We start from the raw sequence: 72,089 nt of genomic DNA, 5'->3' as shown, positions 1-72,089 counted from the left end.
GCTTCAGATAAATGCCAGGATGGTTCCTTTGAAAGAGCACGGCCAACTTCCTTCCCTAATCCGATAAGACCGATGGCCTCGCAGTTTGGTGATCTCCCACAAATCAACCCAACCCAATCCTTAATATATGGTGATACCTCCTAACGAGTGAATTACGACAGCATTTTATATTCCCCCAATACCTACGCGAAATACTGAAAATCAATTTTTTTTTTTTTTTTTTTTTTTTTTTTTGCCCCCGGAAGGCGTTAGACAGGCAACCTGCAACTAGTACTGGGTTCCGCAATATCGCTTAGTGATATGTGTACTATAATCGTTAAAGGAAAATTTATTTTTTATGCTGAATGATGCAACAGATACAAGAATCACTATCTAAATATTAAATTTAGACCTCTGCGTTAAACAGCTTGTTTTGAGGTAATAGTTTCATTTACTAATTTACAAACATGTGTCAAGTTTACCGCCATGCAACTAAGGCAAATAATCTCTCCAACTAGTGGAATTGTGGAGCGGGGTGATACGGTAGTTGGCAGCAGGACTGATAAGGTAATTGTTGACTGGAGGCCGAACGTTCGCCAGTGTGTGACAAGAGTTGTAAAACTTTGGTGAAAAGCTTTCAGATTTTCGGCCGGTTGCCAGTGTTAAAATACCGCGACGTTTTGACGTCTTCCGACTAGAAGATGATTAGTATGACATTCGTAGAAACTATGCGATATTTTAATACTCCCACCCGGCTCGAAACACGAGAGCTATTCACCAACAGTCCGCACCGGGAGAGCCTACATTCACAGATATGGTAAAACTTGTTGTCATGCCGTTCATGACCAAGGCACCAGATGGCATACTGCAGAAGAAAAATGTGAGGCTCCCCAATGTCATGCTCAATGTACGGACCCACGACTAGCCTGGTTTGTCACTTAAAAAGCGTGTACCACCGTCCAACGAAGAACTTTCGTCAACTGACACAGCGTGTTTTGGACATGGCAGCAAAATTCATAAAGATGACATTCGTAGGCTGTTTGCCTCTATGTCACACGAATACAAGAGTGTGTTCGTGACTGACTATCACTCACTAGAAACAGTAACAACGGTTAAATATCTAGAAATATGCGCCTGGAGCAATCCAAAGAGGAGCGACCACATAAATTGGTCTGACATTTGCATTTTCTAAAACTGTATACTGTTAGCATTTTCCGCTACAAACATGTTTCTCAAACTCCTGTAGCATGTGGTATAAGACAGGCATCATGGAGAATTCTGTGGTTAGAATCTGTAGCGTATATGTTCCAAGAAGGATCGAATATTTACACTATCGTGCCAATGAATCTAGGCTTGTTACCTACCTTACCTAGGGCTGAGACTATGTGATCGTTTCATCCCATATTCAAATACAGGGGCTAAAAAACCTACGTGTTCAAAATTTTTATGTGACACGAATGTCATACGTGCATAGTCTTCCCGCTATATGTCCTTGAAGGGTTTGACGCTAGACTTCCCTTAGGCCAACGTTCACATTTGTTTTGTCTGGTCCGTACACAATACGATACTGGAATCTGATTTTTAGCGGAACTAAATCTCACTGCTATCAGTGTCCATGTCCGTAGATACTACTGTTTATGTTATATTGTGTTTACGTGTAAGTTCTCCCGAACTCACTCCTGTAGATTTCTTTTTGTAGGTGGAAATGAAGCGTTTGGTGTACGAGACACCGATGAATACAGCACAAGAACTGTTTACCCGTTCGGCTGAAACTGGAGCCATTTTTCGTTAAACATGTGATAGCTTTGAGCGTGTTGAGCAATTATTAGGACGCAGATTCCATTTGTGCATAAATGTAAGCGGACGACATTTTGAGCAACATTTCTAAACAGTATTTACCACACGGCAGTTTGAACATCGACGCGCCAAATTCTTCATGGAACCCTACTCGGGAAACGATACTCAATGTCATACAAAAAAAAAGTATTTCTCTTCATCTCCTCCAAAATCTGTATAATTTTGTTGACGTATGAGCCATTGCAGCTCTCAGGTTATCGATTTTTCACCTAAGTGCATGGTTTGTCCACGAGGGCGTGGTAAGCAGGATGTTGGTGTGCTGTGGAGGCGATTGGAGGGAAGCTAAAAGTTAGGTCCCGTCGCGGTGGAGAGGAGAGTTGGCAATCGGCACAGAGGAGAGAGAGAGAAAGGCAAGTGCTAATTTGCCTGAGTCCAGCTCGGTAGCTTGTGCGGTTGGTACCTTACGTCAATGAAGGATTGCTCTTCATTTCAATATGATTGCCACATGTGGAGCCGAAGTCACACGTTTAGGTGATTGTGTTTGCTTACCCACGTATGCCTTTTCGTCTCCGTACTTTCAACCGCCGTGGACTTGTCTCTAACACAATAGTAACATTTTGAATTGACCGTAGTATGTTGCGACGGGTAAAGGAAGTGATTTGTCTGTTATCCTGTTCCCGAGCAGTGACGTCAAGTGATCTGTCACGCCGTTAAGTTTCTGTTTGTCAGATGCTGTCATTTATACGTTACATTTTACGAAATTGCTTGTTAAACCGTTTTTTTTTTTTTTTTTTTTTTGCTAAAGTCGTGATTTAGTTTGTCGCAGGCTATATTGCGTACCGGGAAACTTAAGATATTTAACTGTGGTCTCTATCTTGTGGAAATTTAACATATTAATATAACAGATTAAGTGCTGTATCCATTCAGGTACTCCAAGTACCTGGCATTCGTGTAGGTCTGTAGCAGGCCAGGATAATAATCAAATCTCATCATTTAAGTGTTTTTACAGCTTGGCTTTAAAATTATATTTGTATTTTTAAATGATTGCTAATTTGTACTATATTAGGTCAAGTAGTCTCAGCTCTGGGTATATTTAATGTTTCATTCCGTTGACCTTAGCGTGGAAGTAGGACTTGTTATTAATTATAATATGATTCTTGTGTGTTCATGTGTACGTACATACAGGTTCTAGCTTTCGTTTTGTATTTGTGATCGGTTATAAGTTAGTGGGTCAGGGGGGCCGAAAGTGCTGAATTCTATGAAAAATTCTCTAGTGGCTTCTTGTTTGTTACATCTAATCTTTGTGCGCTATTTGATCCTGTTATGTCAATGTACTGTTGAGTTGTTTGTATGCCAGGTAGCCGACTAACCATTGCATTAGTCATAGCCCTCACTGGAGGTTGCGCATCGCGTGACCAACTTTCTCTATGCATTTACTTTCCTGTTTGGTCCTCCGTGGCCGGCCGAACGGAATCCGATTACGATGCGGACGAGTTGTACCCGCGATAGAGTTTCCGTGGTCCTGTGTTCGGTCGCGGAACTCGGAACTAAGCCACGCCATATCGTCCGGTAGTTCTGGGATGGAAGATAAGTAACTTACCGGATCTTTCTCGGATATTTTGGCATTAGCCGCTAGAATCCAAGCAACCCAGGAGTCCACTAGTCCTAGTTTATCAAGAGATCAATTAGTAATTTGGCCGTTTGTTTGTATATCTATACTGGGGCTACTATTTACCTTGTTCGTCCTGTGTGTTAAAATTCGCTTTTTTGGAGCTGTATTGGCGATCTCATTATCTTGTTCATTAATGGCAATATAATATTCATGTACTGCTGGCTGTTTGTATACGAAAATTGTTCCCCCTTGCTGCTTATGCTATCGTAAGTTTAGACTTTGCTTTGTTTTGTAATGGAACTGAAGCCTTAAGATCATTTTTATGATAAAATTCTGTTCCAGGTTCTTACCGAATATTATATTAATATTATAAATGTTTTCATTGAGATTTAAGTGACTTCCAGTTAAAGTGATTGTTTCTTGACTTACGATACGTAGAATCTCTGTTCATATTTATTAATATTGTAAAATTGTTTAGTGACCATTTTGCCAATCACTGAGTGAACTGTTAAATTTAATAGTCAGTAAAAACGGTGTAATGAAAGATGAATGAGGGTTTTTAAACCCCTGGTCCTGATTCAGTCCTTCCCGAAATTCTCGGTAGTCACTGTTCGACGTAGTTATTTTTTTTTTTTTTTTCGTCCTCTGTACAGGATGCTTGTTTTAACTTGAGGCAACTAAATATCTCCAAAAAGACACAGCTTACGAAGGAAATGTTTTAGGTGGAAAGTTAATATTAGTAAAGGGGACATGCGACTGTATTACAACTGGCCATCTCAAACCACCTATATTGCGTGGACGAGGTCAGTTTTGTATTTTCAAATGGGAGCCCCTAATTGTTATTGCATATTCGGATTCAACGCCAAAAAATGCTTCAGGTTTACTCAAAAGTTTCCCATTTGTGGTAGATGCCGCTGTAATCGACAAATATCATGTGTGCCTCTTTTTACAATTAATAGCCGACGCATTTGATTCTACATTTCATTTACGAAGTAATATAAACCTTTCTGTTGTAATGGTTGATATATATATGTTCGAATTTTACTTTAATTTTGGGAGTAAGATTGTCCACTACAATATGGTTAGCCATTTCAATGTCTGAACTACGCTTAGCGTGATTCAGGGACATGGATGTGGATGTCACAGTTTTCTGCTCTCATCGGAATTCCGACCGTCTTTGGTCGGTAATTAATTAGCACAAGAAAATACCTTTATAAATTATCACCATTGGGATGCTTGATGTCGGTGAGTCCTCTTGCCTCTCAGGATTAGGGTGCTTGATTTCGGTGAGTATCCGTTGCAGGTGTGCCTGTCACTATCACTTCATGGACATTTTACCATATTACAATGTCTGGGGTTGGTTTTCCCCCGGTAGCAGCCTTGCGGCCAACACAAGAGTTACAGCGACTGGGTGGCAACACGCATCCTGATGTCAGGGTTCTAGGGCGGCCACTGATAGCAAGCGTTCCGATGGTTTCGGGACACCACAATAAACCCCGTAGGAAGCAGAAACTAAGTTATTATACAAGTACTTTATTGGAAAAGTAGTTGATTGGAAAACCGTTTTGAACGGTTTGTAACAGTACCAGACCGCATGGCCGCACTGCATTCCACCAAGTGATGAGATGATGTTCATTGTAGTTGCAGACCTATGGTTTCTCAGGAAAAGGGTTGAATCGCCCGCGAGGTGTGAACAGTGTCAAACGTTGTCAATAACTTCGCCCTGTTGCTCATCGCACTGCGAACTGCCCTTTACGGCCGCGATATGTTTGGGATTCGAAGATGCAAGAGAAGGGCTGGTTTCATTGGCGCCCTTTGGCCACCTTCTAGCGTAGACTCTGAGCGCTGGTGTGTCTGAAATGTTTTCATCGGCCCCTCATTAGAAAATGGTGAGATTTCAACGCCGGGCGTCATGGTTCTGACCTTCATAGCAGAGCCGTCGAAAGAAGGGCTGAACCATTGGTAAGAGGGGCTGTGACGATGTTTCCATCGTGCAACACGTCCACGGCGGCGGTGAGCAGAATTATAGTGAAATATGGTGCCGGTGTGGCATCATTAACCCATCTGGAACGTCATGTGGACTTCTGAGCTCCGACCTTTTTTTTCGCATGAATTGACTCATTTCTGTCTGAAGTGCCGTCGAGTCTGGGTAATGTCGCAGGTTGCCGAACTTTTACACCATCACAGAGGAACTTTGTAGGCACCTTTGAGCTCAATTTCAAACTTCTGCGTCGCAACGGAATAAAATTAAGGTGTTTCGAAAACGTGATGACTTCATTCGCGTAGTGTGTTCGTAGAAGTTGTAAATAAATTCTCAACCCTCGTACGTATCGTACCGTGATTCGTATCGTCCGATATTCTAAGACTGACGGTACAAGTATTTTTCGTAATTTATTTTCGAGACTGCCTGCATTTTCCCAATATCATGCAAGTTAATTGAGGCCTACCACCTACATACCGTAGTATTTGAGTCAGTCTCATTGTTCAGTTTCATATCCAGTTAAATTGTTACACGGAGGTCTTGCTATGAGTTCACTGATTTTAGTGCGTCCTTGATATTGTAGTCGCAGGATACTACATTTGTGCGTCTTGTGAAGCTGACATCTTACATTTCTGTAAGTTTAAACCAAGTTCCCAATCTTAGAACCAAACTGAAATCTTATCAAATGTTTACTTTCTATCTTGCGTAGGCCTTTTCATGCCATATTTCCGATAACTTTATAATCTGCAAAAAGTCTTCTGAAATGAAACATTTTGAAGTCAGTATTGTGTAATAGGTGCAAAGATTTTTGTAGTGAGCCCCATCTACAACTGCCTGTTCTGTCCTGCGGATTTAACCAGACGTTTCACTGGTAGCAGAGCGTGGATTACGTTTGTGCTTGCCATTCTATTTGCTGTCAGTTTCACTCTTGTTTCTGTTTGTGTCTGGTGGTACCGGATTGCTTTGGCTGTGACTTGTTTGAGGTGCTTGTCAAAATCGCTAATTTTTGTAGTGGGCCAAAAATGAGCGGCTGTCAGTTAACACTCGAACGCATATAACTTTATTTAGTTGCCCAACCATTACAGTGCAAATTTCCGAGCTTAACTATCGACTGAATATGTCACACAATGTTATGGCTTAAGGGCACGACCTCTTTAATTTTTAAAACGGCTGAAGGCCCGTGATTTAAAACACAACTAAAAGCATACAAATTCAAACCATCGGCTATAAGCCAAAATACACAATCAAACACCAATAAGAAACGACAGTACAGCCAGCGGCGCTCATAAGTTTCCGGGGGTCGGTCTGCACTTGAAATACTAACGTTCGCTTAGGGGAGACAGGCAGTCGGGCCAACCATTCACGATCCGACAACCCAACCGACCGAGGGTCAACGGGCCCACCAACAAGATAACATGTCCCAACAGCCGACAACGAAATCCAACCGACACAAAGCGAGCAGTCGTGACTTGCTGGTAGTCTTAAGTCAAACCTAACTTTCGTGTTCAGGATCGGTGAGCTACGGACCTCATAGCAATGGGAACAGCAGCACACACTCCGACGGCGCGTGGACACGGCCAGCGGGCTCGGCCAAAACACGTGCCGAGGTTTCCTCGCTGCTCCACGCCAACCGACCAACTGCCTGCTGGTCCGTCCGCGACTGCTGCTCCGTCGCGACTTCACTGCTGGTGTGTCTCCCACTCACTTCTAGACACACGACGGCCGAAATACTGGCTCGGACCCAACCATGCAGAGGAAACACGCCCACTGGCTAAGTGACATCCCTGCACCAGGAAAGGACCGACCTAAGTTCCAGAAGATTGTAATTGAAGGGGCCCAGAGACGCTCAGAGAACAAGTTACACGTCGCCCGATGAGACGGCCGACCTCTCAGATCCAGTACGCCGACAACATTTAAAATAACTAGTCAATCAAATTCACACAAACTACACACAGTTTCTAGCACACTTCCACGAAGAACTAAACAATGCTAACGGCAGTGACTGCACAATAACAGGGACGAATCACGAGTCGGCACACACAGCCAATCCATAAGCGATCGCCGGCCAAATACACGTCGTCCGGCAAGACGACCGACTGACGATCAACCAAAGTCGTCCCCACTCCAATCACGTGTGTCGGCAACCGTCGTGCGAGTCATGGCGATCCGGACCTCACTGCTGCCGCTCCCCGACTGAACTTGTGCTGCGAGCCAACTCAAACACTGCCAGGTCCGAACTAACTGCTGGCACGTTCCAACTCACCGGTCGGCACTCGACGACCGGGAAGTGATAGCAGTTCAGCAAAGATAATAGAGCAGGACTTATATCGATAAGCGCTGCTGCTGCCACTCACGGGCAGGCAAGGCAGCAACTCAGTGGCAACAGTATTTGAAATTTAACATTACGAGGTGGCAGTGCGGTAAAAACAAGACGTAAAATAAGAAATGGCACGAACATGAACCACGCACGGCTCAAGCATCTCCTTTCTAACCTAAAGGATACTACTTTCCGGCCTGTATGAATATTTATGCACCAGCAATTTTGAGATTAACACTATGTATATTGAAGATTATTTTTTTTCTCCTTAGCAACTACATTAACAGCACCTGTTGTACGACTTTGGCTAACTGTGTGACCAGTTATTCGCAACGCACGACGCAATACTGTTAGACAACAGTGTCTTATGTAAGCGATCCGGCGTTCGGCACTTGCCTGTCGCAGAAGCGCTCGTTACCACGTAAGCCCCGGTGAAGCGCATGCACGCATCCGCGTCGCAAAGTAGCGCGGGAATGAAGCCGTTATGTCACGCAGCGCTCGACGGGGCCGCGTGACCGGCCGCGGAATCTGCAATGCGGAACATTCCGTGCGCTTTTTCCTTTTATTTATTCCGGATCTCGCTGCCTCTCCCCTCTTCCCTCCGCGCCGGGCTTTTCATGCGCTGCGCCTGACACGGGCTGCGAGCGGCAACCCGCGCAGCGCCCATTGTGCTCACAAGCCGGGGAGCGGAGGGGCCTGCGCGCCGCTAGCCGTGCTCTGTCTGCACGCCAGCGGAAGAGCTCGCTCTCCGCTCGGTAAACCGCAGCCCAAGTGGCTGCAAATTTAGAATTTCTCATCGCATCCGGTACAGCTCTCGAAACGTAGAAAGACAATCCGTGCTCCACAACCGCTCCGCGGTCGACTTCCGTGTTTCAACGTGGGCGAGACGGTGCAGGCAGTTCCGAGCGTGCTGTAAATCATCAAATGGCACATACTTGCTCATTACTCTATTGCTCTATCATGCTCTATTGTGGCAAACGTTGCTGGTTGTGGTACGTTAGGCTTAGTGTTTCTCATAGACACTCATACAGTTGTTATACTGGGTGTCTGTTATTAAAGTTAAAAAAAAAAAAAAAAAAAGCGACATAGATGAAGTTGAGACAGGTAATTCAATATAAGACTCAAGGGGCTGCAAATGTCGGGAAGTACTCAAAGTGGATGACAAATGTTGAACATATGATGTCACCAGATGACGTACAAAGCCACACGTGCAGGTGGTAAGCTTGTCGATCTTACCATCGCCGATACATCTACATCTACATTTATACTCCGCAAGCCACCCAACCGTGTGTGGCGGAGGGCACTTAACGTGCCACTGTCATTACCTCCCTTTCCTGTTCCAGTCGCTTATGGTTCGCGGGAAGAACGACTGCCGGAAAGCCTCCGTGCGCGCTCGAATCTCTCTAATTTTACATTCGTGATCTCCTCGGGAGGTATTAGAAGGGGGAAGCAATATGTTGGATACCTCATTCAGAAACACACCCTCTCGAAACCTGGACAGCAAGCTACACCGCGATGCAGAACTACAGCTCTCTCAACTCAGTTACTCTTTCTTCGAACACCTTTTGTAAATGTGATCGGTTGTAAACGTAGACGTTGTAAAATTACTATCGTCGCCGTAACACAGCAAAACCTGCTCTTATTTTATGTTTATTTTTGTCCCTTCTTTCCTTGCTTACAGGGTAGATGATAGTCACTTACTTGAGACGCAAAACGCTATTTTGTTGTGCTGTACCAGGGACGGTGAGAACGGCAAATACATATTACATATTACCTCAATGTAAACACATACTTGTCTAACCCAATTTCAAAAATACTTTCCGCCACATGCAATATTCGAAGCCTCAGCCTCAAGCGCTGTAGTCATGCACGTAGGCACAACGACATGAACAGTGTGGTAGTCAGCATGAATAACAGGTGCAAAATGTGGAAAACCGAAGACTCGGATATCGACTTTTGTCAGGAGTCTGACATATGTGGAACAGAACGTTATTTATCTCTGTTATCCTGCGTTCCCTTATGCTCAATACGTACCTTGTTCTGCTATAAATGTACTATCCACATCTATGAGATACATAGTGTTTTTCATACTACCTGCAATTATTCCTGTCCCAATATGTCTCTGTTTCTTATCAATTGTCAAGTAGTGTACGTAAGCTACACAAAATATTACTCTACCAGTTAAAAGAGTACATTAGTCGCTTTGGAGCGATGTGCATATTGGAGAACTGGTATTGGGCGGTCATGTGATCCTCCACCTATGACGTAAGTCATAGCACTTACAAGGGAACCTCCCCATCGCACCCCCCTCAGATTTAGTTGTAAGTTGGCACAGTGGATAGGCCTTGATAAACTGAACACAGATCAATTGAGAAAACAGGAAGAAGTTGTGTGGAACTGTGAAAAAATAAGCAAAATATACAAACTGAGTAGTCAATGGGCCACATAAGCAACATAATGGACTCTGTGAGATTAGGAGCGCCGTGGTCACGTGGTAGCGTGAGCAGCTGCAGAACGAGAGGTCCTTGGTTCAAGTCTTCCCTCGACTGAAAATTTTACTTTCTTTATTTTTGCATAGTTATTATCTGTCCGTTCGTTCATTGACATCTCTGTTCACTGTAATAAGTTTAGTGTCTGTGTTTTGCGACCGCATCGCAAAACCGTGCCATCAGTAGACGAAAGGACGTGCCTCTCCAATGGGAACAGAAAACATTTGTCGCAAGGTCATAGGTCAACCGGTTCCTCCACAGGAAAACACATCTGATATATTCTATACGACACTGATGACGGCATGTGCGTCACATGACAGGAATATGTTGTCGACCCACCTAACTTGTACACGGCGAATGGGTAAAAAGATTCTTCTACCTTGCCCGATTTAGGTTTTCTTGTGGATGTGATAATCACTCCCAAAAAAGTGATGAAAACATAAGAGTTTGTCACATAAACTGTAAATAAAAAATTAAACTTTTTCACTCGATGGAAGATTTGAACCTAGAACCTTTCGTTCCGCAGCTGCTCACGTTACCACGAGACCACGGCGCTCCTGCATTCTTATCGTCCTTAATGTTGCCTATCTTCCGTTGAACTACTCAGTTTGTATATTTTGCTTATTTTTTCACAGTTCCACACAACTTCTTCCTGTTTTCTCAATTGATCTGTGTTCAGTTTTTCAAGGCCTATCCACTGTGCCAACTTATAACTAAATCTGAGGGGGGTGCGATGGGGAGGTTCCCTTGTTAGTGTTATGTTACATAAAATCACCGCAGTAATGTGGGCAGTGAGCAAACGTGACAGGATGGCAGAAAGGATTTTTTGTGTTTGGCTGTGCACATGACCGCACGGTGGTGAAACTTCCCGATTTGTTGATGTCTCAAGGTGGACTGTCCAATAAGTAAACTGTCTTACTTGCAGCCATGTAACACGGCGGACCAGAGACCAGTGTCACTCCTCAACAGTGACAATAGCTCAATATTAATGCTCACGCAACTATCATGCGAACGTGGAATCGATGGGTTCAGGAAAACCATAACGCCGTGCAGGTTCTCTATGGTCACACGCTATTAGCACTTGAGAGGGTAGACATATTGTTCGCTCGACCATGTAGGACAGTATAGCTATGTCACGTACCTCGAGTTAGAACATGGGCATCTCTTCACGTGAAGTGCTTCTATATCTCGAGAACCACGAACTGTCAACACGACGACCACTGCCATGGTTTCCCCTGACGTGACAGGAGGGCGAGGCGAGATAGCATCGGCGGAGTGACAACACTGGACAACGAGAGTGACACCACGGCGTTTTTGACGAGTCCTATTTCTGCGTATGTCCTCAAGATGGTCATACCTTGTGTGGAGTTTTCCAGAGTGCTGACCATTGGCAGAATTCATCCTTCACTATCTCGTGGTCCCAGAACCGGGTGTGATGATGCGAGATGATATTCAGTACCTAACACGATCATCTCTGACCTGTACAGTTCGTAATTTGGACAGCAATCGCTATAATTGGCTGTGCCATATCTTCATGAGCATCTGGCGTTTTCAACGTAACTTCATACTGCTTGTGCTGTTCTCAGCTAACTCAATAAAGATGGTGTTCGCCCATTGAAAACATCTGGTCATAGTTTGCCGGAAGACTGATATGCCATCATTCGCCAGCCCCTACGACTGATGAACTCTGTCAAAGGTTTCGAAGCAGAATGGAATAACATAGGCCTACACATATCTCTCATCCGCCTACATGATCTTCCATTTCTAAGGCCGTTTTTTCGTCTAGTACTAAAATGTCTGTGATGGCGCCTTTTTATAAATATAGGCGTATTTTTGGCATGCAACCAGAATCTTGGAATCTTATTCCTGTCAACATCTGTTAATTAGATCTATAAATCTCTGATTTAGTACCAGGTCCCTATATCTCAGCAATTATGCATTTATTCCGTCTTCTCCTGTATACTTCCTATTATTCATTTATTTTAATGCTATTTCTAGTTCCTATAAGGTAGTGGGATCTAGATTTTCCTAAACAGGCTCATTGTTTTCTTCTTCTTTCCTTAGCTAGTTATTAGGCCAGAAATATCTATAATGTTGTGTTCATTCGGCTTTGTGGATTACATTTATATTTGCTTCACTTCCTTATTTACTGTCTAGGTGCCTATGCACTTTACAGGCTCTCGTTTATTTCTCACGCCTATCATTTTTAACTGTGCTCATAAATTTGTGAAAAGAGCCTTGGTGATCTTACCTTTCAATATTTTTCGCTTCATTTCGATTTTCTCTATATCTCCCTCTCCAGACTATACCAGTACAAGAAGAGCAAATAAGAGTGAAAACTGTCGTTTAATCAGCTTAAAGTTTCATGCACTAAAATCGCTGACAAAAATAATATACAGAAGAACGAAAAACTAAATTGTGGAGCTGTTAGATCAGTTTGCCAGTTTGCCAGAGACAGAGTTTCAATATTGCACTTCATAATGGAAGCAAGACTTAATGAAAATTAAGACACCTTAAGAGGACTGTCGATGCATAAAAATCATTCGACATGTAAAACGGCAGAAGCTGTTTCAAGTTCTAAGAAGAGGAGTACGATGTAGGGAGAGAATGGTAGCATACAATACGTACTAGAAAGAGGAGGAGAAAAATAACACTGAAAGACAAAGAATGAAGTGTTCGGACTAAAAAGGGTGAAGGATAGAGATTTAGCTTTTCGCCCGTGCAATTCAGTCCATATATCTAAGAACCAATGACGGAGATAAAAGAAAGATTCTAGAGTTAGATCAGAATTCAGTGTGAAAGGATATCAGTGGCAGGGTTCTCTGACGCCATTACTGTGTTCAGTAAGTGCCAAGAAGGATTACAGGACATAATGAACAGAGTGAATGGTCTAGTGAGTGCAGAATATGGGGTGAAAGTAAACCGAAAAGAGACCAAAATTATGAGGATCAGCATGAATGAGACTAGCGATAACCGGCCGATGTGGCCGAGCGGTTCTAGGCGCTTCAGTCTGGAACCGCGCGACCGCTACGGTTGCAGGTTCGAATCCTGCCTCGGGCATGGATGTGTGTGATGTCCTTTGGTTAGTTTGGTTTAAGTAGTTCTAAGTTCCAGGGGACTGATGACATCTGATGTTAAGTCTCACAGTGCTCAGAGCCATTTGAACCATTTTTTTTTTTTTTTTTTTGACTAGCGATAAACCTAACATCAACTTTGGTGGGCATGAAGTAGAAGGAATAAATGATTTCTGCTACCTTGGATGCAAAATAACACATGACGGCCGAAGCAAGGAAGAAATAAAATTCAGACAAGCTGATGTAAGAATCGCGTTCCTGGCCAAGAGAAGTCAACAGAGGCCTTCATTTTAGCAGAATGTTGAAACAGTGTGAAGTACCCGTATCTTTCATGTTTAGAGGACACCACTGTATGGCAGCTTATCAATGAATGTGGAGAAAACGGATAATAGGAGCATCGAATCGTTTGGGATACTGAGCTGTAAATGGGCGCTGAAAATTAGGTTGCATGATAAGACAAAGAATGAAGAAGTACTCAGCAGAAGAAAAAAGTATATGGAAAATAGGATGGGACAGGACGGTAGGACATGTGTTAAGAAGTCATGGAATAACGTCCATGATGCTAGAGAGAGCTACAGAAGGAAAAAACTGTAGGAGGATTAAAACACATCGAGTAGATAAGGGCGTTAGGTATAAGTGATGAGGAGGTTGGTGCATGATAGGCAGTCGTGGCAAGTCTCATCAGACCAGTCGGAAGATTGATTATAAAAATAAATAAAAATTATTACGAAACTTTATGCACACAGTAAGTAAAATTTCGTTAAGCGCTGCCCATCGTTATGGTGCAGTTTTAGTGTATGTTACTGTCAGCCCTTTTGAAGCTTCACACAATTATTAATTCTGGACTGAGGCGAATTCGCTGCGGTGGCGGCTTCTGGGATCGAGCACGATGACGGCGGAGTGGCGGCGGTGAGGGACGGCCGCTCGGGGCCCACCTGTTTGCGATCGCCTATTATGATTCAATTACGGGAGATCAGGTGCCAGATTGCGTAAGCGCCCTTCTCAACGATGCGGGTCTCGCCTCCTGATAATGAAGGGCCGCTTTGGGAGCGGCTATTCGGCCACCGCGCCGCTGCGCGTGCCGCACGTGTCACCCTCTACGTCCTCCCTCGCATACTGAAGCGCGTCTGCCGGCGGCTGTCAGTAAGAGGAACCATCCGCTCCTTTTCGACAAAAATTCGGTGTAAGTTGCTTGCCCACTAAATGGTGGAAATTTAAAATAGAAACACTATAGAAGGATGCGTGGAGGGCAACAAGCAGATTTCATATTTCTAGGTTTCCGGAAAGCTTTTGAGACATGCCCCACTGTAGTGGTTGATGAAGGTCCGATTATACTGTTTGGAAATGTGGAAATGGAAATGAAGTCCCATGCTTCTTGACAAAGCGTAGGGGGACGATGCGGGAGACCCGCACCGCCTTACTAGGCAAGGTCCTAGTGGAGGTGGTTTGCCATTGCCTTCGTCCGACCGTAATGGCGATGAATGATGATGATGATGAAGACGACGCAACAACACCCAGTCATCACGAGGCAGGAAAAATCCCTGACCCGGCCGGGAATCGAACCCAGGACCCCGTGCTCGGGAAGCGAGAACGCTATCCCAAGACCACGAGCAGCGGACAGTATACTGTTTAGGTTCCCAGATATGTGAGTAGCTAGAAGACTTCATAAGTAATGGAACCCAGTACAATGCCAGTGTTAAACAGAGACAAGGGTATCGTCAGGGATGCCACAGGGAAGTGTGACAGGACACACAGCACGTTTACCAGTAAGTTCCAAAATGCCGCGCATAGAAACGGGATTTTTCTTGCGCGCATATCTCGTGTTCTATGATAGAACAGTAGTGTCAAGTGATTTTGATGACCCTCTGGTTAGAGAACATTTGTAAACCCACCAGAACGATCTCATTAGTGTCACTATCCTACGGTACAAGGTCGAAGTATGAATATTAAATACTTCATCCAGTTTAGGCAAATTAAGCAAATTGGCTAGTCCTTTCTGCATTTGATGTGGTTGCGGTGAGCCTTAAGGGGCCTATGGAGGTACTACTAGTTCATGGCCGGTTCTTTACAAAACCTATTCTTTCTTAAAAAAATGAGCCGCGAATTCCAATACGGGTGTGACCATCAAATAGTGAAATGTTTACAATGTATTCCTAAGATCACGATCTCGAACCACATTGAAAATTTTATCGATATCTTTATCCGTTTCTGAGCTTTAGAGATGCAAAATTATTCCGCATGTACACGTAACATACACAAGTCAAAGCCGATATGAGGGGAGAACGTAGTTTATAAAGAGGCATATTACGGTGATATATGCTGTAAAGTGTCTCCGTTATCATCACATGTGTTCTGGGTACCCCATGTTGTACTACTGAAGCACAGGCAAAATTTCTTTGCACGTAAATCTCGGTCCGAGGTGTAAAATTAGTTTTGCGTTATTTTAATTTCAATAAGCAAACTACCGAAATTGTACTGACCAATACGTTTCTTTTCATATGAGTGACGTGCCCTGCTTAATGAGATAGTAGTAGACAGAGAGAGCGAGGAAATGACAGTGAGAGGGGAGAATAGTAGTAGTAGGACAGAAAGAAAGAGACTCTATGACACAGGAGACGGTGACAGAAAGACGCAAGGAGATAATGAGTTGGCCTGAATCACTGAGGGAGAATGGGCAAGTTGGAGTGACGTACTGCGATGGACTACTGCGAGTGAACGAGTTACAGGTACAGAAGCTTGTGGGAGTTGCATGTTAAAAGAAGTACCAACGTGTTCACATTCCAAAATTTTTGGGAAAAAATTTAAAGGTGCTGAGGAAGATAGAACAAGGCAGCTGGCACCCCAGCCACAGTCTTTTAAATAAATTGGAACATGTTCGCATATTTTGAGCTCCTCTCTACCAAGAATTCCTCAGTTTAGTGACAAATTTCTTTCGGTATCCACATTATTTCACTTTCGTTTACAAGCATAGGTGTGGTACTCATTCAAATGCTTTCCAAAAGTCAAGAATACTAAGTCCAAGTTACAGCCCTGATCGATGGATTTTAGATGCCTTGAGGGAAAAGCAAAAGTAGGATTTCACATAATCGATGTGTCAGTAATCCGTGCTGGTTGACATGGAATTCATTTTGCCAAGACATCTTAGGAGCGACTTAAAGCGATTGAATAGTGGATGTGAGAGAGTTACAGTTAGGGATGCTTGTGGAAGTCAGAGATCAGGTGTATGTTAAAAAGAGTGCCAACATGTTCGCATTAAAAAAATTTTGGGGAAAATTTTAAAGGTGCTCAAGAATTAGAATAAGGTAACTGGTACCCCAGTCAGTCTTTTAAATAAACAGGAACACGTTCGCATTTTTTGTGCTCTGACTGGAGTACTTTCCGCTGGTGCATAAATCATCTGACGGACAGGGCGATCAACAATTTACGGCTGTTTGCTGATCACGCTATGGTGTACGGCAATGTGTCGTCGTTGAGTGACTGCAGAAGTATACAGCATGACTTAGAGAGCATTCCTAGTTGGTGTGATGAAAGTTTGCAATAAATGTTATAAAATGAAAGTTAATGCCTATGAGTAGAAGCAACAATTCTGTAACCTTCGAATACAGTGTTAGCAGTGTGGTGCGTGACACAGTCACGTCGATTAAAGCTAGTGCGACCCATTCTTGAGCTGTGTTAAAGTGTTTTGGAGCCCCACCAGATCGGGCTAAAGGAAGACATCGAAGCAATTGAGAAGCGTGCTGTTAGGTTTGTTACCGGTGGGTTCGTTCAGAACGCAAGTATTACGGAGATGCTTCGTGGACTCTAAAGGGGTTCGCTGGAGGGAAGATGACGCTTTTTCAACGAGGCAATATTGCGGAAATTTAGAGCACCGGCATTTGAGACTGACTGCAGAACGATTCTACTGCTGCGAACGTACTTTTCGCGTAAGGACCACGGAGATCAGGTGCAAGAAATTAGGGTTCGTGCGGAGCCTTTTAGACAGTATTTTCCCCTTACACTATTTGCGAGTGGAGTAGGACATAAAATGACAAGTAGTGGTACGTGGTACTCTCCGCCAAGCACCGTGGCTTGTGAAGTATGTATGTAGACTATTTTTGGAGCAACACTTGATTTCCGTGACCTCTTCTACTCTAGCAATGAGAATGTTAAAAGGAAAGATCCAAAATATTCACAGCGAAATTTTGTCTTGGGGAGGTGGGGGGGGGGGGGGGGGAGGTACACTTGTTGCGTCCATGGCATTCTATAAGCCGGAACATGCCTTCTGCGCTGTGCCAAAGGGTGAGCACATCAGTAGCCCAGTCGTCATGACTGAGTGCGAATTTGATGATTCCGGTGTTCCGAAGTTTGGGACTGGTAAGCGCTGCAAGTCCTCTGTAACCGTAAACATGCTTGACCCACCACCGTCGGGCATGGCGGTCGAACGTCAGTGTATCACAGAGAACGAAATAATTGGCTTAATCATCCAGATCTCGAGTATGGTACAAGCCTCTATACAAAAAGAAACGTCCACCTCAAGATGAGCTACGTGCCGATGGAATAGATCTGTGTTGAGGTGTAACCTTCGCTAGCGGGCAATGTCTGGGGACCCTTCGGCACTTCAGTTATATACGGCTTACTTAGGCAAGCGGGGTCTGTAGTAAAACACACTCAGATCACAAATGCTGTTTATTTTTATGGGATAGTAGCTGCTCTCTTATACAATATATACAAGAACCAAGAGAGAACATTAAGATGTGAAGACTATGAAAGAAGTGCTCAGATTAAAAACGGTTTAAGACAGGGATGTAGTCTTTCGCCCCTACTGTTCAATCTATACATCGAAGAAGCAATGACGGAAGTAAAAGAGAGGTTCAAGAATGGAATCAGACCTCAACGTGAAGGAATAATAATGATAATAGACGCTGATGATATGGCTATTCTGAGTGAAAGTGAAGAAGAATAACAGGATCTGTTGACTGGAGTGAACAGTCTAATGAGTACAGGATATGGACTGAGAATAAACCAAAGAAAGACGAAAATAATAAGAAGTAGCAGAAATGGGAATAGCGAGAAATTTAAGATCTGGATTGTGAATCACGAAGTACAGGAAGTGAAGGAATTTTTCTACCTAGACAACAAAGTAGCCTGTGGTGGAGGGAGCACAGAGGACATAAAAAGAAGATCATCACTAGCAAAAGGCCATTCCTGGCCAATTGAGAAGTCTACTAATATCAGACATAGGCCATAATTTGGGAGAATGTACATTTGGAGCACAGCATTATATGGTAGTGAAAAATGGTCTGTGAGAAAACCGAGAGAATGGTGTTTGAGATGTGGTGATAGAGACGAATGTTGCAAATTATGTTGACTAATAAGGTAAGGAATGTAGAGGTTCTCCGCAGACTTGGAGAGCAAAACACTGACAAGAAGGAACGGAATCCATGAAGACATCGGGGAATAACTTCCATTAAGTTGTAGACGGGAAGACCGGGATATGAGAGAGAGATAGTCTTCATTGTATTCTGAGCCCTAACGTAACGAGATGGCTTGGCAAAATGGACTCCATGTCAACCAGCACGGATCACAGACACATCGATCTTGCGAAATACCAACTCTCACTTGTCCCACAAGGCATTGCAAAATCCATAGATCAAGAGAATCCATTGGATATAGTATTCATAGGGAAAAGTCGGATAATATGGGTACCAAACGAAATTTGTGACTGGATTCTTGATAGAGAGAATGCAGGCTGTAACCTTGGTTGGAGGTGTAACTTCATTCGTGCAGCAATGAAGCGTGTTGGAACCCTTGCTGTTTATGTTGTATATTAATGACCCAGCAATCAATATTGGTAGTAACCTCAGATACAGTTATCTAAAATTATTTATGATGAAGTACTACCAGGAAAAAAACTACACAAACTACAGAGGCTGAAATGTTAAGATTACAAAATTGTAGAGATTGCTTTAAATATTTAAATAGGTCAAAATTTTAAACATGGCTGAAACGGCAACTGTTGAAAATGTTCACGGTAATTGATAACAGCCAAACCGTTGCATGATAAATTTTTATTGAAATCCTATACCTTGGATTCGGTATATCTAAATACACCTTCCTCAGAAGCAAAAATACACTAAAATCACATCCTGCAGTCGAGATGCATAAAACAATCGTGCCAAACTGACGACGCCTTTGGCACGATTTGTTTATGCACCACCACTGCAGGATGTGATTTTAGTGTATTTTTGCTTCTGATGAAGGGATATTCAGACATACCGAAACCGTGGTCAATTATTTCAATAAATCTTTGTCCTGCAACTGTTTGTCTGTTATCAATTACCATGAAGATTTAAATATGTAGAATAGCTCATTCCTCAAAACGCAAAATCGTAATAGCCTAGAATTACAATAATAGTCACAACAGGAATTACGCAAATCATAGAAATACACTACTGGCCATTAAAATTGCTACACCAAGAAGAAATGCAGGTGATAAACGGGTATTCACTGGACAAATATATTATACTAGAACTGACATTTTCACGCAATTTGGGTGCATATATCCTGAGAAATCAGTACCCAGAACAACCACCTCTGGCCGTAATAACTGCCTGGATACGCCTGGGAATTGAGTCAAACAGAGCTTGGATGGCGTGTACATGTACAGCTGCCCATGCAGCTTCAACATGATACCACAGTTAATCAAGAGTAGTGACTGGCGTATTGTGACGAGCCAGTTGCTCGGCCACCATCGATCAGGCGTTTTCAATTGGTGAGAGATCCAGAAAATGTGCTGACCAGGGCAGCAGTCGAACATTTTCTGTATCCAGAAAGGCCCGTACAGGACCTGCAACATGCGGTCGTGCATTATCGTACTGAAATGTAGGGTTTCGCAGGGATCGAATTAAGGGTAAATCCACGGGTCGTAACACATCTGAAATGTAACGTCCACTGTTCAGAGTGCCATCAATGCGAACAAGAGGTGACCGAGACGTGTAACCAATGGCACCCCATACCATCACGCCGGGTGATACGCCAGTACGGCGATGACGAATACACGCTTCCAATGTGCGTTCACCGCGATGTCGCCAAACACGGATGTGACCATCATGAGTCCATGCTCCTGCAAACTTCGTCGAACTGTTCGTGGAGATGGTTGTTGTCTTGCAAACGTCTCCATCTATTGACTCAGGGATCGAGTCGTGTCTGTACGATCCGTTACAGCCATGCGGATAAGATGCCTGTCATCTCGACTGCTAGTGATACGAGGCCGTTGGGATCCAGCACGGCGTTCCGTATTACCCTCCTGAACACACCGATTCCATATCCTGCTAACAGTCATTGGATCTCGACCAACGCGTGCAGCAATGTCGCGATACGATAAACCGCAATCGCGATAGGCTACAATCCGACCTTTATCAAAGTCGCAAACGCGATGGTACGCATTTTTCCTCCTTACACGAGGCATCACAACAACATTTCACCAGGAAACGCAGGTCAACTACAGTTTGTATATGAGAAATCTGTTGGAAACTTTCCCCATGTCAGCACGTTGTAGGTGTCGCCACCGGCGCCAACCTTGTGTGAATGCTCTGAAAAGCTAATCATTTGCATATCACAGCATCTCCCACCTGTCGGTTAAATTTCGCGTCTGTAGCACGTCATCTTCAAATGGTTCAAATGGCTCTGAGCACTATGGGACTCAACATCTTAGGTCATAAGTCCCCTAGAACTTAGAACTACTTAAACCTAACTAACCTAAGGACATCACACACACCCATGCCCGAGGCAGGATTCGAACCTGCGACCGTAGCAGTCGCGCGGTTCCGGACTGCGCGCCTAGAACCGCGAGACCACCGCGGCCGGCACGTCATCTTCGTGGTGTAGCAATTTTAGTGGCCAGTAGTGTATCTGTAGGTATCTACTGGTGGGGACGTGTAATTGAATCATCAGTTAGGCTCGATTGTAGTTAAAACATGTTTATTTCTCTACATAGTCACCCTGGCGACGAACACAGTTCTCTCAACGACAGACTAGTTCGTTGATGCCGCCACTGTGCAACATTTGACTTTGTTGACGGAGCCACAACCTAACCTCTCTTTGCATTACTTCATCACTACCAAAGTGAAGTTCTCGAAACTACTCTTTAAGTTTAGGAAACATGAAAATCGGGTGGGACCAAGTGGGGACTGTAGGGAGAATGAGCGACGACAGCGAACCCAAGGCGTGGATTGTTGCGGATGTCGCAGCGTTCCTGTGTAGTCTGGCGTTGTCATGCTGAAGGAGAAAATTCTCCATGTGTGGATGAACTCTTCCAATTCATGCTTTCAGTTTTCTGAGGGGCTGGCAGTAGTTTGTAGGGTTTATTGTGGTGCCTTCATCCATAAATTCCAGATGCACCGCACGTTGATCGTCCCGGGACACTGTGATGAGTAACAACCCGATTCGATGAGCCTCGTGGGTTGCTGCACGCAGTCGTTCACTCCGAGCACTGCCAGACATTTCGTGGCTAGCACCTCCGTTTCCTCCATTACGAGCACTAACGAACCAATGTCACAAATTACTGATATCGATACAATCATCAACGTACACAGCTTTCATTCTTCTCTGGATTTCAGATGGAAACTAGTTTTCTACCTTTAGAAACTAGATTACAACACGCTGCTTCCCACACACTGCCATGTTTCACGTTGCGATTTGAATCCCTCTGTGGACAGAGGGCTACGTTTTGCGTCTCCAAAGCGGGAAAGTCGACCGTGTAATATGCATGACATGAAATACCTCAACAGATATTTACAACAGAATCAGAAATTCGGAGACATTAAGTTTCAGCATGGACCCATAAATAGGTAATTTCCATAAGATGTGCGGGTTTGAAACACCCGTTCAAAATAACAAAGAAATTATATAATTAAGTGCCTGTTTGCACGTAATAATTTCTTTAGATAATGGCTCTACATGTAAATCATCATCAACACTATTATTATCATCCTCAAGTTGTCCGCCCCTGAGCTGAGCGGTCAACTCGTCTGACTGTAATACAGTGGGCCCAGGTTCGATTTCCAGCCGGGTCGAAGATTTCCTTTGCTCGGGGACTGTGTGTTGTGTTGTCTTCATCATTATTTCATCATCATCAACACGCAAGTGCCCCAATGTGGTGTCAACTGAAAAGACTTGGTGGGGATTTCCGGCCTTCTAAGCTATACGATCATTTTTCATCTTCACTTTCCTCTGTCGTCATTGAGGCTCCTTCACGCCATCTCTTCTTGCCTTGTAAAACGTCTTCATCCAGGTAGTACATATTCTTTAGCTTGTAAAGGTAACTATCGCTCTGACATTCTTTGTATTTCTTTCATTATTCAACTGTTACATAGTTCGCTGGTTCAACTTTTTTCTGCTATCTAAATTTCTATTTTATCTAGTTTTTTACATCCTTTCTCAGGTCTTAGGGATCTCATTTCCAATGTTTGAATCTTATTTCTTTGGTAAGAGTGTCAGTAAGACGTCGTATCCTGTGGTCTAGGCAAAACGTCTTTGTCTGGAAATCAAATCGTTCAGGTTTCCGGGATCGAAACTAGCCACTGTTTAAATTTTGATGAAAATCATCAGCAATTGTGGCTGAAGACTTCCGGTATAAGAAGTCGCCATCATTCTGCCAACGATCTTGTCAAAGAGGAAGGAGCTGCGGAAAGAGGTTCAAGGCACTCTCTTGCTCTTGGGGCGGGAAACTGCTCCTAAAGGCGGAAGAATCAGCAATGATCAACTGCATGAGGACGTAGAAGGTAATGGAAACCACTGCATTAAAGACACATAATATGTACCAAAGGACATTTGGCCTGTGATAGAAAAGTGTCGTGATGATGTCTCCAGAGCCAAAAGATTCCAGATTAGTTCACCGCTCGGTTCTCCGGAATTGAACTGTCAAGACGATGGTTACCACGAGCAAAAATTGAATAACCAACGGGGCGGGGCGTGTAATGTTAGAAGTTTGAGCGTGGTAGGGAATGTGGAAGATCTGAAAAGAGAAATGCAAAGGATCAATGTAGATATACTGAAGATCAGTGAAATAAAAGGAAAAGAAGATAAGGATTTCTAGTCAGACGGATATAGAGTAATGTGAGCAGCAGCATAAAACTGTATAACGGTAGTAGGATTAGTTATGTATAGGAAAGTGGGCAGAGAGTGACCTACTGTTGTTCTCATCAGATTCTACAGGAAACCAACGCCGACCACAATAGTTCAGGTATACATACATGCGTCGCAAGCAGTAGGGGAAGAGACAGGGAAAGTCTATGACGATATTCAACGAGTAATTCATTATGTAAAGGAAGATGAAAATCTGGTAATCAAGGGGGACTGGAACGAGTTTGTACGAGCAGGAACAGAAGCAAGGGTTACGGCAGAATATGATCTAGGCAGTAGGAATGAGAGACACTAGGAATGAGAGAGGTGAAAATCCCACCGTGCTTTAGACTAAATTTCTGATAGCAATAGCGCAATACCGTTGTTCAAGAATCACAAGAGAAAGAGGTGTACCTGGAAGAGACGCTTAGACACAGGAAGATTCCAGCTGGAAGTGGGATACTGAAGTACTGAGGAATGACGAGAAGCGTTTGAAGTTGGTCAAAGATGCAGATTTTCTGAAAAGGAATATCACAGTACGTTGTTCACTTGAAGAGATCACAGAAGCTGGACCGTCTGACATAAGTACACGGAAGGTAACTACGAAGAAACCGAGAAATAATTCAACTGAACGACGAAAGGAGGAATTACAAAAATGTCACGGAAGACCGGAAAATATAAATAGAAATCTCTTATCAACGACATTAGTAGGACGTGAAGGGTAGCTGGGCGAAACAGGAATAATGTGAATAAATCAATAAGGAAATGGTCGTTGCAAGGAATGATTCAGCATATTGAAAAGCCAAAACAGCTGATAGTGAAATGAAAAGCAAGAGTGGTAACATTAAGAATGCAATGGAAAATCCACTGTTAAACGCGGAGGGAAGAGCGGATGGGTAGAAAGAGTACATTGCAGATCTCTGTGAGAGGGAGGACGTGTCTGACGACATGATAGAAGAAGAATGTGGAATAGACAAGGAAGACACAGAGGATTCAGTACGAAGTCAGAATTTAGAACGGCTCTGGAAGACTTGAAATCAAGTAAGGCATAAGGCATGAATAACACTGGATAGATAACAATCCATCCGAATTTTTCAGACCATTGTGGAAAATAGTAACAAAGCGACTGTTCAAGATGGTGTGTAGAAGCCTGAGATTGACGCCGTACCACCAGACTATCGGAATAATATCATCCACACAGTTCCGAAGACAGCAAGGACAGATAGATGCGAAAACTGTTGAACAGTCAGCTTAACACCTCACGCATCTAAACAACTGACAAGAAGAACGCGGAAGAAAAGAAATGTGTTAGGTGACGATCAGTTCGGCTTTAGGAAAATAGAGACGCATTTCAGACTTTGCACTTGATAATGCATGCAAGACTGAAGAAAAATCAAGATACACTCATAGGATTTGTCGATCTACAAAAAGCATCGAAACTGTGAAATGGTACAAGTGTGTGTAAATATATATATATATATAATCTCTGTCCCTATAGCTTACTTCTATTTATATACTTTGGATAGCAATGTCATCATCGTATCATTGATACCCTGAATTTTAATCACCGACTTGATACTGTCTTTTATCAGCACCATTGCTTCTTCGACCTATAGACTGAACAGTAGGGGCGAAAGACTATATCCCTGTCATACGCCGTTTTCAATCCGAGCGTTTTGTACTTGGACTTTCGTGCCTATTGGAGAGAGAGAGAGAGGGGGGGGGGGGGGACAAAAAGAATGGAAAACCAAGAACGAAGTGCTTAGATTGAAAAGTGTGTATGACAGGGATACAGTCTCTCGCTCGTAGTGTTCAGCCGATAGATCGAAGAAACAATTGTGGAAATGAAAGAAGGCATTAAAACCATGATCAGAGTAAAGAAGAATTACAGAATCTGTTGAATGGAATAACAGACTAACGGGTACAGTATATGAATTAAGAACAAGCCTGATAAAGACCAAAATGATGATAAATAGCCGAATTGAGAACAGAGAGAAACTTAATATCAACTTTGGCGGTCACGATGTAGACGAAATTAAGGCATTCTCCTACCTTGGAAGCAAGATAACCCATGACTGACGAAGCGAGGAGGACGTAAGAAGGAGACTATCACAGGCAAAGCGGGCGTTCCAGGCCAAGAGAAGTCTACTGGTATCAAACATAAGCCTTAATGTGAGGAAGAAATTTTGGAGAACGTACATTTGGAGCACGGTGTTGCATGCTGATGGATCATGGACAATGGGGAAGTCATAACAGAAGAAAATAAAAGCGTTTGAGATGCGGTCCTGCAGAAGAATATTGAAAAATAGGCGGACTGATGAGATAACGAAGGTTCTCCACAGAATCAGCGAAGACAAGAATGTATGGAAAATACTGACACGAAGGAACAGGATGGTAGAACATGTGTTGAGACATCAGGGAATAAGTTCCATAGCACTAGAACGAACTTTAGAGAGTAAAACTTGTAGGGGAAGAGACAGAATAGGAATACATCCAGCAACTAATTGAGGACGTATTTTGTAAGTGATATTGTGAGATGAAGAGGTTAATAAAGGACAGGAAATCATGGCGGGCCACATCGCACCGGGCAGCAGACTGATAACTAAATGTTTGGACCTCACTGCTGCAGAAAAGTACAGGAAGTGATTATAGAATTACGTTTTATTTTCTTTCCTCACATTTAAAGTTGATCATTTGTATGATTACGTACGACTTCCGTGCCAACCTATTGGAACATTAATGTTTCCTTACCCCTGTTGCTTTGCTATTTACTTATTATTTTGAAAAATATACTTCAACTATTGCATTGCATGTCCATAAAATGCCTTACATAGCCGTCCCTCTTTGTAAGTAAGACACCTGCTACGTACTTTGCTGTTGGGTGAGACAGTTTTTATTTGGTATATTAATTTTTAATAACTACTATTTGATTTCTCTGCAATCTTCACACAGTTATATAGCGGTAAATATGTTTGCAATCCCTATTTTTCCTGATTTCAATTATGTGACTCAGATCCCACCAGCAGAGGCAGGACGCTGACAATAATTAATGGAGAAATCCCATTATCGTTTGCCCCACCTTATGTTCTGCACAGATAGATAGACGTGAAATAGACATTGTTCTCTGCTTGAAGCTAAAACAACCACAAAGTCTCCACATAGTTTATAACTGTCGTGTGGGTGTAAAAATAAAAAATGGAATAACTACAAAAATGACAGACTCTCATGACAAAAATGTATTCATTACTAATTAGCGAAATTTTAAACACACATGTCTAGAGAGTTATCTTGACAGTTCCAGACGAAAAATGAGTTTTACAGAATCTAAATTTAATCCACCACTGTATGCTGTCTTTCACTCTTTCCAACATTGTGTTGTCAGAAACAGTATTTTCACGACAACCGTTAATTGAAGAGATTTGTCATTCTTAAAGTCCATTTTTATTATGATGTTCTGTGTGATTGTGTCTTTCATGTAATACAGTGAAAAGGGAGATGATTTTTTTCAGCCTTGCCACGCCACTAAGCAGATCGGAACCATTTCCAGTGAATTCTATAACTAATTTTAACGTTAATTTCCATTTTCTATTTCTTAAATGTCCACACAACCACCAGAATGTAATAACAACATAGTTATCGCATTTGTGTGCAAAGTCAGTTGTGTGATACGTCGTTCATTTTTGTTACAGGTACAAATACTTCTTTCCTGACATAACGAGTATTGCCGAAGTAGAAGATGTCAGCAAATGGTTTGTAGAGATCATATTTTTCCACAGCCACAGCTAAGTATCAAAGCTCACATCAAGTGTATATGTTTAGATAACTGTTATGTCAATATGAATTTTATAACTGTTATGCTAATATGAATTTCATCTCGTACGAATATTCTACGAGGATGTGTTTTTTTATCATAATGGTCTGAGTCATTAGAAATAAAAGAGGCTGTAGCGGAAAGACGCGTCACTTCCCGCTCACACGAAGCCGTTTTCTCTCCCATGTCATACAAATAGATTACCTGGCACCTCAACTTGAATGTTATATAGTATTACGCGAAAGGACCTTTGACGTTTGGGTTCTGAGTACAAAATATTTCTACTCAAATAATATCAGCAAACAGTTCCTTGTACTTATCTTTTCGTTTAAAGAATTACCTGGAAACCGATTCATATGAGTTTAAAAAAACTGGACATAATGACAACAACTTTTGTTCACTTTTAATGACATAATGGTTGTAATTAGTTCAATAGGAAATAAGAAAGTAGGATTTGTTAATAACTTGATTAGTTGGTACTTCATCCACCACCCGAATGTTCCCCTACAAGAACGAGCAACGGTAAATTGTAAGTGCCTTTACAAAATGGCAGATTTCTTTATTAAAAAACTTGATTCCAATTGATATAAAATATATGTTGCTATTGTTGCCTCCTTTTTATTTCTTTAATTAAATACTAGCTATTGTAAAGACACTGACGGAAACGATATCACAACACCAAAAAAATAATTAATGTACAGTAATGAAATTTGGGGAATTCATTTGCCTAGGTAACATATTCGATTACCATTGCAAGAAAAACAGGTTAATGTTTGCGTGCGGTGTTATGATGACGACGAACGAGTCGTCGCTGATGTTGACTGGTGGCCAATGCTAAATAGAAGCATATAAATCACAGCAGGTTTGTCAGTAACGTCGATAAGGTGTTGGCTGCATGGTCTGGATCTGCAACGACTAAAATTATTAGAAGTCGTTGGTACAAAATAATATATGTTGTACTTAGCTGGTTGTACAGGATTCTTCTTGGCTGCATACATATAATTATAAACAGATAGCTTTTGAGGCCTTACTTAGGCCATACGTTACTAAGCACCTTGTTAGAGGTTGCTTCCTATCAGCTGAAGTCTATGCTACTTTACTACTTGACGTCCCGAGCAAGAGTGCCCGAGATCTCGCTAGAAACTAGATACAAGCCGCGGAGCAGCGCTGGCGGCGCTGGTCGCGAGTCGCGGGTCCAACGATGCGTATACGGACCGCGGTCGATAACAGCAACCCCTAACAAGTATGGTATCGAACGTCGATACCACATGCGATAAGCCACTCCAAATGTGAGACCCTTGTACAATAATAACCTGCGTAACCGCCAGAATGCTGAATGCAAACATGCAAACGTACGTACATTGTGTTGTGCCAGGTGTCACTTTGTGGGATGGAGTTACATGTCTGCTGCACTTGGTCGATCAATAGACAAACGGTTAATGCTGACTGTCTATAACGCGGAGTTGTCAAAAGATGTCCCATACGTGCTCTATTAGAGACCAATGTGGTAATCCAGCAGGCAAATGCAACATGTCAGTACTCTGTAAAACACGTTGTATTACAAGAGCGGTGTGTGGGCGACCGTTACCCTGTTTGAATGGCCACATAACAGGTCGAATCACCAGACTGACGCACAAATTTGCAGCCAAGGTACGTGAGATAACGACCAAAGAGCTCCTGATGTTATACGAAATCACACCCCACATCAAAACACCAGAGGTAGGTCCATTGTTTCCAGTCACTGACAGGTCGGTGGCAGGTCCTCAACTAGCCTCACTGGCACCAAGGCAGATCCAGCTTTCATCAGAAAACAACAGACCTCCGCCCTGCCCTCCAGTGAGCTCTTGTTTGACACCACTGAATTCACAAATGGCGTTGATTTGGGTTCGGTGGAAAGCATGCTACAGGGCGTTTAACTCGGAGCTGTCCTTGAAGTAACCGATTTGTAACAATTCGTTGTGTGACTGTGATACCAACTGCTGTCAAATTGCTGCTGCAGACGCAGTACGATACGCCAGGCCCGTACGAAGAACACGATGGTTTTCCTTCTCGTTAGTGCTATGGAGCCGTCCAGTCTTCTTGTGACGTACATTCCCGTGACCACCGCTGCAAGCAATCATGTACAGTGGCTACATTCCTGTCAAGTCGTTCTGCAGTACGCAAAACAAACATCCAGCTTCTCTAAGCCCTATTACACGACCTCGTTCAAACTCAGTAAGGCACTGACAATGGCATCTTTGTTGCCTTAAAGACTTGCTGACTAACAAAAACTCACCATATAAAATCTCAAACGTAAACGTAACTAACCCTCCCGACCGTTACAGCGTGTATTTTAAGCGGAGGTTATTTACATCCTCATAGTGGCGCTACTAGCGTCACTCTTATGCGACTGGCGCGAAATTTGAATAGACATCATGTTTCAGCAGTAGAAACACCCCTACCAACTTTCTTTTATGTCGCATAACTCTTTCTTGGTCAGTGTAATTTGAAGTTTATTTTGATAGTACTTAAGTTTTGCATTAAGACTTGTACTATATTGCACTTCATAATATTTCAGCACAAGTAATTGTATTAAGAAAATAAGAGCCTAGAACGTAATCATTAGGCCACTGGTTCGATTCTCACAAGAAGCAGACTTCCGCAAATGTTTATTTGAATTCGATATTACATTCGAAATGAAATGTTAATTAACAAGGAATCAACCATAATTTTAATAAAAATAACCTATTTTCATTTTTAATTACGAAACGAATGAAAAATGAGTATTCACAATAAATAAAAATTTTGTACTATATTGGGAAATGGGTTACTGTGAAATGTAAAACACTGTGCATGTAAATAATGTTCACTTATTTTACCACATTTTCCCTGCGTTTTTAGCCCGTTCGCAGGGATTGATGAGTCGTGTTTGGGAAGGTCGATTACGATTTATATTCTTACATTAACTGTGAACAAAAAAATGGGGGAAATGTTGATTCCGGGAGAACAGCTGCTGTTCAGATATTCTCATCTTGCGGTTAATGTTTGGAACGGTGACACCTCACAACAATGAAGGTATTATTTTTTAAAATACAGAATATAAGAATAATTAACTTGTGAGACGCTACATTTTTGCACAACACTGCCTTATCATAGGAGAAACTTTTTGGGCAATACCTTAAAAAGAAAGAAAGGGCGGCAATCGTGTAAAGCTTATTTTTGAACAAAACTGTCTTGGTTGTGAAAATATTACTATAATTACAACTTTCATCTTGTAAGACATCACATCCTGATGATGCCCTACAAAGGGGAAAAGCGTCATTAAAGCTGTACTTGTTTTGTTCGAAAATAGAGTAGGATTTAATGTCCCGTCGACATTCAGCCCATTAGAGACAGAGTGCAAGCATTTTGATTTTGCATTCAGGAAAATCACAATTCCTAAAGAATTGGTGCCGCTAAAAGAATATGTTTAACTACATGCACTACAAAATTTGTAATGGATGAGTAATTGGTTGAACCATGAAATTGACAATATTTTCAAAGAAATTGAATATCGAGAGGATTCTGATTACAAGTGAGAGAAAAAAGTATCGTAAAGACTGGATAACATTTCAAATGAATATAAAGTAAAGGTTGTGAATATTGAAAGAGTTCATTAGAAATTGGGTCTGATAATCTTTAATAAAGAACAATGTTTTAAATAAGCACATACGCACGATTCGACGAAATGAGAAAACATTTTAAGTATGGTGGAACTGCTCTCTGTAAATATACAATTATTGACTCACTTTATGCACTGTCCAGTCACATTAATGTAACTGTCAGAAGCCCGAATAACCACCTTTTAAAGCCCGGACATCTGTGAGGCTTGCGGGATGAGAGTCGTTGAGGTTCTGGAAGGTGGTGGTGGTGGTTAGTGTTTAACGTCCCGTCGACAACGAGGTCATTAGAGACGGAGCGCAAGCTCGAGTTAGGGAAGGATTGGGAAGGAAATCGGCCGTGCCCTTTCAAAGGAACCATCCCGGCATTTGCCTGAAACGATTTAGGGAAATCACGGAAAACCTAAATCAGGATGGCTGGAGACGGGATTGAACCGTCGTCCTCCCGAATGCGAGTCCAGTCTTCTGGAAGATACCGAGAGGGATGTGGTGCCATGCCGACTTCAGTAAATATACAATTATTGACTCACTTTATGCACTGTACAGTCACATTAATGTAACTGTCAGAAGCCCGAATAACCACCTTTCAAAGCCCGGACATCTGTGAGGCTTGCGGGATGAGAGTCGTTGAGGCTCTGGAAGGTACCGGGAGGAATGTGGTGCCATGCCGACTCCAGCGCCGTCGTCATCTGCGCTGGGTTTCTCGGTTTCTCCGCGGCACGAACAGACCGATCGAGAATGTCTCACAGATTCTCGATTGTGTTCAAATCCAGGAAGTTTGGTGGCCAGGTGAGTACGGTGAACCCGTCCTGGTCTTCTTCTAACCAGGTGCAAGCTGTGTGACACATTGCATTGTCCTTCTGGTAGGTGCCATCGTGCCGAGGAAAAACAAACTGCGTGTATGAGTGAACATGGTCCCCATGACTAGATACATACTTGTGTTCAATCACTGTGGCTTCCAGAACGACGAGATCGCACAGGGAATGCCTCGACAACATTCTGCAGACCATAATGCTCTCTCCTTGTTTGCTTTGACACGTTTCACGCCGTACACGCCAATGGCCATCTGTCCGATGGAGCATAAAATTCACCTGAAAAGGCCACCTGTCGAAACTCAGTGGCCGTACAGTTGCAGCGCTTTCGTACAAATTCCAGCCTTCGTCGCCGATGAACAGCAGCCAGCATGGATGCAACAATACAGTGCTGGCTTCGGAGGCCCATACACTGCAACGTCCGCTGAACAGTCGTTAATAAGACACTGTATGTAGCCTCCTCGTTCATCAGGATGGTCAGCTACTCAACGGTTGCACCTCTATTCACCGGTGCACATTTCCGCTGCCGTCGTTCACCCTTGTCATATATGCTCTGTGGTGCACCACAGTTGTCTCGGATCCAGTTTTAGATAGCACCGTTTTGTCATACACTTTGTCATACACGGGCTTAGCCATTCCGGAAATGCTTCCACCCTTGACTTAAAGCAAATGATCATGTCAGTTTGGACGTCAGGTAAACAGCTCTCCGTTTCCGAATTACGACAACAACTGGACTGTTTTCCCCATTCCCCCCCCCCCCCCCCTACACGATTTATACACCCACTAGTACTACTGCTGTCATCTTATTACATAGATTTTGGTCACATGAAGGTGATTGTAATGTATAGAAGTATATCACGTGAAGACAGAACTTGCAGGAACCAGATTTAGTTGATACAAAAAAATCTGAAACAAATAATGTTTAAAGTTTCCTTTCCATGGGTTGAGAAATTGAAACATAGACATCGAAGTCACGAGAGGAAAAAAATCAAACTACGTACAGTTTAGGGTTAAAGAATCCGGGCATCTATTAACAGACATTAATATTGAGCGTGCCCATTCCTCGCAATTTTGACGATTTCTGCTACAGAAATTTTCAGTGGTGTGCCTGAATGTTAGCTAGATAATAGGAGCCCATTCTTCCTCAAGAGCTCAAACCGGAGAAGGTGATGGACGCTGGTGTCTGGAAGTCGACGTTCTAACTCAACGCAAACGAGTTCCATTGGGTTCAGACCGGGATTGTGGCAGGCACTCCATTTCATGAATGTTATTGGCCATAAACGGTTGCCTCATAGACGCTGATTTAAGACTGGGTGCGTTGTCATGCTGACAGAAACAGTCGTCTTCAGACTGTTCCTCTGCTGCGCGCAGAACACAATTCTGTGAATTGTGTTCCTATGCTTCTGCACTCACGGTTTTCTTAAACGCAATACGGTAATCAAGCGATAACCAGGAAAAATATCCTCGAATCGCAATACCACCTCCTCCGGTCTTCACTCGAAGCACTTCACCTGATGCCAGGTAATGTTCTATAGGCACCTGACAAACCCAGTCCCTTCCATCGGCATACCACGGGGTAATCATTCGTTTGTAATCAGACTGTCAAGTGTCGTCGTCTTCAAACAATCTGAAGCGTCTCGTATCACTGACCACAGAAATGTGTGGATTATAAGGAGCTGCTCGAGCATTACAACTCATTCATTTTCACTGTGTTGGCTGTATTGCAGGTAGCACTTAAAAACTCTCCTCCCGAACAGGCCATGAAGGCCCAAAGGTACCGACCGGCCGCCGTGTCACCCTCAGCCCACAGGCGCCACTGGATGCGAATATGGAGGGGCATGTCGTCACCACACGGCTCTCCCGGCCGTATGTCAGTTTCCGAGACCGGAGCCGGTACTTCTCAAGCAAGTAGCTCCTCAGTTTGCCTCACAAGGGCTGCGTGCGCCCTGCTTGTCAACAGCGCTCGGCAGACCGGATGGTCACCTATCCAAGTGCTAGCCCACGCCGACAGCGCTTAGCTTCGGTGATCTGGGTAGCACTTTGGAATTCACGATTCCTTCCATTGATTTCGTGCGATTTTGTACAACAAACCTGTCCAATGCTAACTGTCAGTACATGAGGTCAGCTCGGCCTTGGTCTATCTGTGGTTCTTCCTTGTATTTCCTCTTCATATTCACATCACCAGCAGTCGATTTAGGCTACTTTAAAAGGGTTGAAATGTCTCTGATGGATTTGTTGCCCAGGTGACATCTAATGCCTAGTCCACGTTCAAAGTCACTGAGCTCTCCAGACCGAGCCATCCTGCTGCTGCAGATTCTCTGGTCACAGCACAATATTTCCCGTCTGGTGACACGTAGGGAAGCTGAAAAATGAAAAGAAAATTCAAAGGTAGAGGAGACTTTTGTCTAAACAGAATATTTTCTCATATAGGCTCGTGATGTGACAGATTTTAATTCCAGTTTCTCTATTAAAAGCAATAAGGAATTGTTTTGGTAAGAACTAGAGTAATAGAGAGGTGCCGGCAGAAGTAAATATGTGAACGTCATAACCTGGGTGGCTCAGCTGGTACGAATGCTGCCAGCGAAAGAGGTTTCGCGCTCAAGTGCCAGTGGAATCCAGTTCCAACTTGATAGGAACCTTCAAAACATCATAGGCTCTGCGTAAAAGCTGGTAACTGTGAATCAGATAGTGATGTCATCTGACACTAGTGATCATGGACTTATAGTGTAATCAGTTCACATTTCTTTTTGGCAAAAGTATAAGACAACTACTGCCAGTCGCTGAAACATCGTTTTTTACTATAATACTACCTGGTGTTTATAAATGAATATCGGGGTTTTAACGCTTTATAATATATATTACATTAAACTTACAGTTCCAAATGATATGTCAAATGAAAGAGCAACTAAAAGAGTTGTGTTTGGCACTAGTCCGCATGCGCAGCGCGCAATGTTTCCGCCGCAATCCGCTAGACTTCACTGTACCCAAGCGCTGGATACGCCGCAAGGGGCCCAATGGCAGGGCTTGCTTTGCATGGCTTCCACGTTCACCCGACCTAACGCCATGCGATTTTTTCCTTTGGGGCTTCATCGAGGATCGTGTGCAAGTGCCTTCGCTACCAGCAGACCTCCCTGAATTAAGAAACTGGATTGAAGCAGCTGTTGCTAAAATCACTGAAGACACACTTATCAACGACTGGGAAGAACTTTGCTATAGACCTGATGTGTGCCGTGTGACAAATGGTGCTCACATTGAACATTTGTAAGTTTCTTGGTAAAATTGCTTGAGTCGCTGTTTCATTTAGTATGTCATTTGTAACTGTAAGTGTAATATAATAAACATTATAAAGCGTTAAAACTACGATATTCATTTATGAACACGCAGTATTTCAGTGGCATCAGTGAGCTCTTTTACTGTTCCTGTACGATCGTACCATATTAAAGTCGTTTCATCAGTTCGATAAGAGTGACCTACGTCGTTATAAAGGGTATTTGGCCTGGAATGTAACTTTCACATACTGTGGGTTAGACCCCTCATTGGACCGACAGAGCACTCGTTGCCTTGGATAATCCGAAAAGAATCAAAATCTGACTAACTGGATGACGTTACACAATTCCACTCAGATATTTTTCAGCGTATTGTGAGTCCCATCGAAGGCGTGCTTGTGTGGTAGATCCCCGACTCCTGATTTTCATCGCATAGAGTTCATTTTGCAATGTTCGCTCGGAAACCGACTGAAATGAACTTGCGCTCACTGACAGGAGAAATTCTTGTAGGTTTTGAAAGCGTTTGATACTTGTCTCCTGTCGTCGTCTGTTAGGATAATTTAACGACCAGTGTTCTTGCACCGTTTTGTATTGCTTCAGGGGTACACTACTCTTCGTAGACACGCTGAAGCACCACCAGACAGCTTCATTGATTGTGTGTTCGTAGACACGTGACAAACACGAAAGCTCGTTTCTGCTATTCTGTCACGTCTCCACGTTGACGCATTTCACTGCGCTAATTCCTTACTTACGTCAGCAGAAGAGCGTCACACGATGGCGGATAACGAAATAGCCTGCTACCTACAGTTGCCCTCTATCAGAACAACCGTTCCGAAGTTTTTGTACAGTTCATAAATGACCTAGTAAATGGTAGGATTACCGTTAGTATTGGTAGCTTTGGTAGGGAACGAAAAATAAATGAATGTGTGAAAACTACTAGCCGACGACTTTTTTCAACTTTAAATTTGTTTATTTGTTTAACACGTGAATAGAAACGCACATTGTTCCGTTTGAATCCATTGTGTATTTTATATCCTAACACAATTGAATTACATGTTATAAAAAATAACAGTTAGTTGATCGCTAAACTTCTGCGCTCTTCTATAACCAAAGAAATTAATTTTGATGCAAGTACAGTTCACACCCACAAACAAAAAAATCTATAGCTTATTGTTGCTATTTTGTACTCAATAGAACGATCTTCATCATGATCAGAGGCAAGAGTTTCCTGTTATTCTTCAAATGTGCGGAAGTTGATTATGACTAATAGAAACATGCTTAATATAGTTTCGACGAAGCATTGTAGTGATGTTTAATATGTTTTTGTTTGGCATTTTTCTAAATTTTACTTTTTTCAGAAAATAGCGTTTTCCAGCATAATATGAAGATCTTTCTTGCATTTGCTACAACAACCCTTTATACATCCTAAGTCAGCTTGTAGGTGGTTCGCCGCTTCCGGTTTCTAGGGGAATCTAATGAGTTACTGATTGTATACACAAACTATGCGATCGAAATGAGGTAACGCCCGATAGGTATGGAACACATCTAAAATACAAGTAACGCGATTACATTCGTAAGTGACCAAGGCTACTTGGAAACTACCGTAGCGTACACTTACTTACGATAGTCTACGGTAGCCTACGATGGTTTTACAGCTGTACCGCTACCTGATGTGCACCATCTGCAGAGCTCCAAAGCGCCCATTGTTGGTTTTGAAGTGGGTCGCAAATATTTTGTCATGTGACACCTCAGGGTACAGTTTGAGACCCTGGAGACAAATGCAGTAACAGCACTAAAAACACATCACACTCTTATTCTATCTGTGCTGCATCTCGATCAACTTCGCCGCCATTAAGGGCTTTTTCTTAACGCAGCCAGCCATAATTCCTTTTAAAAGCGTTTACTCTTTGCTATAGCCGGTTTCGGACTGCAACGCTCACCTTCGCTAACTTTTTTAGTTAATGTGTTTATTAGAAGCATGCCGTGTGCTACTGCAGTTTGTCCTAATGGGCGAATTTTCGTCTCGTTTTGGTCCTAAAATGTCTGCAGGACAACACACAAAGAGTTGAAGTGTAACGACCATACCTATTCTAAAGATACCACTGTGACAGACAGACTCTTTGATCATGTAAACCATTTGTCTGAAGCTGCAATCAACATGGGGAATATTTTGAAGTGTTTTTGTCCATACTGTGTTTTCTCTTTACATCGTCCTGAAAAGGCTTCTGAACGAAAAGAAGACAAAAGTCTGCCCACTAGAGCAAATTGCGGGAGTGGGCGGAATGCTACAGACGAATGCATTACTGTAATTAAATAATTTGGTCACCTGAATATGGTCTTGGCAGACCGAAACCGGTAACAGTATTAAGTCAAAGCTTTTTAATAGTTGTGGCACTGTAAAATATCGTTATGCTGTATTATTTCATTTTCTACGGGTATTTCGTAGCTATCTAGTGAGTTGGAGCAGTGTGTCTGAGAAAGCAGCCAGTTTGGCTCCGCGGGAAGCGTCCCTATAGCTTCTGTTGTTGGCAGAAAGAGCGTTTCACTAGATCTAGCGGGGTCCGCTTTGGAGAGAATAGATAGTTCTTCGCTCAACCCATGGCAACGATCCTCTCTGCGACAATCGAAAGCCGGTCTGGCACTTCCATACAGCTTGTATACGGCTGACCTGCAGGCCCAGAGAATAACTGAGTGCGACACATTGTTTCTTTAGAGCATGGCTTCGAAGCACAGGTACCGCAGCACTATCGCGCCAGCTTTTGCTCTAAAAATTGTAAACAAAAGGAGGGAAGTTACATGTGCTTCCGCGTTAGTGTGTTTTCCCCTGCTTTGTAGTGGATTTAGCAACAAAACTCGTCTGATACTAAAATGTAAACTTTCACGGCCGGAAATATCATGTCCATTATAATTATCCGGGCTGTTATGCCGTGGTCGGTTGATGAATTCTGTGGTGATTCCCAACGTTTCGTCTCCGACTGCGGGAGACATCTTCAAGGGGGTCCGTAGCTTGATGGAAGGTCCAGTAGCGAGCTAGTCTGTGTGTTGGACCTTCCATCAAGCTACGGACCCCCTTGAAGATGTCTCCCGCAGTCGGAGACGAAACATTGGGAATCGCCACAGAATTCATCAACCGACCACGGCATAACAGCCCGGATAATTATAATGGAAATAAAACTCGTCTGTCATATCGACAATAACATCCACTCCATGTAGCGTTTTTGAGAACTAGGTGTTGACGGCAGTGAACTTGGACTCTGGGTTCTGCTCCAGGCCGTCGAGACGACAGCTCCACTCCATGTAGCGTTTTTGAAAACTAGGTGTTGACGGCAGTGAACTTGGACTCTGGGTTCTGCTCCAGGCCGTCGAGACGACAGCAATATCCCCTGCCCCGCTCGCTGCTGGTTGGTGAGCGCTAGATATTTTAGCAGATGTAAGTAGCGCATATGCAATTGCGACTCAAATTTTGGGCAGCTCGTTACTTGCTTAATTTGCCACGCAACTTACTTTGCTCATTTTTATTGTTTTCGTGACTCCATGTTGTACTGTTGTCCTCGATTACGCGCACTGCCCAGATAAGCAGGTACCGTGTGCTAGCTCCATACAGTCTCACAGAGTTTTTTGGTACATCCCACTGTGTTAGTGTCATTTGGTAATCTAATTTTAACTATAGAGAAGCAAATAAATAACTGTTAATCTCAGTCTTAAATTAAATTTCAAGATCTCCAACTTACAGTGGTTGGGCGACCCTTTAAAAGCAGATATAACCTGTTGTGCCCCCAATTGGTTCACTTCACTGTGTCGGCGTTGCCCTTGTGCACAGCCGCCGTCTACCAAGGTGCGTTATTTATTATTGTGTCGAAGCTATGAGCATAGCATTCGCTTGTCTTGTATCAGTACTACTTAGTTTCTGCAGATACTGACTTGTCAAAGTAACAAGCATTGCATTCGCTTGTTTTACATCAGTGCGAGGTAATATCTCCTGATATTCGGTGTAAGTGCTAAAAGCATTGCAGTTGTTCCTGATGCATCGGTAAGTCGCACTCTTGAATCTTGCTGTGTGAAAGCTACGAGCACTGCACACAGCTCGACTTGCACCACCGCACTACACCACTTCCTTGCGAAACGACAGATACGTATGACTTCCGTCTTACTCGATGGTTTTCCGTCGACTGCTACGTACTGTGACCTTTCTCACAGGAAATGAAGAATCCACTCGCACAGCTGAAGGCACGCAATTTGATTGGAAGTCTGTTGTGAGGAGCGGTGTCAAAAGCCTCCTGGAAATCTAGAAAAATGGAATCAATTTTGTCGATAGCGTCGATTACTTCGTGCGAATGAAGAAATAGTTGTGTTTCGCAAGAACGGTATTCTCTAAATCCATGCTGGCTGTGTGTCAACAGACAATTACTTTGCAGATAATTCCTAATGTATGAACACAGCGGATGTTCCAAAATCTTACTGCAAGCCGACGTCAGTGATTTGGTTCTGTAATTCAGTGGATTACTGTTACTTTCTTTCTTGAGTATTGGTTGACCTGTTCAGCTTTTGATACCGAACTTCAGTCGAGCCAGTGGTTGTATATGATAGCTAAGTATGGGGTTATTATATTAGCAAAATCTGAAAGAAACCTAATTCGTATGCTTTCTGGACGTGAAGACTTGCCTTTGTGAGTACTTCGCGCTGCTTCGCTCCACCGAGGATATCTACTGCTAACAAGGAAGTGTCTGAGATTTGGGCCACCGATTTTGACCAACTTTTAGAAGAGCGTTGTTATTATTTTTGGTAGACATCAAGGGCAAAGTTTATGATGGAAGATAGTATTTTCAATGCTGTACATAGAAAGATCGTTTTAAAACTGACATTTTTTACAAAAACACTATCAGATCCAAAGTTAACAATGTTCGAACTTCTAATGTTTTTTGTGTCTCCATGCTATCGCTTGGGTACGCGACATTCTAACCGTCTAGCAGATTAAGGTCGGCGGTCGTGTCATTTTTCTATTCGATATTTTTTTCGGTATATATGATAATATTCTGATAATCGGAATACTTTTCTTTACATCGGAAAGTGCGATTAAGAACCAAATAAGTGTATATTACAATGTATGAAAGTTGTTTTCATCGTGATACATAATACAAAATTACACCTAAAGTATATTCCTGCGTAATCCTAACTGATCGTCTATTTGTAAGCGTTCCCGCAATCAGTGGGGTGAAATTTATCGTAGAAGCAGCCAAAATACAGGTATTTCTCATACCATGATCAACACACGGACCAAATCTCGCCACCTTGACGTATTTTCCGGTACATAGTACCTGAAAAACATATTGATTCTGGTTACTAAAAACAGTTATAAACAGATGTAAAAGCACATCCTGAAAGACAGGCGCGGACAATAGTCTACGGACCAACGCATGAATTTTGGTAACGTCCAACCTCTCTTCCTGTCTTGCAAATATCTGCTCTGATGTGATGCCGCATGATTTTGAAGTTGTGTGATGAATTTTTTTTCTTTTCGCAGAAAGTAAACGTCACACTGTTCAGAAAGAGAGGAACATGTCGGTGGTATCACGGTGCAGGTCGTTTAAGCATCATCGTCTACGTAAATCCTATCTAGTGCGTCATGTGCCATGATGAAAATAGCTGTCAATACATAATAACATATTATTATTAGATTATTAATCACAGCTCCTGATGTTTTAATTTTAAAAAAGGAAAGAAAGGTATTCCAAAAAATAAAAGACACGACCAGGAATCGAACACGGCCCAGCAGTTGTGGTGGTCTAATGCCTTTTTATTTGCGTTTACCTCCTTGACCGCTATACAATTTTTTTGCCAGTCTGGGGTACATAGGAGGACGCTGGGGTACAAAGCGGACAAGGGTCACAACCCAAGGCCTAGTGACGCTGTCCCCGTCGCACGTTGCGGAAAGAGGACAGAAGGGTAAGTATATGGTAAACCAAAAGCAAAGACAAATATTGTAATCAACAGCCCCAGAGTAACAATTCTGTTATTTTTTCGTATTTCATTCTGTTTCTTACTTTTATGTAGCAATGAAGAACCAGAGGTACGACGTGCCAGGTCGGAGAGGGAGAACTAAGGACGCTTCTAGCGCGTGGTGAACATTGAGAAGAAAAGAAAATGAACAAAATAGTAACAGACACGGCAGAAGTGAAGCGCCATCGTGCGTGATGCCGGGTTACTCGGCGTGTCTTCTCGTTTCAGTCCGTATTTATGCCACGTTCGTTCGTTAAAGTATGATCAGTCAAATCGGGGATGTTCCAGCTACTCAGTGGCTAGTGCAAGACACTCCATAAATTTAAAAAAGTCGACAGTATTGTGGGTGACGAACAATGGAAAGGTGCCGCTCATGTAGATAACATCAGAAATCAAGAATGTGCTCAGGGTCGTCGCAGTAGAGATACTTCACGGCGTGGCCGCGGATCCAGAAGACTCCGTTCGTCCGAGTGCTGCGGTAGAACGTTAGTCTTGACCGCTCGACCGCCGACCAAGTAGTTAGTAGCTCGAGCATTATTAACTTTGGACCCAATTTTATATTGATAAAAATGTTTGTTTCTAGACGATCTGTCGATGTACAGCATTGAAAATACGATTTTCCATCATCTAATTTAAGCTCGATTTTTTTTCAAAACCTGTAGGGTATTTAGCACAACACTTGTCTCTTTATATTCAATATACAACGTGAATTAGTCATGTTTGCAAAATATTGAAACGTATCCTTTACAGAAGAATGGAAAAACTCGTAGAAGCCGGCCTAGGGGAAGATTAGTTTGAATTCAAAAGAAATGTGGGCACACGCGAGGCTATACTGACTCTAGGACTTATCTTAGTCACAGGTTAAGGAAAGGCAAATCTACGCTTATAGCATTTGTAGACTTAGAGAAAGCTTTTGACAATGTTGACTGGAGCACTTTTTTTGAAATTCTGAAGGTAGCAGGGATCAAATACAGGGAGCGAAAGACTACTACAACCTGGCAGATATGAGTCGAGGGGCACGAAAAGAAAGCAGTGATTAACATGAGAGTGAGTCAGGGTTCTAGCTTATCCCAGATATTATTCAATCTGTACATTGAGCAAGCAGTAAAAGAAACCAAAGGAAGATCTGGATAAGGAATCAATACAAACTCTCAGTTTTGCCAATGACATTGTTATTCTGTCAGAGACAACAAACGACTTTGAAGAGCAGTTGAACGGGGTGGACAGTGGCTTGAGAGGTGGGTATAAGATGATCATCAACAAAAGCAAAACAATGATAATGATATGTAGTCGAATTAAATAAGGTTATGCAGCGGGAATTAGTTTAGCAAACGAGACAACTGTAGCTGAGTTTTGCTATTTGGGCAGCAAAGTAACTGATGGTAGACGAAGTAGAGGATATAAAGTATAGGCTGTCAAAGGCGAGAAAAGCCCCTCTGGAGAAAAGAAATCGTAACATCGAATATAGATTTAAGTGTTAGGAAGTCTCTTCTGAAAGTATTTGAAAGGAGTGTAGCCATGTATGGAAGTGAAATATGGACGATAAACAGCTTGGACAAAGCTGTGAATACCGGGCGTGAGTCGTGCTTCGGTAGCTCAGATGGTAGAGCACTTGCCCGCGAAAGGCAAAGGTCCCGAGTTCGAGTCTCGTTCGGGCACACAGTTTTAATCTGCCAGGAAGTTTCAGCTTGGACAAAAATAGACTAGAAGCTTTCGAAATATGGTGGTACAGATGTATGTTGAAGATTAGACGGGTATATCACGTACCTAATGAGGAGGTACTGAATAAAACTTGGGAGAAAAGAAATTTGTGCCACAACCTGACTAGAAGAAGGAATCTCTTGATAGGACATATTCTGAGACATCAAGGGATCACCAATTTAGTACTGGAGGGTAGTTTCGGGGGTAACATTCGTAGAGAGAGACCAAGAGATGAATATAGCAAGCAGATTCAAAAGTTCTTGGTTGCAGCCTGTAAGCATATTGTCATATCGCTGGCTTAGTTGTGGAGTATCTTTGCGGGCATCCGCGTCTGAGAGTCGAGCGCGTGACACGGTACTGTTCTGTTGTGTAGTGTGTAGCTCTGCATGTGAGAGGCTTTTTTTAGTATTCAGGTTGAAGCGTTGCTACAAGTGCTGTTACAGTAAAGTGATGAAATATGGAAGTGATCCAGAGGAAAGTGCGTCAAGATGTAATGAAAAAATGAGCTGTGCCGTCGATAACGTGTTTGTTTCCTCTCGTTGCGTGTCGCACAGCTCGATCATCCGCGCCGTGTTCGGTCTCCCAGAATGAACCAATGTGAATCAGTAAAATTAGTTACCATAAAAGAGTGCAGTCAACTGCCAGTGTCTTGTAGCGAGCGTGAGGATGTGCGTTCGATCATCGCGTTTCCGCATTATCAACAATCAGCCGCGCCGCGACGGTTACACGCACGCTCGTACAAGTGAGAACTGAGAACTGAAAAATTACCTTTACGAACAGTGTTATATCATTACAAGGAGGACTATTACCAGGTATCTGTATGTGTGACGAGCGTAAGCACTTTCGTTCGATCATTCGGCTTCCGCATCATCAACAATCACCCGTGTCGTGTCGGTTACGCGTACACTCGTCTAAATGATATTTTGTCGACTGTTAATCATCCGTGAATTGGGATAACACTTCTGAATTAGAATGTAAACAGTGCAACCTGCGATTTTCCTTTAATCGTCTCAGAATATAGTTGTTCATACCAGACGTCGAACAGTGTTGTGTTTTAACGATGATTGGCTCCCCTTATTCGCTTGCATATTTCGATAAATAATTTCAGGCAAGCCAACAGCAGTGTGGAGCAGAACAGTACGACCGCCGCGGGATTATCAGGTACGTGGTGTGGACAGGCCTCACGGTCACGAAACGAGAAGTCAGTTTAAAGTACCCCACCCATTCGTACCCCCGGGCGTGTTACAAGCCGTTATCTAGAGATGAAGAATCTTGCACAGGACAGAGTAACATAGAGAGCTGCACCAAACCAGTCTTCGGACTAAAGACGACACGAACGTCCTTGCAAAACCTTACCAAAATCAGTGACCCACATGTCAGTCTCTGTTTGTTGGCAGTTGTTCTTGATTCGATTTCTGGGATATTCACTTGGTCTTCTTAGGTGAAGGAACTGCTGACAAGTGTGTTTGGTGGTGGTGTCATTGCTTAGTTACTCGTGCAGCGGGAAAGAAAGCTAGAGCGACTCCTTCGACACGTCCCGTCAGAGGGGTCCACGAGCGTGGGCGACACAGTGCCCGCTGCTTGTATCGGCGGTCGGCTCTGCTCGGCATTAGCGGTACGAGGCGGCGCACTCAGGGCGACAGGCGGGCCTGCATTAGTGACGAGCCGGCGGCCGGTTGCGCCCCCACCAAACGAAAACGGTACCGCTCCGCCGCCGCGCCGGAATTATTCAGCCGCTAGGCGCCCGACGCCACCCGCCATACGCAGGAGGCTCTGCCCCCTGACTGCTCCGCTACCTGGCAAGCAGCCTTTGACGTGCGACGCCGCGCTATCGACAAGTGCCGGGACCATACACATCGCGCTCGAATTATTCTTTCAGCGAGGAAAAGGTGTCTTCCTCCGCGTGACATATGTGACCTCAAACCTCAGATTCTAAGATACTCCAAGTACAAGGGTGGGAAAAAAATAAGACGAAATCGATTTTGATCCGATGACGGTATATGCGACCTGGGGGAAAGTAGATGTACTGATAAGAGTTTCAACGTCGTCCGCCAATAGATAGCGTAGAGGCATAGCTACCAGAGCATAGCTACACTTCAGTAGGGAATGCTCGCATTCAGAAGGTTCAGTGTGGTGCAAACGTGTGAAGCAAGTGCACTCGTGCTTCTTACAGCCAACTGAGCGAGTTTGAAACGGTTCAAATTGTGGCCGTCTGATTGGCCTGAAGCTGCTTTCAGACAATGGGCTGTGAATCAGAGAAAATTCTGGTGCTACGTAAAATCGCTAAGTGTGCCTAAGGTTCAAAAAATTGTTCAAATGGCTCTGAGCACTATGGGACTTAACATCTGTGGCCATCAGTCCCCTAGAACTTAGAACTACTTAAACCTAACTAACCTAAGGACATCACACACATTCATGGCCGAGGCAGGATTCGAACCTGCGACCGTAGCAGTCGCGCGGTTCCGGACTGAGCGCCTAGAACCGCTAGACCACCGCGGCCGGCATGTGTCTAAGGCTTCCATCCAGTCACTTGTTGACCAGTCTCGCGTGGCCGTTCAAGATAGCAAAACACTTTAAATTCCACGTTCAAGAAATCGTTCATGCGGGAGAATCATACAAACATACCGACGTTTGACGATCCAACATTCTCCCTTATGGACGAAATAGTAATAAGCATTCCTGACGTAGAGTAACAACTGAAGGAGCTTAAAAAAAGTCGCCAGGTTTGGATGTAATCCCAGTTAGTTTCTACAAAGAGTACTCAACAGCATTGGCCCCTTGCTTAGTTGCATTTACCGCGAATCTCTCGCACAGCGCAAAGTCCCAAGAGACTGGAAAAAGCGCAGGCGACTCTGTCTATAAGAAGGGCAAAATAACCGACCCACAAACTTACAGACGAATATCCCTAAAATCGGTCGGCTACCGAATCCTAGAACATATTCTCAGTTCGAATATAATAAATTTTTTTGAGATGAAGCAGCTAAGGTCCACGAATCCGCGTGGTTTTAGAAAGCATCTTTCGTGCAAAACTCAGCTTGCCCTTTTCTCAAATGATGTACTGAGATCTATGGATGAAGGGCAACAGGCAGATTCCATACTTCTGGATTTCCAGAAAGTATTTCACACGGTGCCCCATTGCAGGCTGTCAACGAAGGTGCGAGCATATGGAGTAAGTTCATAGATATACGAGAGACTCGAAGACTTCTTCAGTAATACAATCAAGTATGTTGTCTTCGACGGCGAGTGTTCAACAGAATGACCCAGGGAAGTGTAGTAGGACCACTGTTGTTCTCTATATACATAAATAATTGGCGGAAAGGTTGGGCAGCACTTGAAATTTTTTGCTGATGACGCTGTGGTGTACGGTAAGGTGTCGATGTTGAGTAACTGATGGAGGATATAAGATAACTTAGTCAAAATTTCTAGTTGGTGTGATGAATGGCAGCTCGCTCTAAATGTATATAATTGTAAGTTAATGTGGATGAATAGGAAAAGCAAACTCATAATTTTCAGATACATTATTAGTAGTGTCCCGCTCTACAAAGTCACGTCGTTTAAATATCTGGCCTTATCGTTGCAAAGCGATATGAAATGGAACGAGTGTGTGAGGACTGTGATAGGAAAGGCGACTAGTCATCTTCGGTTTATTGATATAATCCTAGAAAAATATGGTTCATTTGTAAATGAGACCTATTCTTGAGTACTTTCGAGTGTTTGGTATGTGTGCCAGGTAGGATTAAAGGAAGACATCGAAGCAACACATAGGTTGGCTGCTAGTTTTTTGGTGCTAGTTCGAACAACACCCAAGTGTTACAGAGATGGTTTGGAAGCTCAAATGGGAACTCTTGTAGGGAAGGCGATGTTCTTTTCGAGGAATGCTATCGAGAAAATTTAGAGAATTGGCAATTGAAGCTGACTGGAGAATTATTCTTTTGCCTCCAACATACACTGCTCCTAAGGACCACGAAGATAAGATACGATAAATTAGGGGTCATACGGATGATATAGACAATTTTTTTCTGTAGTTCTATTTTCGAGTGCAACAGGACAGGAAATGACTAGTAGTGATACGGCGTACCCTCCGCCATGCTCCGCAAGGTGGCTTTTGGAGTATCGATGTAGATGCAGTGAGACGTAGAATTGACACTGAGCTGAGTGCTGCGTCAGTTGTGCAAAGATTCTGATGACAGTGTGTAACCTCCCCCTTACTAATCGGCCTATCCTGCTTGCGATATAAAATATGACCGTGGATTGCGTGTGTGCCTAATTTATTTTTACTAATTGGATAAGACTATCTCTCCCGAAGAAGCAATACCAATAAGTAATAGGAAAGCGTACAACCAACCCTTCTTATGGAAAAGTCCACTAAAAAAATAAGAAATTAAACCGAACAGGGCTATAATTTGGAAAAAATGAAAGTTATTTTGTGCACTCACTCACGAACAGCACTGGACAGAAAATGGGTACCATGGTCATGAATCCAAAAGTTACACTAATGAACGAAAAGGAAATAATGAACGGTCACCAGCCCACTAGGGCAATTTACCTTCTAATTCCTGTACAAGATTATGGGAAAGAAAAGACATGTATTATTAAACACTGACGTGGCAACTGAAGGTTGTCACGTATTTTTTTTAGTTTAATTGATTATTATTTAAATACATTGTATCAATCAAATCACATTCAGTTGTGGTGCTGGGTTAGCCGTTAATACTTTCTACCAATGAACAGTCTTACTTCAGTTCTGTGCATACGACGAACCTCGGAACCGACGACGAAACTGTGTTCCTGAAACTGCTGTTGCTGTTGAAGACAGTAGCATCTTGTGGAGCCACGGCTAGTTACAGAAACGGGCAATCGTAATTAATACAGCCTCTTCCGGCCGTCCACTGTCCGTACTCCTGCTGCTAGACATCTTGCCGGCGCGCGTACATGATGCCGACGAAAATTGTACTCTCTACTGTGAGAGCGTTAACACCGCACTTCCGCACACTACAAGCACTAGAACCCGTCTCTCTCTCTCCACACGCCCTGCGCAACAACTCCCTACCCAAGGAGTTTACAACGCACAAGCACTGCTATTATCGTTGCTAGTCGATGCAAATAACAATTCCTTTGGCTTTTTCCCAGAGCTTGTTTCACAGCAAGACACAGATAAATACAACGAAATGTCAACAGACTTCTACCTAAATTTATACATACGGCGAAGCAATGTCCTTACTTATTAAAAGAAAGCATTTAAATTATAAATATTTACATATACTGCAGCAAAAACAAATTAATATATCGGTAGCTGGTGTCATGCATCCTGCATTTTCTATGTTACTAGTGGACAGGGGAAAATTCTCACACCCGTAGACGAGGTTCCGGTCCGTCCAAGCAGCACAGACGCCCAACCAGGATCGTAACATTGTAAGGGCAGCCGTGGCAAATGGCGCAGCTATCACACCTCAGATAATAGGTGGTGTGTGCCCAGATGTGTCAACATCAATGTTGCAAACCGGTTATTCGCAGTGGGACTACGGGCACGGAAACCTCTAGCCCTTCTTCCACTCACGCCACAGCAAACCGTTCTCGGCTCGGCTGTTGCCGCCAGAGGCTCACTTGGGAGGTGGAACAGTGCGCCGTGCTCTTCAGCAATGAAAGCAGATTCAGCGTGCACACATGTGATGGTCGTCTGCGTGTACGACGTGGGCCTGGTGAGCGCCGTCCCATAGAGTGCATCCGCCTAAGACACTTCTAAGCCACTCCAGGCCTTATGAACTGCTCCGTGCGTGCAGAATGTTGTTGACGCATTGCTTTGCCACTCTTGCATACGAAGGTGATGCGTTGTTCAACAGCGTAGTACTCACCCATACACTGCCCGTGAGACTCACGTGCTCTGAAAGACGTGCGAGAAGATCCCAGGTCAGCACTATCTCCAGACTTGTCCCTAGTCAAGCACGTCTGGAATACGATAGGACGAGAAAAGACTGGTGCTACCCGCCAACCAACAACTCTTACGGACATACGTGAACAGCTCGCGCAGGCTTGAAATAACGTATCCCAGGATCGTATTCGTCATTTGTATGATCGATTGGATGTAAGAGTCACACTTGTGGAGGACACACCACATATCAGTAAGGGTGTTTCGCACGGGTCGATACTTAACACCTCAGAACTGCTTTTGCCGTTGATCTGCAAATGTCATCATTCCATGTACTCCATATGCAGTGCTGTAACATTAAAAGTTTAGTGAACTGGAAACTTCTAAAAGGGAGCTCTATTAACAAGGAATTGAAGAGTGAACTGGAATTCCAAAACTACTCATCAGCGATACAAAAGCCGATAATTGTGGAAGCCATAAAATAGGGACTATGAAGCAATGGAAAAATGTAATTTGGTTGGATGAGTGGTCTCACGCCATTTTCGACTTATGGCTCAGCAGGGAGTCGGAAACAGTTTGGGCAACCATAACGTTGGGTCCCATGGCTACTGAGCAGCGTCGCTTTACTGTCAACAATTATGTAACACATTCTGGCTGCTCATTTCCATCCCACTTAACGAGGCTGTGCTGAAAAGTTATGCCTATCATTTTTCAAGTGAAAATTCTTACAGTTTTTTAAACAATTGTTATTAACATTATACCTATGTTTATTCGTCGTGTGTGCATATTTGCAGCCCTCTGCCGCTATAGGACTCGGAAGTGTAGCGTGTAACATGGCGGCGTGTAATGTAACTATGTCGATGTGTAAGAAACATCGTGGTCTAATCGAGTTTCTGAATGTACACATTCGAAGAGTTCGTCCGCATACGTAACTGGCTCTCGTTCAGCATGACATCGCCACACCACACACGAGAGTTGCGACATCGGCAACCATCATACTCCTTGGGTTCAGTGTCATTGATCATCCTCCATACAGTCTCGACTTGGTCCTATCCGATTTCCATCTGTTTCTAAAACTTTAAGTACACCTTCGAGCACTTCGCTTTGATAGAGATGAAGCAGTGCAAGTAGAGATGAGGTTGTGGCTCCGTCAAGAATGTGAAACATTTTATAGAGACGGTGTCAGCAAACTGGTCTCTAATTGGGAGAAATGTGTTTCTCGTAAGGGTGATTTTGTTGAGAAATATGTACATAGACATCACGAATAAAAATGTAGAATATTAATAACGTTTGTTTTATTTAAAAATCTTAAGTGTTTTGAGGTAAAAAATTCGGAGGTATTACTTTTTAGCATGCCCTCGTAGACTGTCCCCCAATGGTGATGCCGTGTTCCAAGAGGACATGGCCCCTGCTCAAACCGCTCGTATATTCCAAAACTGGTTTTGTGAGCACGAAGATGAATGGTCGTATCTCCCCTGGCCACCACTGTCACCAGATCTCATTATTATTGAGTCTTTGTGACCTACATTGGAGATCGCTATCCATCATCGTTATCTGAACTTGCCCCTTTGAAAAACAGAATATGAACTTCTGAAAACCACACACAGGACCTCTATTTATGCATTCCGAGACTACTAGATACTGTTTTGAACCTAACAGGTTTCCTTCCCGGTATTCAACATGGTAATGTGTTTTCTTTTAGGTGTTTCTATGTTTTGCTACACCTTCTGTAATTTAAAACTGCACCACGCCAATGAATGTTGGTGATGCTGCTGGAAACACACTCCTTCCTCCTTGCATTTTCCCCTGTCCCCAAGCCGTCTGTCTTGCTGTACGGGTTTTGTCAGTGTTAGCTATAGTTGGTGGCCGTATGTCCTTGCGACTGCCCATTCCCCTTCCCCCGCCCCCCACCCCCACCCCTACCCACCCCCCACCCTCCCGGCATGGAATCTGTGTGTTCTGGCTTAACCAACGAAGGTGAAGAACGCAAGAGAAGAGAAGGCGATGAGACGAGGTAGGCCAATGGTGCGCTAGTTAGGACCGCCCCCTAGCCGAGAATATAAGCGCTGCTCCTGCCAGCCTCGGCCGGACAGTATTTGCATGGTACTAGGAGAGCACTACGATAGCAGTGACGTGTGATACACATCAATTGACCTTGTACACAGCAAAGGACTTTGAGTGTTTGCATTTCGCCCATCGCTTGCGACACCGTTGTAAATTTAAAGTTAAGTATTGTCAAATTCTTATTTGTAATAAAAACTACTAATGTGATTTTGCTTGAATAGTCGTATAGCATTCTGAGAACTCAGCGTCCTTTAGGCATCCTATACGAGACGAGTTGGCAAGACGCCACGCTGTGTACCCCATCTTCCTGCGTCTAAAGTAATTCTTTTCTTCAAGCGCGAGAAAGTATTCTAAATATTTGCGTAGCATGAATCTGAGGTTGGACGTGGGTAGTAGCGCGCTATTCGCCGACGTGGATGGGATACACAATCAAAAAACTACCTTCAAGCAGACCGGCTCAATAATCCGCCATGCGAATTCAATCCGGGGATACCCAGAACGGCTGTGTGGGCGGGAATGCTGGAAATACTGACTGGCCATGAAAATTACAGCGCCAGGAGAAACAGCAAATAACGTAATTTTACTTATTGTGCGAATACAATACAGTAGGTAGAATACATCTACGTACATATTCAGAGAATCAGCTTACGGTTTGTGGCGGAGGTGAATTATGGTACCTCTATGTGTCCCTCATCCTCCCATTCCCCACCCCGCTCCTCCCGCAATTCCCTGTTACATTCGGCAATGGCGCTTGGGACGAATGGTTCTTGGTAAACCGTATTATTTGTAATTTCTGTGATATTCTTGTTATGGTCATACCACGAGGTGCACGTAGAAGATCCAGTGAAATGAAAATGAGACAGATGAAAATAAAATATTTTGTGAAGCCCCTAAGTACCACTCTGCGTTAATTGAAGCGCAGTATCAAGTCGAAGGTCCAGGAATGGTGACAGATTGCATCATTGTGTTGCGGAAGATTGCCTGCCAGTATGTTGTCATGCGCTGCAGATGTTTCCCTTGGAAGTCCTTACGCGTCCTCTGTACAGTCCCTATCCCTTCCCATGCAATTCCCGTATGTTTGGAGGCCTGAAGGAAGACATTTGTGGCCGTTCAAATGGTTCAAATGGCTCTGAGCACTATGGGACTCAACTGCTGAGGTCATTAGTCCCCTAGAACGTAGAACTAGTTAAACCTAACTAACTTAAGGACATCACAACATCCATGCCCGAGGCAGGATTCGAACCTGCGACCGTAGCGTTTGTGGCCGTCGATTTGCTTCGAAAGAAGAGGCGCACACCTGCGTACAATCATGGTTCCTCAGGCAAATGCAATTTTTTTTTTCAGGAAGGCAATTGCCGTCTTGTCTGTAAGTGGGCTAAATGTATTTACAGTTACAGTGATTACTTTTGAAATAATAAACAGTTTACTTAACTTTTTCCCATCTGTCTCGTTTTCCTTTGCCCTTTATCAACCATACTGTTCCCGTAATGTATTCTCTCGGAATTTTATTATCATATCTCTCCGTGATGCACAACGCCTCTCTGACAGCGTCTGTCTCTCTAATTTGTTGAGCGCCTCCGTAACGCTCTTGTGCCGACTAAACCGTACCGCCGGCCGTTGTGGGCGAGTGGTTCTACGCGCTTCAGTCCGGAACCGCGCTGCTGCTACGGTCGCAGGTTCGAATACTGCCTCGGGCATGGATGTGTGTGATGTCCTTAGGTTAGTTATGTTTAAGTAGTTCTAAGTCTAGGGGACTGATGACCTCAGATGTTAAGTCCCATAGTGCTCAGAGTCATTTGAACCAAACCATACCCCAACGAAACGCGTCCCTCTTCATTGAATCGTGTCTGTCTCTTGTTTTGGAGGTGTTTTACGTACAACAACTTGGACTCACTCTTTCAAGTTACCGTGAGCATTAATCAGGATCATTATTTCAACATTCTTTACGAGCAAGTGTTACCCTTTGCTTCAGGTGAACTACTCGGTGGTCAGTCCCAGGATAACAAGAGCCGTGTCCAGAGCGCTGCACAAGTATGTTCCTGATTTCTCGAACACTATGGCACCGCGTGATGCCTCCTGCAGGTCACTAATTTTTTTCTCTCAGTGTGCTTGGCACACTAAATGTTCATGAGTGAACACTTTTGTGAAACCACCCGTTCTTTACTCTTTGATGGTGTCCATTTACCCTATCAAAATACAGTAAAAGGTCTGGGCATTATCGTGAATCAAAATTTAAACTGAGAAGAGCGAACTGTAACAGTATGTAGAAAATTTCTCTCTTGGTTTGATGCAATCCAAAAATTTAGAAAATTATTTTCACCCAAAATAAAACGAAAGCAAGCACAATATACATTCATGCTGAATCTCTATTACAGTGATGTGTTTCCACAAGACACAAATAGCGAAAACTCCATATGAGTAGAGCTAGGCTGGACATTTACGTAAGATATATATGACGGCGTGCTGAAAAGCAGCTCCTCCGAATTTTATTCTCTGAAAACTCTTAAAACATTTTAAATAAAATAGGCGTTTTTACCATTCTACATCTTCATTCATCATGTCTATATATTTATTTCTGAACATAATCACCCTGGCGTCGAACATATTTCTTTCAACGAGACACCAGTTTGTTGATACCATCGCTGTAGAATGTTTCACTTTGTTGACGGAGTCGCAGCCTCACCTCTGTTTGCATCGCTTCATCACTATCAAAGTGGAATCCTCGGAGCTGTTTTTTAAGTTTTGGGAACTGATGAAAATCGGGTGGGTCAAGTCGAGACTGGATAGAGGATCAAAGATGACAGCGAAAAAGATGACAAAGAACCCCAGGCGTGCATTGTAGCAAATGTTGCAGCGCTGTTGTGTGGTCTGACACTTTCATGTTGGAGGACAGAGTGGACGAACTCTTTGATTCATGCTTTCAATTTTCTGAACTATTTCTTACGCACAGATTTTTTTACGTTACACACCGCTACAGTTCCAAGTCCTTCAGCGGTAAAAGGTTGCAACTTGCCTCAGCGAAGCGGGAAAGTCGACAAGTAATTTGCGTGACTTGTAATACCTCAACCAATACTGAGAACAGAATTAAAAATTCGGAAGCATTACTTTTCAGCATCCCGTCGTACGTTACATTTTGTCAGGAATTTTTGAAAATGTTGTTGGAAAAAGCAGCGATCTGATTAGATTATTTGAAATACTAATTCGTGGTGATCGCAAATTTTCTCAAAAATTAAAAATCACATGTCAACGGTACACGGTTTCGATCATATCTACATCATCAATCCAAAGAGATTCTGGTCGTATGTGAAGCATGTTAGCGGAAAGAAACAATCAGTGCTTTCTCTGCGTGATACTATCGAAGACAGTGGTGCCAAAGCAGAGTTATTAAACACAGCCCTCCGAAATGCCTTCAAAAAAGACGACAAAGTAAATATTCCAGAATTCGAATCGAGAACAGCTGCCAACACGAGTAACGTAGAATTAAATATCCTCGAAGTAATGAAGCAACTTAAATCACTTAATAAAAGCAAGTCTTCTGGTCCAGACTGTACACCAATTAGGTTCCTTTCGGAGTATGCTGATGCATTAGCTCCATACTTGACAATCAGATACAATCGTTCGCTCGACGAAAAATCCATACCTCAAGACTGGAAAGTTGCACAGGTCACACCAATATTTAAGAAAGGTAGTAGGAGTAATCCACTAAGTTACAGGCCCACATCGTTAACGTCGATATGCAGAAGGATTTTGGAACATATATTGTGTTCAAACATTACGAATTACCTCAAAGAAAACGGTCTATTGACACACAGTCAACATGGGTTTAGAAAACATCGTACCAGTGAAACACAACTAGCTCTTTATTCATATGAAGTGTTGAGTGCTATTGACAAGGGATTTCCGATTAATTCCGTATTTTTGAATTTCCGGAAGGCTTTTGACACTGTACCACACAAGTGACTTTTAATGAAATTGTGTGCTTATGGAATATCGTCTCAGTTATATCACTGGATTTGCGATTTCTTGTCAGAGAGGTCACAGTTCGTAGTAACTGACGGAAAACAGAAGTGATTTTTGGCGTTCCCCAAGGTAGTGTCAATCTAATCTAAAATCCGTAAATTCAACTGAATACCGAGGTATTACAATTACGAACAAATTAAATTCGAGGGTACATACAGAAAATGTTGTGGGGAAGGCTAACAAAAGACGGCGTTTTATTGGCAGGAGACCTACAAAATATAACAGATCAACTAAGGAGACTGTCAACACTACGCTTGTCCGTCCTGTTTTAAAATACTGCTGCGCGGTGTGGGATCCTTGTCAGATAGGACTGACGGAGTACATCGAAAAAGTTTAAAGAAGGGCAGTGCGTTTTGTATTATCGCGGAATATGGGAGAGAGTGTCACAGAAATGAGACAGGATTTGGGCTGGACGTCACTAAAAGAAAGGCTTTTCCGTTGCGACGGAATCTTCTCAGGAAATTCCAATCACCAACCTTCCCCTCCGAATGCGAAAATATTTTGTTGACACCGACCTACATAAGGAGAAACGATCATCACGATAAAATAAGGGAAATCAGAGCTCGTACGGAAAGATATAGGTGTTCGTTCTTTCCATGCGCTATACGAGATTGAAATAATAGAAAATTGTGAAGGTGGTTCGATGAACCTTCTGCCAGGCACTTAAATGTGATTTGCAGAGTATACATGTAGATGTAGGAGTAGATCATCACGACGTGTGGAGCACTGACAAGTGTGGGAAGACACCTACAGATACGTCTTCACTGGTCATCGGGGTTCATTTCGAAGCGGGACTCACCACTGAAGACAATACTACTCCAGTCAATTAGATTCCAGGCTGAAGACGTGTCTGGAGATTACTCGAGCAGCGGCGGGATACTAACCTGACTGTCGGCCGCCATATGGCCCGACAACCAGCACCCCTTGGGTTGTCATCTACGGCAGCCTTACAGCGCAGTTGTACGTCAACGGTATTCTACGCCCCGTTTTGTTGCCTTCTTGGCAAGCTATCGTGGGGCTACATTTCAGCTAGATAATGCCCGTCCGCACACGGCGAGTCTCTACTTCTTGTGTTAGTGTTTGCCGAGCCCCAGCTTCGCCGGCAATGTCGCCGAATCTCTCCCCGGTTGAGAAAGTTTTGAACATTAATGGCACGTCCCTCCAACCATCACGGTATTTTGACGATCTAATGCACCAGCTGGGCAGAAGACATCCAACAACTCTGCAAAACTGAATTTTTTCATATTGAGAAGACTGAAGGGTGATCTATTCAGTTGTTAAAAATCATTCAACAGCCAAGACATATATAGCATAAAATATTTTTTTGTTTAACACAACCGGTTTCAGCAGACTATGTTGTTATCTTCAAGTCTTAAAATCTTTTGTTGTAAAACGTTCATTTTACGCTGACCTCACATTTTATAATGCTATTTTTGCCCACTTGACATGTATTGGGTGAGATCAGCGTAAAATGACCAAGTTTTAAAACAAAAAATTTTAAGACCTGAAGATGACAACATAGTCTGTTGAAACCGGTTGTCTTAAAGAAAAAGAAATATTTTATACGATCTTGGCTGTTGAATGGTTTCTAACGCTGTGAGTCAATTCCAAATCAAATAAATGCTTCTATAAGGACCAAAGATGGACCAACGTTTTATTAACTTACTCAATTTATGAATCTCTTTCTCTTGAATAAATCATCAAATTTTTCTGAAATCTTAATCATATATTTTCTGCAAATGTCTAGCGCATCTATCGATTTGCATCAAATACGGAAAATTCCTTCGTGATACCTCGTTTTTCCCGTCTTAGAGATTATTTTATGTATATTCGTACGTCCATCTCAGATAAAAATTAAAACAGAAATCACTGAAATTACAATTACAATTATGATAATAGTTATATTACATACAATGGCTTCCCAGCTCGTAGTTACGCTATTCTCTCCACTCATGGTCGTCTCCAAACTACGCATTACTTATATTACGTCTCTGTTGTGGGCGAAAATTTATTCTTTGTATTTAAAATTTCGTTTCCACTGCCTTAACGGATATGCTAACTCAGAATTGCTGCTCAATATAGCCTTGACGATAGTTACCATCGTCTCCCTGCTGTTTACTACGTTGTTCACAGATTGTGAAACCATCGATTCGTAGAACCTTCCAGCGGCTCTTAGCCGTGTATTGTTGTACTCACAAACAATCAAAGAATTTACTTTATTTTTAAAACATTTCTTTATTCCTATTTTAAAGGAATTGTTCACTTTGCCCTACATTATACCATCAATAATTTTTGAAGTCATAAATTCGTAATTTATCCTTACTCGTATGAAAATGCACTCATAAATTAACACAATTTCTCGTGGAAAAAAACTGTAGGATGTCAGGACAAAGACTTCCCTGACGCGATATTGAAGAAACCCTTCAGTATTCTTACATTGATACATTGTGATCATGTTTCCTATCTCTACTGGAAAATGATAACTGTAGCTGCCTTTTATCTTCATGTTACAAAAATCTCTTACAGCTCAGTAACTGCTGTTCCCTGCTTCTCTTGGAATCAGCACTATGCGTAGTATATTCACTAAAACTGACTTGTGTTCTGAAGTGTACTCAGAGTGCCCCCGGACGAGAGGCTAAAATTCCAGAAGAAGGGTCTTACAGGCATATTCAGAATTGTTTCTGAAGTAGAATCATTTAATGTATGTGTTTGACACGTTTATAGCTCCTGCTATTTTGGAGGAAGAAATGAAAGAACACAGTTATAACTTTCGGGTAGAAAAACATTAGGACTGCAATTTCTTCAGTCGATGGTGTGGTCATAGTAATACTTTTAATCTGGCAGCTTCGATCTCCAGATATACGTTTTTTGTTTATACAGAAGCAGAAACGTCCTGGATGACAGAAAGTGCACATGAAGAACTTAAGTCACATCGTGGACACTCTCGCTGCCTTAAAGCAACGAAAACATGCTCCAAGACAAGCAACGCAGCATATTATTCTTCAAATAAAGTAGAACCACTGCCAATAATGACTGGAAATAGAATCTTTTGATAATGGTAACAAACATTTATGAACTCTGATCTTGAGAAGTGTTCGAAACAGAAAAGAGGTCTGTGATTCTTTCTATTTTCTATGACAGGTGATCTTCCGAAATAATAGTAGTGAATTTTCCTCTTGGTACATCTTTTAAGTGAATTAGTGAGAGACCATACTATTGTTACATACAATACTGTAAATTAAAAATACGCAATTACAGGATGACGCAGGAGCACCACACATATGAGTGTTGTTGTCCTGTATCTGTTGTTCTCATACTGAGACCTTATTTCTGACAAAGAGTTTCTTTCACTGCTGGTACAGTTGATAAAATGTAACAGATTAAAATCATGTGCTGGCCAGGCCTCGAGGCTGGATGGCGTCTTTTTGATACTACGTAAAACTGTGAGCTACCATGTGCAATAACACAGAGTTTAATAGCCCAAGAGTACAAGAATATCAGCTCATTATTACGACAATCACAGTTTTACAATCATCATAACCGCTTTAGGCTATGAAAACTCATCTTTCATTTCTTCCATGTCGATCACTTACATTCCTCCTTTGCATCCGCATTTAGTCATTATGTACTTCAACAGATATTTCTACAAGTACTGACGAAGCATCCGATGGCAGAGATTCGTAAACAACCGATTCGTAAACAACGAATGTATTACACATGGTGAGGCAGCTATGACACGCCGCTACAAACATTCTCTGTATTTAATAGCAATGTCCCACCTGACTGACAGATTCATCATCCCTCAGTCCAAATCACTTAGGATAGAAATCTGAAATTTGCAGAGGGTGTTGATCTTATACTATAAGCGTCGTTTAAGAATGGATTTCTCGAAATTCCATCCATAAGGGGTGAAATATGGGATGAAGTATTCTTGTGAAAATCGTTGCTATTAAGGCTAATTTGAAGCTAGAACTACACCAAAACTAGTAATTGGTTTCTGTCAGAAATAAAAAAAACACGTGTTTCAGCGTTTTCGAAAATTCAGCCACCAAGGGGTAAAATAGCGTGTGAAAATATTTTTGAAAGTAAATCATCTTAAAAGACTACGACAGTATTTTTAAAGCTGCATCTATGAAAATTGGTATTTGAGTTCTCGATTAGAAATAAAAAAATATGCTTCAGTGCTTTTGGAAATTCAGCTCCTAATGGAGTAAAGTAGAGGATGAGATCATTTATGGAAAGTTTTATTATGTAAGCTTTTTTAAAGCTGTATCTATGAAAATTTAAATTTGGCTTCTCAGTTAGAAATAAAAAATATATTTTTCGCTGTTTTTGGAAATTCAACCCTTAGGGGGTGCAAGGATTTTTGAAGCTGAATCTATGAAAATTTGTATTTGGCTTCTCTGTTACAATTAAGATAGGGATATGACTGTCTTAAGAAATTCAGCCCCTGAGGGGATGAAATAGGAGTGAAACGATTCATGAAAACATTTCATTGCAAAAGCCTTTTTAAAGCTAAATCTTTTAAAACTGGAGTTTGGCTTCTCGGTTAAATATGCAGAAAATGAGTGTTTCACTATTTTTGGAAATTCAACACCTAAAGGTGTGAAAAAGGGCCAAACTAATTCAGTGAATCATGACCGCCCAGCCGAAACCGCTAAGTATAGAAACCTGAAAGTTGGAGAAGGTGTGGATCTAACAATGTAGGCATCGCTTAAGAAGAGATTGTCCGAATTTCCCCTCTTATGGGGGTGAAATAGGGAATGAAAGGCTTTCTGGAAGTATGTCGCCATTAAGAGAGTTTTGAAGCTAGAACAAAGAAATCTGGTATTTGACTTCTCAGTCCGAAAAAAAAAAATACGTTTCAGAATTTTTGGAAATTCAACTGTTAAGGGTGTAAAATAGTGGGTGTAAGTTTTTTGAAAGTAAATCATTACTAAAGAACTATGGCAGCATTTTTAAAGCTAGATCCATAAAAAAAATTAAAACGGAATTTATGAAAATTTGTAATTTATTTCTTGTTAGATGTAAAGAAATATTAATGGAGGCTGAAAGTTGCTATGGAAATACTTCCACAAGAACGCAAAAGACATGATTAACAAAAACTTTGGACTCGATTCGCTTTTTGGTCAGAAGTACATTCGGAAAAGATGATGCTCATATGGTCTTAATTGCCGCGAAAAGCTTAGAACATGTTGCAATTTGTGAACAACATAAAAATTCGAGTAAATGAAATAATATAAAATCCCTGCAGACCGTACAGTCTATGCGAGAGAAGCAGCGGGCGCTAAGCTAGTATTATATATCCAAGAGTGAGTAAAATATCGAGTTCCACTAAGTAAATGTTTAAAGAGCTCATAATGTTTCGTATGAAAATGTGCATAAGATTTCCTGTCTTCCGAGGCAGACCGCCAAAATTCTCCTGCCTTTTTCCTCCATCGCATTTGCACATTCCATAGTCAGCAGTAGATTCCTATATGCAAATATCTGGTCTGCCACCTCCCCCACTCAACAAATACACTCCTCACACTCAGACGCATGCACGCAAGAACCCACACATACACTTCCTTCTCTGTGAAGGATGCAGGGCGTGCATAGAATCAGCGCTGTCTCTTGAAATTCGGGCGACTGTGAAAAACGCTGCAATTATAATGCTTTCAGCATTTCCTCGCCGCAGAGGCAAAGAATATTTCCATGTCGCAAACTCGCGGCAAACTTGCCGAACTCAAAGGAAAGTATGGCGCCCTCCCCTCTTACGGCCGTATCGGACTCGGCAACATTTACATCGACCTTACTTTACATAACGCCCCAGAGCGAAACTTTCTCTTATTTACATTCAAATCGTCTCTTTGTCCCTTTACTTTGCTTTTCTAGAGAATCTCAAAACAACATCCCTATCCCAGATACGAACAAAACTCGGAGTTTTTAACCGTCTGACAGTATGAATCTGTTCCGTAATAAATACGCGCTTTCGTATTGGCCAGCATAGACTGAGGGCCTATCCAATTCGTGAAGTATAAAGGTTATTGCAGTCAATGCTAATATATTTTGTTTAATGGGTGTACCGCTTTAGACTGACTAGTCCTTACCACAACCATAAATATTACTTGGTCAACGGCTGTCTCAGAGCACCTAGGAGTCAGAATTTCCGAGACTCCTGCTAGAGTCCTCTAGCGGGAGCGTCATAGATATGTTGTAACATTCTCTGAGGTGGACTGAGCTTGTTAAATGGCTATTCTAAAAGTAAGGCCCGATGGGTCGCGAAATGAAAACCACAGTGTAATTTGCAACAGTTAGCTACACCTTCCAGCTACTTCTCTACGTAGCCGCCGCTCACACTGAGACATTTGTCGTATCATTCTACCAACTTTCCAATACCCTAGACGCCGGCCAGAGTGGCTGTGTGGTTCTAGGCGCTACAGTCTGGAACCGAGCGACCGCTACGGTCGCAGGTTCGAATCCTGCCTCGGGCATGGATGTGTGTGATGTCCTTAGGTTAGTTAGGTTTAATTAGTTCTAAGTTCTAGGGGACTGATGACCCTAGAAGTTAAGTCCCATAGTGATTAAAGCCATTAGAACCAGCCAATACCCTAGTCATAGAAGGCCGCCACCTGTACTTGCCCAACGTTGTCTTCATAGCCAGCAGTTTATGTGAGCAGAGAAGAAAATCAGAGGAAGCTGTAAGACGGGTGATCATTCCTCGGCGAAAACGATACACGAACGTTCTCATTGACCCGGCACTGTACGGCCTAGAATTGTCTTGAAGAAGGAAATTCATGACAGCTGCGTTGTGTGGGCTGCATGAAGTCAGGCAAAATCTTTCAAGGCATTCAAACTTTGCGGGAGGCCTCTTCACGTGTTCGCTGTGTGCTCAGAACTGAAAAGAGCGACGTGATGTGGTGGACGGGTATACTAATGACACTGTCCAACACATCCGTGAAAAGCGTCATCAGATTTCCACTGTGGTTTCCATTTCACGAACGATCGGATTTTACTTCTCGAATAGTTTTCGTATGACAGATACAGGTACGTCGTTCAGTGATGTTTCATAGTGACAGAAGAGCGGTAGTATAGCAGTCTCTCGGCACCTTTCCAATGTGCAAGAGATCTAGATAACGTACTGGACACGGAAAAAGTCGAGTACTCTCTCTGTCAAAGCAGGTCAATACAGTCTACAGCTGTCTTGGTGAAATTGTGGCATCGTTACCTTGTGTTGGGTGAAATTTGTAAGCAGCTGCCGTGGAGCATTGCGTTAGATACCGATGGGCAGTAAGCATCATGTGCCGACGTGTAGGTTATAGCAATGCAAAGGGATTGCAAGACGGGCTAGCCGTGCTCTGTGAAACGTGTACCACGCAGCAATAACAACCAGAGTGGACAGGATGGTGTCATCACACCACGGCTAGAACTGTGTTATCAGCTATGTGGCTGGGAGCCGGGAAATATGCAATACGCCCAGGAGCACTACGGTTAACTGTGAATTTTGAAACAGAGGCATTCAGAGCCCAGCAGAACTAGCACAACGGCAGGGCTAGGCTAGAGGACGAGACGACTAGGGGCCACCAACTATGGCCATGGGTTCAAGACTAGCACGGGCAGCCTCTCGAACTGTATTCACCTCGAGGGATTTTGTGTTGCAGCGCAGCATAACTGCTGTCTGCATCTTTCGCCTGTGAAGAAGCAGCTGGTCATGTCCCGTGCGCGACAGTCAGCCCTCGTCACTGCGGAAGATGCGAGCCACTCCTGTGTCACCTGCCCATGGGCGTTCGACATCAGAGGACTCACACAGCAAGATGAAGGTGTGCACTAATGGCATCAGAGCCTTGGCCTACTGACGGACTGCCACCTCTGACGTCAGAACAGTTGGGCTCTGACACGAGTACCACCCAGAAGGTCAAATGAAGCACCTTTCACCCGTCTCAATTATCATTTTATTGGGTTACCACTTGAGGCGATATATTACGCCATCTTCAGGCCCCCTGAGTGGCGTGTAGGAGGATTCTCACCTTTGGTCCAGTCAAAATAGGAGCCAGCATTCAATGCCTGGCATCCGTAGAATTCTATTTGACACAGCGATCACTTCAAACCATCTGCCGACTGGACCAAAGGTGAGAATCCTTCTACACGTCGGCCAGGAGGCCTAAAGATGACTTAAGATATGGCCGAAACTGATATCCCAATGAAATAACGCCGGCCGGTGTGGCCGTGCGGTTCTGGGCGCTTCAGTCTGGAACCGCGTGACCGCTACGGTCGCAGGTTCGAATCCTGCCTCGGGCATGGATGTGTGTGATGTCCTTAGGTTAGTTAGGTTTAAGTAGATCTAAGTTCTAGGGAACTGATGACCTTAGATGTTAAGTCCCATAGTGCTCAGAGCCAATGAAATAACAATTTAGATGGCTGAAAGTTTGACATTTTGCACTGAACGGCCGAGGTCCAGCAACTGTCTCCGAAAAGATAGACATACAGGGAGAAGTACGGTCCATCTGGGTGGGGGGAACCAGCCACTCAATGACCGTCGCTGACCTGCTGTGCGGCAGACGGGCGAGTCAGCCTCTCACTGAAGGCAGTGAAATGCTATAATTGTTTTTGTTTTTTGTTTCTTTTTTCCATCAGCCGTCTGACTGGTTTGATGCGCATTCCTCTCCTGTGCTAACCTCTTCATCTCAGAGTAGCACCTGCAACCTAAGTCCTCAATTATTTGTTGGGTGTATTCCAATCTCAGTCTTCCTCTACAGATTTTGCCCTCTACAGCTCCCTCTAGTGCCATGGAAGTTACTCCCTCATGTCTTAACAGATGTCCTATCACCCTGTCCATTTCTTTATCAGTGTTTTCCACATATTCCTCTTGATTCTGCAGAGAACCTCCTCATTCCTAACCGCATCAGTCCACCTAATTTTCAACATTCGTCTGTAGCACCACATCTCAAATGGTTCGATTCTCTTCTATTCCGGTTTTCCCACAGTCCGTGTACTCCAGACGTACATTCTCAGAAATTTCTTCCTCAAATTAATTTTTTTATATTAGTAGACTTCTCTTGGCCTGGAATGCCTTTTTTACCATAGCTAGTCAGCTTTTGATGTCCTCCTTGCTCCGCCCGTCATTGGTTATTTTACTGCCTAGGTAGCAGAATACCTTAACTTCATGTACTTCGTGTACTGTTGTTAAGTTTCTCGCTGTTGTCATTTCTATTACTTCTCATTACCTTTGCCTGTCTTCGATTTACTCTCAATCAATAGTGTGTACTTATTATACACTGTTCATTTCGTTCAGCAGATCATGTAATTCTTCTTCACTTTCACTCAGGATAGTAATGTCATCGACGAATCGCATCGTTGATATCCTTTCACCTTGAATTTTAATTCCACTCCTGGACCTTTCTTTTATTTCCATCATTGCTTCCTCGGTGTACAGACTGAAAAGTAGGGGAGAAAGGCTACATCCTTGTCTTACACCCTTTTTAATACGAGCACTTCGTTCTTGGTCGTCCACTCTTTTTATTCCCTCTTGGTTGTTGTACATATTGTATACCACCCGTCACTCCCTATAACTTATCCGCGTCTTTTTCAGAATTTTGAGCACCTTGCACCATTTTACGTTGTCGAACGCTTTTACCAGGTCGACAAATGCTATGAACGTGTCTTGATTTTTTTAGGCTTGCTTCCATTATTATTGCCTCTCTCGTGCCTTTAATTTTCCTAAAGCTAAAATGATCGTCATCTAGCGCATCCTCAATTTTCTTTTCCATTCTTTTGTATATTACACTGTTCTACAAACAAAACCTTTTTTTCTATTTCTGATAAAAAAAATACTGTGGTCCTAGTTGTATTTTGAGTGCTGAATTGAAAATTGTTTTTGGTTTTTTTCTGTCAGGGATAGTTTATGAGCAATCGCAATTTTATTTCTCTTTTCAGTTTCTGATATAGTGCAGCAAACGTGAGGTGAAATTCGATAAACAAATGCACATCTTTATGATGTTATAAGTTCATCACATTCATGGAGAGTGGGATCTAACATATAACACAGTAAACTTTGTGTATACACTTTGAAGCATTTATTTGACATGAGAAATTACAGAACATTGACAAACAATGAGCCACTGCCTTGTAATGCACATCACTTTTTTCTCTTGTATTGTGAATCTTTCTTCTCTCGAATGATATTCCAGCAATAATCTGCTAACATACAAGGTACCCACATCCCTTCATAGCGCCTTTCTATGGCAGAAATGCCTTTATGGAATCTTTCCCCATGTTCATCCGATACGTCACTACAACTCTCTGTGAAGTAGTCCAGATGAGAGTCCATCATATGTACCTTCAAAGACATATTGCACCCCAAATCCTGATATGCTTTGATCATATCCTTCACCATTGCTTTGTAGTTAGTATCTCTTCTTCTTCCGAGGAAGTTTTCCGACACCATCTTGAGTCCCATGTGGTTTTTTTCTTTATCGGTTAAACATGCTTCAAAATTTGCATCTTTCTGCAGGTCCCCGATTTGTGGACCCACAAATACACCTTCCTTCATTTTTGCAGCTCAAAGACGGGGGAATTTGGTAGCTAGATATGCAAACCCACAGCCTGTTGGATCCATGGCCTTCACGAATTGTTTCATCGGGCCAAGTTTGATGTGAAGCGGTGGAAGTAGTATATATTCAGGAGCTACCAGACTTTCACGTCGTACATTCTTTTCGCCAACTTTCCATCTTCGCCTAGGCCATTTCTTTTTCACACAGTGAGAATTTCGGTCTCGACTATCCCACTCGCAAAGAAAACAGGCATACTTTGTGTAGCCTTGTTGCATTCCCAGTACCATAGCAATTACCTTGAAATCTGTACATATTTTCGATTTGTGTTCATTGTATTTTAATGAATTTAGTAGCATCCTTTGTACGAATTCGTAATTCTCTTTTGTCAAACTAGCGTAAGCTACTGGAACAGAGGGTATTTTATTTCCGTTATGGAGCAAAACACCCTTCTGACTTGTTTTCGATGCATCTATGAAAAGTCTCCACTCCTGTGAAATATAAGTGAAGTCCAGCACTTTCATCAGGCCAGCAACGTCATTGCAAAATGTCAGTGCTTCGTCAGTTGAAGAATAAGAAATAAAGGCATGTTCTCTGTGCCTGAACACACTGATTTTAGTACTTTGGTGCAGTAGATTATACTCTTGTAATTTTGAACCAAGCAGCTGCGCCTTTTGTTTACTTAGTCCTAGATCACGTACTAAATCATTTAAATCTGCCTGTGTTAACAAATGTGGCGATGACTCACTTGTGCAGTGATATAAAGAATCATCATCTGTGATTTCTTCAGTACTGCTTATTTCACTGTCACTCGGAATTTGACCTCGAGCTCTTGAAGGTACTGGAAGGTTGTCAGAATGCTGCACTGGCATTCTCGCTGAAGGCAGATCTGGGTAAACAATGTGCCTCTTCGACTCTTTGTTTGTAAAACCCTGAATTTTTGTTAGACAGAAATAACAATCAGTAACATGGCCCTTAGGCTCCCTCCACACCATGGGAACAGCAAACAACGCCACATTCTCTTTACCTTTCCACCACTGAATTAGTCTGCAGTAACATGTAGCACAACAGAAATGTGGTGCCCATTCTTTATCTTGGTCTCCTACCTCTACTCCAAAGTAATATTTGTATGCTTTCTTTGTGACTGAAGAAATTTTCTTCCTATTTCTGGCAAAAGTGAACTTCCCACAGATGTAGCAGAAGTTGTCCGGCTTATATCGACATCCACGACGACGTGGCATTTCTGCAAATTTAAAAACACCACTTTGGTAATACACCTGTATTAAATTAATAGTAAGGAACTAGAGGAACACTGCTGTGTAAAAACAAGCAGTCGTTTTATTTTCAGCACCAGGCTCAATTAGTTTACACACAGGAACTAAAAACTTCAACTGTGCTCGGAAATATGATAAACAGTTACGTGTCAGCCAAAACACCCAATCGTTAAGACTGACACAAATTGCGGCTAACATCACTGTTGTAAACTCGATGGACCTGCCCCTAGGAGGCGTGAAGCTTTACTGCCGAGGCAGCAACCGGCTGTCACCGTTCGAGTTAATGAGATGTTTCAGGTGGTCTTAATGACATAGGTGTGGCGGGTGATAACCTAATGATGTCTGATTCTTCCCACCTGCTGTTGCACAAGAAATTATCACGTTCTATCACTAGTGGATGCGGCAACATACTCGTATTTCTCTATAATGTCTCTGTGTTTGCCATGAATTGTAAATATACATATATATATATACATATTACCTAAAAAGTATCCCTGACAACGATATTTTGTTTACATATTTGAATTTCCCACAGTAAAATGGTCTAGAACCACATACTTTAATATCAGAAATAGAACCCATGTCGAACAGTGTTATTATTGTAAGCAACTTGAATGCATGAGCTGTTAAGCTGATTGTGCGATAATTCTCGCACTTGTCAGCTCTTGCTGCCTTCGGAATTGTATGGGGTGCGTTTCCGAAAGTCAGATGGTACGTCGCCAGGTTCATACATTCTGCACACCAACGTGAATAGTCGTTTTGTTGCCACTTACCCCAATGTTTCGCGTTCGGCTGTATGTCATCACGTTCCACCAGCTGCCTTCACTCTGTTACACCAATATTATTCTATACGCATTTTTTTAAGAGTGGATGCCTAGCTGAACATCCTTCACGGTTTGTAACTTCCAAGGAACAGACTGAAACAGGATTCATCTGTTATGAGCACATTTCTCCATTCATTCTTGGTTCAATTTTGATGTCGTCGACTCCACAATGCACGGGCCTCTCTCCGTGCTGGAGTGAGCGGACTGCACAAGGCCGGACGTTTGGCAAACAGCCCTTCTGTTCTGAGCACCCGAGAGACAGTAACTCAGGAGGCAGCTGCATACTCTGCGGGCAGTTGTATTGCAGGTGTACTCCGATTTCGTCGGGCTGTTTCGACTAGAAATTGGTCGACCTATGACGAACATCTGTGTCTGGAAACCGTTTCCAAAGCCTCGAAATGACGCTTTGTAGCACATCCCAGGAAGCTCGGACTTCAGTATGTGTGTGGTCTGATTTCAGGAGGACAAGTATTCTACCCTGCAAAAACATGGTCCAAACTGCATCTCTGTGGCATTACGTTGTGAATTTCATGTACAGACTACACTCTGCTCACTACGAACGGAGAAACGAGACTGGTCTCATGCACTGTTTGTGTTTACCTTGCGGTTACGCTACTATTCACAGCACAGAATAATGCTTTCCTATAGAGAGCGAAATCGTAGATTTCGCAGGTAAATATTTACGGTGATTTTGGGTGATTGGTCACTTTTTCTCTTTTCATTATCATGTTTCCGTTATTGTGCTTGACTTTTAGATAACTACTGTACTGTTGAAGACAGGCTCGGGTGTATTTACATGTCATATTTTATTCGCAACTGACGCCATTTTCACATTACACTGTCTTCCGATCCATGTACGACACCAGATGATCATGTGGTTATGGGTAATTATCAATAAACATATCACAGAGGCTACAAATAATCAGTGTCCGGCCGGCCGAAGTGGCCGTGCGGTTAAAGGCGCTGCAGTCTGGAACCGCGAGACCGCTACGGTCGCAGGTTCGAATCCTGCCTCGGGCATGGATGTTTGTGATGTCCTTAGGTTAGTTAGGTTTAACTAGTTCTAAGTTCTAGGGGACTAATGACCTCAGCAGTTGAGTCCCATAGTGCTCAGAGCCATTTGAACCATTTAGCCAATCAGTGTCCGCTCTGCTGAACTTCCTTTTCCGCTTATGGTATGAACAGCGGCGGCACAAGAACCAGACTCATATTACACATTCTGGACACTTGAGTCTACGTGTTGTCTTTCACACCATAAGCAGGAAAGCAAGTGCAGCATACCGGACATCAATTTTTGAACCCTACCCGGTATTCACATGATAACGCGGTACCTATACTGGCCTCTGGTTAGTGTAATACAGGACGTCCACATGACAAATGCCTCATTTTTAAATAGCAATTAAAGAGACTATTCGGTATAGATACGATTTGCGGCATCATGTAATGTAGCTCTAAGTTTTGTAGAAAAACTTAATACACTTCTCCATCGGATCCTTTCGTAACTGGCAAAATGTACAAACGGTTCTCTGTCTCGACTCACAAGCATTCAAGCATGTCTGGGATGACGGAGGCTATTGTACCCAAAGTTCTTCTGAAGAGATCACCTACGTCCCTGAGCCGTGCATGAATTGCTGGCGCCACGGTCGGGCCGCTGCCCCACGTTACCAGGCCGCTATCGATCATCGCGGCCCGCCGCTAGGATCTTTGACGGTTTGTTCGCCGCGCATTTTTGGGTCTAAAATAACTGACGCGACAGCGCTGTGGGCAGTTGGACAGTGGCGTGACGTGTGGAAGCTACCAGCGAGAGGACGAAAATAGGCCGTCGATATGTTATGCACGGGACCAGAGACTGATTATGCAATCACTACTGCTAGCGGACGGAACGGCTTTGGGAATTAAGTGCATCTTGGCTGGCCTGAATTGCTGGATGGTGGAAAAGGAAGCTGTGATAAAATTCGTTTGATAAGCAAAACGGGAAGTGTGACACTAGGTGCTGTGTACTGTTCCCTGTTGTTCGGTCATTGTTATGTCCCAAGTGGCTTCTGTTTATCAAAAATGAAATTGGCCTTACGTTACTGCTAGTCAGTTGGATTTAACACGTTTCTTAACTGCCGTCTTACTTAAGCGGGTCTTGTGATTCTATTTTGAGAATGGCCAATGAATAAATAGAGATTTGCTTTGCGAATTGTGCAACAGCTGTGGCTGTGATTGCAAAAGAAAAAAAAAGTGCGGCTTGGTTTAAACATTTCCGCCCGGGTAGCAAACATTTTAACAACTTTTCTGTTAGTGTAATCTACCAACACCTAGCACCTACTAAGAGTTTAACTGAAATTAAAAACCTTCTGAAGGCCTTTCCTGTATTTGCGTTTATCGTAAGAAACCTTAAGTACTCTTGATGGTTCGCTTAAGGATTTGGCAGGCAGAGTGAATTGGTATTAATATCTGGGCGTTAGTGCGCTTGGTGAAGCCATAATATTTTTAAAAACTTGTGCCTTATTCAGGGTTTGCTGCAATAGTTATTCGACTGTTTGTTAAAATAACCTGTGTTGTAAGTGCAGTAATGTCAGCTTTTTAAAGTGACCGCCATATGCAGGTTGAAATTTAACGGTGGTAAATACTGCTGTTTCAAAATTGGTTGGTAAATTCTCATTTGATTATGAGTAAAGATAATTTTTTACTTGTTGCGAGCCATATGTTGGGGCTATGTGGAGTGAGGTTGGATACGCTAAGTGCACTCGAAATTTGTTTTGGTTCGCTACCAGCTGTCTTCTGACGGTCAACTGTTTGAGCTCAGTCATTTGCTGCAGGTACTTATCTAGTACTTGCTAATTGTATAACCCGCTCGTCTGATGCTACATTCAGAAGCTATTTTAACCATGTACGTGCAATAGAATTTACCATTCTAAGCAATCTCTTTATGTAGCTTGGTCTCGAGTACGGGCTCTCGCCTTTATCTCAAAGCTCACTCACGTCATGTATTTCTCAATCTTCGCTTCGCGATAATTCGCTATTTGTATAATTGTAGTATTCCGATTGTAAAATTTTATTGTACTTCCCTGTGACCTTATATTACGCCAGTACCAAAAGATGTCTCATCCGAGATCTTAGTTTCTTCCAGAATGGACTTTCGGGTATCCTGTATTTTCCGGTGGTATGTGATTGGACCGGTGTCTGTGCGGAATCTGAGCCCGAATGGAATAAACTGTAACGATAGGAATAATGAAATTGTTGTATCTAATCCATTGAAACTAGCAGCAATTGTGGCGTCACTGTAAGTGCATATTTCTTCCGTAACGAATTTGTAGCCCGTAATTATTAAAGCCAGAATTGTGTAATGGTTGTGTTAACTAAATTTTTCAGAGAAGCTTTAATCCATCAGTTAATTAATTGTTTGAAAGTATATTATCTCTGTAGTCTTTCCTTGTATTTATCGTCTCTGGATATCCTGATTAATTCGAGACGTTAAGATCATCTCTGTTCTTGTTATCTTGTATTTGTTTTCTAATTAATTTGTATATCTGTCTGAGACTCAGATGTGTGGTTTACTAATTACAAATTTTTTATTTAATTGATTCTGATGTTGTCTCACTAAATTTATTTGTAAATCAAAGAACCTTGTGTAGGTACCAAGAGTGGCCGTTTTTCTTCGTCTTAATACTGCTTGCTCTGAGTTATTGTCTGACTTATTGATAAATTTTAAATATTCTTTGCTGCCTTGCTATATTTTTAAATTAATTTTTAAGACAAAGTTGATTTTCGCTTATTGGAAGTTATTAAACGCCCTCTAATGTTTGCCGTGACCGGCCTATGTAACTGTTCCATTTAATCATTCACTGTTTATTTTATACTGGTGTTATAATAAAAGGCTGTCAACGAAGTCTGAGAAGTTTATACTGGCGCCAAAGTAGCCCAAAGTTTGTCACGTACTGGCGAGACATCCGCAATGTCTTTCCCATAACACCATAGCAAGAAATTCAGAGGGGTTATGTTAGAAGATGGCCGTAGCCACTTGGTTGGTCCATCATGTTCTATGCATCTCTGTGGAAATGTTCGGGCCTGGAACTCACGAACATATAAACTTCAGTGCAGCTTTCTTTCCTGTTGGCTTGACACCTCAATATTTATTGCTGCGTCGTACGTAGCCTTCCTTACGAAACTGTGCTTTGTCACTAGTATGACGGTATCTTACGGCTTCCATGATGTCATTCTGCCTCTCTTGCGGACTTGACCGCCCGATCGTTTCACCGAGCTGCGATGGCTTCAGAACTCGCAGCAACTCCCTCGGCATTTCCCCGTAGCTGGCAGTCTACTCATCATTGACAAAAGCAGTTCGGCTTCCGAGAGCTGCCAAGGTAGGACTTGGACGAATTTTTAGCGTCCGCCGGCGTTATTATCCTGGGGCGTAACAACAGCAAATTCTTGACCAAGCTGCAGGTAGCTTCGCTTTAGTGCTTGCACCATTTGAATTTTGTACGCGCATAAGTGAAATCGCTTGTACAGAACGTTGTGGGCTGATGAGCGAAGGGTGTTCAGCTCTAATGATGCTCAGCGAACTGACTTTAATGATGTTCTGTGGATGTACCGTCTGATCTTCTCTACCATTTCGTCGGCTGTGCTTTCTCTGCCAGAAGTTGACTGCCTGTTTACGTTCCAAGTGGCTTGTAATCTGTCATGCCAAGCTTTAATCGTCTTTGAAATCCATATCGGAAATTTCTTTGGGTAGCAATGGATGATTTCGTTTTCTCATAACATACCACGCTTTGGGCTCTCTCTAGAGGTCTAATAATTCCTTAGCTTCTGGAACAAAAGAAAATTAATCGTTTGGAAAAAAATCTGCACAAAACATTTGAGTTGCTTCAAGTGATACCGCAAACTGTATTAATATCTCAAATTTTTTTTAGTTGCATTTGGAAATCAGGGGGTTTCATGTTTAAACAAGA

The sequence above is a fragment of the Schistocerca serialis genome, chromosome 2 (assembly GCF_023864345.2).
Source record: "Schistocerca serialis cubense isolate TAMUIC-IGC-003099 chromosome 2, iqSchSeri2.2, whole genome shotgun sequence".
In the NCBI taxonomy this organism is placed as follows: domain Eukaryota; kingdom Metazoa; phylum Arthropoda; class Insecta; order Orthoptera; family Acrididae; genus Schistocerca; species Schistocerca serialis.
The sequence above is the reverse complement of the archived record's forward strand: the minus strand, read 5'-3'. Positions refer to the sequence as shown.